At 36.3% G+C, this 70792-nt stretch overlaps 8 protein-coding genes and 1 long non-coding RNA gene across 12 annotated transcripts in view; 4 read left to right on the top strand and 5 right to left on the bottom strand.

The window, feature by feature from the left end:
• Nucleotides 1-8244, top strand: part of LOC112017790 (fatty acid amide hydrolase) — an 18680-nt gene extending 10436 nt beyond the window's left edge. Inside the window, exons 10-20 of the mRNA XM_024050235.2 lie at nt 2013-2084; nt 2710-2761; nt 3306-3386; nt 3480-3563; nt 3746-3849; nt 4053-4145; nt 4602-4670; nt 5161-5225; nt 6622-6683; nt 7680-7775; nt 7885-8244. Coding sequence (XP_023906003.1) covers nt 2013-2084; nt 2710-2761; nt 3306-3386; nt 3480-3563; nt 3746-3849; nt 4053-4145; nt 4602-4670; nt 5161-5225; nt 6622-6683; nt 7680-7775; nt 7885-7947 — 841 coding nt within the window. The 3' untranslated portion in view covers nt 7948-8244. The remainder of the gene's footprint in view (nt 1-2012; nt 2085-2709; nt 2762-3305; nt 3387-3479; nt 3564-3745; nt 3850-4052; nt 4146-4601; nt 4671-5160; nt 5226-6621; nt 6684-7679; nt 7776-7884) is intronic.
• A 1127-nt stretch (nt 8245-9371) lies between these two features.
• On the bottom strand, nt 9372-18447 carry LOC112017791 (phosphoglycerate mutase-like protein 1). 3 transcript variants are annotated; one of them, XM_024050238.2, is made up of 10 exons: nt 18182-18447; nt 16097-16164; nt 15835-15942; nt 15625-15704; nt 11862-12024; nt 11289-11363; nt 11041-11129; nt 10348-10467; nt 9745-9789; nt 9372-9668 (listed from the first exon to the last, which is right to left on the bottom strand). In XM_024050238.2, exons 1-10 carry the CDS (start codon nt 18417-18419, stop codon nt 9551-9553), a joined length of 1104 nt encoding a protein of 367 aa, XP_023906006.1. In that variant the 5' UTR covers nt 18420-18447; the 3' UTR covers nt 9372-9550. The 3 variants fall into 3 exon arrangements, with proteins under 3 accessions (XP_023906006.1, XP_023906007.1, XP_065631209.1); XM_024050239.2 differs by having other exon boundaries at nt 15835-16019; nt 18182-18298; XM_065775137.1 differs by lacking the exon at nt 18182-18447 and adding an exon at nt 16363-16450 and having other exon boundaries at nt 15835-16019.
• A 3471-nt stretch (nt 18448-21918) lies between these two features.
• On the top strand, nt 21919-27392 carry LOC111990329 (protein trichome birefringence-like 12). Of its 2 annotated transcripts, none has more exons than XM_024022115.2 (4): nt 21919-22539; nt 24711-24848; nt 26086-26335; nt 26665-27392. In XM_024022115.2, the coding sequence occupies exons 1-4, from the start codon at nt 22034-22036 to the stop codon at nt 26944-26946; spliced, it is 1176 nt and encodes a 391-aa protein (XP_023877883.1). In that variant the 5' UTR covers nt 21919-22033; the 3' UTR covers nt 26947-27392. The 2 variants fall into 2 exon arrangements, with proteins under 2 accessions (XP_023877883.1, XP_023877884.1); XM_024022116.2 differs by having other exon boundaries at nt 26688-26776.
• Nucleotides 27393-29753: 2361 nt separating this feature from the next.
• LOC111990328 (B3 domain-containing protein At5g24050) lies at nt 29754-30557 on the bottom strand. The gene has a single exon (XM_024022114.2). The coding sequence runs from the start codon at nt 30327-30329 to the stop codon at nt 29763-29765; it is 567 nt and encodes a 188-aa protein (XP_023877882.2). The 5' UTR covers nt 30330-30557; the 3' UTR covers nt 29754-29762.
• Nucleotides 30558-32802: 2245 nt separating this feature from the next.
• On the top strand, nt 32803-34224 carry LOC136068228 (uncharacterized). Its single transcript, XM_065775108.1, has one exon. It carries the CDS (start codon nt 32803-32805, stop codon nt 34222-34224), a length of 1422 nt encoding a protein of 473 aa, XP_065631180.1.
• A 9184-nt stretch (nt 34225-43408) lies between these two features.
• Nucleotides 43409-44431, bottom strand: LOC111990332 (uncharacterized). The gene has a single exon (XM_024022117.1). The coding sequence runs from the start codon at nt 44429-44431 to the stop codon at nt 43409-43411; it is 1023 nt and encodes a 340-aa protein (XP_023877885.1).
• Nucleotides 44432-44569: 138 nt separating this feature from the next.
• LOC136068227 (uncharacterized) lies at nt 44570-45262 on the bottom strand. The gene has a single exon (XM_065775107.1). It carries the CDS (start codon nt 45260-45262, stop codon nt 44570-44572), a length of 693 nt encoding a protein of 230 aa, XP_065631179.1.
• A 4613-nt stretch (nt 45263-49875) lies between these two features.
• Nucleotides 49876-59815, bottom strand: LOC111990331 (uncharacterized). The gene is made up of 3 exons (XR_002880633.2): nt 57530-59815; nt 50966-51025; nt 49876-50330 (listed from the first exon to the last, which is right to left on the bottom strand). It is a non-coding gene; the product is annotated as an uncharacterized LOC111990331 (long non-coding RNA).
• Nucleotides 59816-62636: 2821 nt separating this feature from the next.
• LOC112031752 (GDP-L-fucose synthase 1) lies at nt 62637-64378 on the top strand. The gene is given in 4 exon segments (XM_024064458.2): nt 62637-62808; nt 63120-63749; nt 63752-63922; nt 63925-64378. Coding segments are annotated over 4 exon segments (966 nt in total). The 5' UTR covers nt 62637-62789; the 3' UTR covers nt 64071-64378.
• Nucleotides 64379-70792: the final 6414 nt, after the last annotated feature.

Below are 70792 nucleotides of genomic sequence, written 5' to 3'. Positions count from 1 at the left end.
TGCTTGTATTTTGTACCTTGTGCAGTTGTGCATTTCTGATATAGATAATGTTAGAAAATTTTAAATAACAGTTATATTTTCAAGATTCTATTCAAGAGTATGGTAAATCTTTGAACTTAGAAGCACATTTTTTATTGTCGTGTAAAGTTAAAGTCTATTATATTCTGACTACTTCAGTAGGTCAGTCCCCTCGGACACAGTGCATGGGTGGTAGTAATTTTTAACATTTGGAGTGAGCGAAGTTTGGAGCTCATATTGCTGCAGGACCGTCAGCAACCATTTTCTGTTGTAGATATAAAAAATGGAAATGGTGGAAATTTGTGGTCATTTGGATAAGACTCATGTTATGATCAAGATGATGATCATGATGAAAAAATATTAAAACTTGTAGAATAAACATACTTAAATTTTTATTTAATAAAATTTGATTAAAGATAAGTGAAAGCCCAAGGGTAGAGGAAGAAAAATAGAATAAAATGAGTATCTTCCAAAATGAAGTGATCTACATACATATACATTTTAAGACTACTCTTTTTTTTGGCTATAAGAAAATGATTGTCATACATGAACCCCATGTTTTTGGCCTTGAGTTCTTTATGTTGTGTTGAGAATCATGATTATCTAATTTCTAGCTGAATCTACACCCTGAAAAGGAACATCATATATTATACTCCCACTTTTACATAATGCTAGATGTGAGTAAGGAGGTGAAAAGGTCGTTAGGATTCTTAATATCCTTTGGGGAAGATAAGTTGGCTTTGAAATTAGTGTACATTAAGCTGTGGTGTCCCTATCAAAGGTAGATTATGTAATTACTATAGACCTTGGAAAACAACCTCTGTGTATGACCAGTATGAAGCAGCCTATCAATTAAAAGAACCTTCCATTCTGTGTTGAAGTATATGAATGGTTGGGTGGCATTGAAATTGATACTAAAGTACTAAACTAGCAAAGGTGGTGTAATGCAGTAAACCAAAAGCACTGCAGAAAATCTTAATCCATAGCCTTTTATAATTTGTGACAATCAGTGAGTTTGCTGTGTCTTCATATCAGGCAAATACTTGCCTCAGTTCAGACATTCATATCATTGTTTTGTGGCTGTACAATGATTGACTCTTTATCAGATGTAAAAATAACTTTCTTAGGGTAAATTGGGAATTAAAAAATAAATAAAAAGTTTCTCAGGAGAAGAGTTAAGGTATCACAAAATCTTACATGCTGCCTCAGGAATAGCTGCAGGCCTCTTCGTGATATAGTAGGCGAAACAGGTCACTGACCTCAGACATCTTCATATGTGATATGTCAGGATGAAGAATTGAATAGTTCCTTTTCTGCATTTACTTTTTGATAGGATTCAAGCAGACATCAATCTAGTCTTCTTAGCAGTTCAAGGATGTTTTTTCTTTGGGAGATGAAACTTTTTCTCTGATTGTGCTGCCTTGCACCAATGGCTGACCAAAGCTTTCCTTAACATAATGTTTATCCTGTTTCGTGGCCTTGTTTTGTAACTTGCTTTATTTTAGCTATAAAGCATCTATAAATTGTTTTATATGAAGAAATATCTTTGAAAATTTCGTCTCTCTTTTTTTTGACAAATATCTTACAAATCACAATATGTATAGCACAATATGGGTTATAGAATTCATTAATTTGATATCTGTTACATCATATTAAATTTGGCATCACTGTACACAAGAGCTAAATGAATTTAGTGCTTTTGTATTTTCCAGCAAGAAGGTAAATTAATTTGATAAAATTTAATCTGTATGTTTTAAGTATAAGGTAAACCAAAAGGCTCACCGCTACAATCTCGTTGATTTTTAGGATCCAACATGTCTGACTCATGCTTCAGCTTTGATCATTGTAATCATTTCAATATAGCAAATAGGGCGAGTCCTCGTTATTCACAAGTTAAATATTTGGCTAATGTACTGAAGATACTATTGATGCTATAGCAAGATTTTTTCAAGCATGAGTGATTGAAAATCATATTTGGAACCTTTTCTTTGTAGATCATTATGTGGTAAAGGGACTGTGGAAATTATTGGACCAATTGCGACAACAGTGGAGGATGTCATGCTAGTGTAAGCACTTCTGCTTATAAAGATGTTCATCACTACTTTGTGTTATGTTTAGTTTCTATCTTCTAATGGATTTGTGATAAAGAGCCCTCCAATTTTATTTCATTGCTACAGTATATATTATTGTCAGTTCCAGTAAAACATGTCTAACTTCTGCATTGCTCTACTTTTTTTTGGACAAGTAGTTCTGCATTGCTCTACATTGAATAACTCATGAATCATTAATTCTTCTCCCAAATCATAATTCAATTGTGTGGGCCATTGTAGAATTTTGAGATGGCTTGAAGTGCATAATCCATTTGTTCGGTCTCCTTTTTTTGGACGTGTTGCTTGAAGTCCCAGTCCTGTACATTCATCAACATTTAGAGTTCGAGTTATAGTCCAGTGTTACCAACACCCTCTGTGCCTCTGTGGTGCCTGGTGTTTGGGGTTCAAACCCCACTTCTCCCTTCCTCTCCTATTTACCTATTAAAAAAAAAAACCATTACATCTGACTTTGATGCAGTTCCAAACTATTGCCTTAAGAAAAAAAAAAAATATATATATATATATATATATACATATTGGTTGAAAACATTTGCTTGTCTTGTATTCCTTCATTAATTCTGATTGACTGATAATTCATCAGGTATGCAGCAATCTTGGGCTCCTCTCCTGCAGATAGAATCAGTTTGAAACCGGTAACTTTAAACCTTTTTAAAAAAAAAAAACATATATATATATATAATAACTTTAATAATCCTTCTTACTTGTCAAAATAATGTTAAGTTTACGTACATTCTACTTTTTAAGCCTTGGTTCAATTCACTAGAAGCCTCATTTTTTTTTTTCCAATAGAGGAATATGTAGAACTGGAAGAAAGATGCATGCCTCGTTGATTACAAATCACATTTTGATTTGGAATTGATAATAGCTATAGAGTTAATAATAATTCTTGCGTCCAAATATAGTCATGAAATAGTGTTGACCACTCGAGCTGTCTGTTCAGTATTTCTACCTTGCTTGATTGTGAGACAGGTCTTCAAATATATTTACTTTAGTTTATCTAGAACCAAGTTTTCATTCACTCATTGGCCCTTTTTATTTCTCCCATTTAGTGGGGATTAAGGCTTAGTCAAGTTACATGGTCCTTTTTTAAGGGTGGACAGCTGCAATTAACATTTTTTTTTTTTTTTTGTATTTCATTTAAATGTAACTAATTGTCTAATTTTTTCTGATTTGTAGTCTGAACCTTGTTTGCCAATACTGTCATCAAATGACAGTTTAAATGCTTTGGGATCTTTGCGGCTGGGAAAATACACAGCGGTAATCTCACTTTAGTTTCCACTGATGTCGATTAAATTCAACTGCTTTAGATATCAGATTTCATTTTATAAGCATATGATTATCCTACTGCAGTGGTTTAATGACGTAAATTCAACTGATATCTCTGATAAGTGTGAAGATATTCTAGATCTGCTGTCAAAAACTCATGGTTGTGAAGTAAGTCCATCATAACTAGCATGTGCTTGATAGTTTTTTATTGTTCATTCTTTTTGTATTATTTATTTCAAAATAAAATGGTGCTTATATTTCGCTGAAGTACTATGTTTCAAATTGAGAAATAACATTCTCATACAGTCATAATATGCTGAGATACAACATATTTCATATTATCTTTCAAGATGGTGGAGATTGTTATACCTGAGCTAAATGAAATGCGTACTGCTCATCTTGTTTCAATTGGATCTGAAATGCTGTCTTCTGTGAATCCTTATTGTGAAGAAGGGTATGATTCTTTACCTCTTTGCAAAGGTACATTAGTAGATTGTTGCATACCAAAACTAGAACTGAGTTTTTCACAAGTTACTGGAATTGTTCAGAATGATTTTTATTAGTATCAAGGATGGCTTTACTTGTTGAAAGAAGAAAAAGATAAGGATGACGGTGTATTTAATTCAATATGGCCTCCTTCCTTTTTTCTTTCTGTAGGAAAGGGGTGAGGTTTAATTATGATACTCGTACTAGCATGGCGCTTTTTCGATCATTTACTGCAACAGACTATGTGGCTGCCCAGTGTTTTAGGTGAGGCAAGATTATGATAAAAAAGAATTCAGTTCTTTTGGAACATTACATGCATATTGTTAATATTGTTAATTTTTTTCATATTTATGGCGGAAGAGCGTAACCCTTACAAGCATGCTATAGTTAATGGAATCTCATAAAATCATGGCTGTCCAAAAATGTTTAACACGTGTAGTTTATGTGATGTTTTAAGATTAGTTTCACTAGTCTTCTATTTTTGGAAAGATACAATTTTATCTGCATTCTAGGGCATGACACATAAAACCCAGGAGTATTAATTGTGTTCTTTTTTCCATTTTTCTATGAGTGACCCTTCAGAAATATCTGATGTACTTAATACATATATCACATCCCCATTAAAGGCCATGTAGTAAGTGAGATCCTCATTATTTTTACTTGGTCTAAATGATGATAGTTCTTTGTATTTAATTCTAAATATTTTTTGGTTTGCTTCAGGCGAAGGCTTATGTATTATCACATGGAGATCTTCAAGAAGGTTGATGTTATAGTGACCCCAACAACTGGGTACGTAAGCCTAATTGATTACAGTGGTAATAAGTGCAACTAAAATGGAGCAAATGATGATTGATGACACACAATAAAAGTTTATCCAAATAGAATCTGTATATATCACATATAATAGTTATTATGTACCTTTCTTCCTGAATTTTTTTTATAAAAGCTTTGCTTATAAATGCTATGACCTTTTATTAGAAAGATAATAAATATCTGATCCAGCCTTGCTGTGATCTTTTTATATGCCAATTTGTGATAAATCTTATAAGTAGGCTTATTGCATTCTGAACTTGGTCTGCTTTTCTCAGTTTTTGGGAGACAAATTAATTATTTGCCTGTATTTAGAGTTTCATTTACTATTACTCCATGTGATTTTCAAATAACAATACAAATTTTATTTTTGCACTTGTTTATGTCTAATTGATTGTCATTCATAACCAACATATGATTTTTTCCAAAGTAATTATAACTGAATTAACATGCTTTCTTACGCAAACAGCATGACAGCTCCCATAATACCTCCTAGTGCACTTCAGTTGGGGGAGACAGATATGCGGGTTACAGGTTTGTTGTCCATGTTTCACGTTGAAACACATGAATTTGAGAAATTTCAGTCAAACTGTTTGTTTCTAATCAAATTACATTGCCTTGGGCCTTTATGTTTGTCCTAATTTCTTTTCTGTAATTATAATTACTGTTGTCATTTTCAATTATGAACTAATGATGGGGCTGTTATAATTTTTCAATTATGCTTATGAAAGAATTGCACATGCATGATAAATTGCATCTATCTATCATCAGTTTCTATAATTTGAAAGGTGGACAAGTCTTATGTTGCTATGTGATAATTTAAAACCTTACATGCATGTTTTGTGAGTGAAATGGTGGTTCAGTTGATAATAAACGTTAAGTAATTAAAAAAAAAAAAAAAAATCTTTTCTCACTAAAAAATGTGTGTCCAACCACACTTCCTTTCAGTCTTTTGCATTGTCATAAAATGGATAGACCAGGCCATTATTGATTCACGCCTCATCTGATTTCAATCCATCTGCTGCACTATTGCCTTTCTTTTTTCCAACTTCCTTTGATTCCACATGTTTAATTTCAAGCTTCGAGCTTAACCTGACTCGAAAATGATGTGACAGCATCCTAAGGTTTAAACATTTACATTTATGTTGCATCCATACGTTCTCTTTGTTTCTGTAGAATCTTGGTTATTAGGAATGCCAACCCTGCAACTAGAAAATGTTCTTTGCAAGCCACAATTTGACATGAAGTTAGATGGCCTCATAAGAAACTCCACATAAGGGCCATAAGGCCAAGAGACCTTATTTGATGGCTAGGGGCCCCAGGCTCACTTGCCATACTCCTCTCACAGCATTCCATCCCATCAAACCCAGTTACCCTTTTCCATGTAGCATGTTAGTCCACTTATGGATGTATATAACTCTAAATGTCCTTAATGTGAAAATAGCACCTAAGTTAAGTAGCGTATGTCTGCGAGAGACTCGAAGAGACGAAGACCTTGCAACATTTCAGGTTATTCATCATATTCTGAAGCTAGAACTGACCCTTTGAGGTTTTACATTGGTTTGTTTCCAGTGTGTGTATGTGAATATATATATATATATATGTGTGTATATTTTTTTTTTGTTATAGGTTCAATGATCTCCAATTTCCAAAATTTTAGATTGTACATTAGGCACTTGTCTGGTATCTTTTTTGTTATCATAGATTCAATTATGCCCATTTTGCAAAATTATGAGATTGTGCAATAGGCAAATTTTCGGTGTCTTTTTGGTTATGAACTTATTATAGATTCAATTATTTCCATTTTCTATCTATTTTTGCTAAATTTGTACTAAATTATATGTTTCAATTCTCTTTGTTGTCTATATTTTAGCTTTACACGTTTCACCATCTTTTAAAGTTTTCTTGCATACCCTCGTCTTGTTTTCAGGTGATCTTATGCGGTTTATTGTTGCAGCAAATTATCTTGGACTTCCCGCCATTTCTGTGCCTGTGAGTGATGTGTTTCTTTTTCTTAAAAACCTATCAGAAGTGTTCTATGGTTTATATGTGTTACGTACTCTGCTGTCATTCTTTGTAAATGCAATTAACCGAATGGACTCCCGCCTTTACAACAAATTATGAAATTCCCATTTGTGCTTACTGCTTACAACCAATGTCGCAACAACTCCAACCAGTCTTGATAATTTTTCACACAATCTATAAACTTTGAATCTGAAGGATAAAGAGAAAAAGATAAGAGGAAAGGATAGGAAAACCTTATGGTAACTTTCTTAATATTTTATGTTGTTTGTCTTGAGTAGGATATCAGTGCCAATCATTGGAGGACATATCAATTTTGTTATGGTACTTTAAAACATATCTGTACATATCTCTAATGTAAATAAAATGAACCCCTAATTCCCAAGCTTGATGTTGTTAAAATATGCAACAGCTCCTTCCAGTTTTGCCCCTTCCATATCAAATACTAATCTGCCGACAATTTATTGTACCATTCAAATCCTAGGAAGTGGAAACCTCTTCCGGACATTTTGACCATGAGAACACACTCTTCAATCTTACCCTCATCCATTTCTGTAAGATTTCCCTCCCATGTTTAAAAGCATGTTCTGTTTGTTTTAGTGGTAACTTCAAATTATTCTCCCTATTTGTCAAAAAAAAAAAAACAATGTAATTTTTTGTGAAAATTAAAACAATTAGTTCTTGAAATCATCCAAGATACAACCCATTGAACTGAGTTCAAGAATTTGGGAGCTTACTCCAGCACACAAAAGGCTATTAAACTTTTAAAAATCTCTACATAGAAAGCCTTTCCTCTATTTAAGTTTTGAACATCTCTAAGTAACTTAATAGCCTATTACATTCAGTCACTATCCAAAGTTAGATTCTTTGACCAATCAAGAATTCTGGGTGTGTTTTGCAACCTCTTTTATGTTTGCTATTCTGTTGGCTAATTTTTTGTCCTTTGGGTAATTCTTCATTGTTCAGGTCGGTTATGATAAACAAGGACTTCCAATAGGTTTGCAACTGATAGGCCGTCCATGGGGTGAAGCTTCACTTTTGCGTGTGGCATTTGCAATAGAGGTATCAGTTCTTATTATATTATTGAATGAAAGAAAATGGATAGTACATGCTATGGGCAACTTGTTAAAGAGTGCTTGTCACTGATCTAAAGCACTCGTCATTTTTTCAGGAACTGTGTGCAAAGTCTAAGAAAAAGCCTGCAACTTTTTATGATGTTCTGAAGACTAATTAAAGTGCCGTGGCTTACTGTTGCTGTTTAATGTTTATGCATTGCGATAGCTCTTCCTGCTGTGGTTGTCAATATCAAAAGACATATGTTACCTTGCTACACCAATTTGTCTATATCCTACATCAATCCAAATGGGACAATCACGATTGGATTAATAACGGCTGGCAACATATTGTTGATTTTTTTCTTTTTTTGCCTTCTTTAATAATATAATATAATATAAGCAAGCTATTGTTGATTAGAACGAACATATTTGCCCGTTTGGTAGGGCATTTCAAACACCTATTTTTTGTTTTTAAACATTACACACATTTTAACACACTTTTTTACTCACACGTATTTCAAAAAATTACAAGTAATACTATTCAAACTTCTCTACCAAACAGGCCTTCAGGAGTATTTAGTTGCCTTGTGTGATAATTTGCACTTTATAGGTTTCGGCATAAGATCTAACTCCTTTTAGTGACTATCAATATACGGACGAGAATGATTTGCGTTGGCATTCAGATTCTTTTGGTAGCCATTGTCCATGGCATTCAGATTCTTTTGGTAGCCATTGTCCATAACCTCATCGCACCCCAAGATTGAAATAAAGCCCTGGAAAAGAGTAAAAACAGAAAAATCCCACCCATCTCTCAGCTTTGGCTTTTTTAAGTTCACATTAGTCAGATCAAAACTGCGTGATAGTGTGTTTATAAGACAGTTCTCATCCCTGCCCACCTTTTAATCTCAAAACTTAAACACCTTAAAGCTGCTCCTATCTGCCAGCACCCTTTTACGGCTGCTGCACATCAATTTACTAGCATAACAGATAAAAGCATCATATACAATGCACAAAACTTCCATATTTACAAGACGTTGAAGAAATTGTCAGTAGGAAATCTTCCGCTTTTGGAAAGGTTGATTCACAGACCCCCGCAAGCTGTAACACCAAGGTCCAACCTCTACACTAGCATAACACATCTCACAAAAGTTTGACCCTTTCACTTTGGGGATAAAAGATTTGGGACTGTTCAGGCCTCGTTTAGTATATCCACTCAAACTCATGTTTTTAATTTTTAAACAAAATTACACGTATTTCTACACATTTTTTTATCCACACATATTTTCATATATGTTTTCAAACAACAAAACACATGTTTTTAAGTGCACATACCAAACACCCCCTTAAGTTCTGTAAAATGATTGTTAAGGACATACATTACAACAAAACCATAATGATAATAACAGACAGTTGTGCCATTCATGGCTGTAACGGGCGAGAGGTATAGTGAGGGAATGGACATGAACAGGCCTAAGCTGCTCTATAAACAACCCCTTCTTAAACCTTGAAGATTGCAGCTCTACTAAATTGTTCCTAAGATCTAGTTCATTATAATTTTCCCTCAAAATTGAATTTTTGTCAATCTCTTCTTGATTGGCCGAACTTAAATAAAACCTCCTTTATCTAACAATCAATTTCATATGTATGTTACCACAACACATAGGATAATAGGTATGCAGTTTAAGAGAAACCCACGCTTCAAAGAATGCATTTAGTATATGGAACTGAATGTTCCAGTTTGCTTGCTACATGAACCTCGAGGCACATTTTTTTCTATGTAAATCAAGAATCTGGCCCTTCTTTCTCTAGTTTATTCTCGTCCACAACATCACTAGGGCGGTCCAGCCCAGCAGGAATCTTTCCTGGATAATTAGTTGTTGAGGCATCTGAACCTGTCATACTGGCCAAACAAGAGAAGTCATAAGAATCCTGAACAGGAAAATTCACCAACAGTTTAGAAGAGTTCATAAATTCACCTTCTATCAACAATGACCATAGAACGAAGCTCACAATTTGCAAAGCTGCAAGTACATGTTGCAATAGTTATTTTTTATTTGTGAATAAGTTGATAAAAGGAGACAGTGATGTGTCAATTAAACTCTACATCAAGCTCCTATTTAATTTCTATTTGAAGTAATTTGCTTATAATAATCCTATATTTAAGAAAACAAAAAAAACAAAAAAAAAAATTATAAGAGATTGATTTAAGAAAAGATACATTAATGATTTCATTAAAGCTCAAGGACGCAAAAATAGAAATGTTACAGTATGAAAGGACATGCAGTGAGAAGAGATCATGAAGCATGATATAAAAAGCGAAATGAATTTCAAATATTTTCTTTTCATTATTTTTTATTCTAAAAGTCCAAACCTTGAGGGGCAAAAATAGAAGACAATAAGTCCTATTGGGAAAATGAAAGGCAAAAACTCTTATGTAGTGAATATTATATCTTATGTACCTAGGAGAAAACAGGGTAATACCCTGAAAGGAGCATCCTTATCTACTAAGCTGATGATTCATGTTTAAAGATTGAGTCAATATATTCTCCAAATAAATAAAAGGCATAATGGATAATTACTGTTTGCATATCTCTTTCTTCACCAAGGGGTGACAGTCATTTCCAAATGAACTTAGCGTGTGAAACAAGAATCCACTGTGGGTAACAATTGCAATCTCCTTCTCCGGCCGTGTCCACAACCTGAGAAACAATTTTACAGAAAATCAGAGGCTCCACTTATGATCAGTCAAATTGAATAACCATATATGCTTACAATACCTAAATAATAAAAACAACTAAGAGAAAATATTGAGGAAATCAATCAAAGCTTTATAACTTTACATACTTCTTGGGACCTATTGGCTCTTTAGATTCATGTTCTATACAAATTATGAGAAACATGAAGAGCACTCAAAATTTATTTTGTCCTTGTCAAAGACAGGATCTTGAAAGGATTGATAAGCTGGAAAGTTCATAGTATGTTGAGAAATAAAGGATCAAAGCTAGCAATACCAATGAGCATGTGATGAATTAAAATGAACCTTGTGCTTCAAAAGGTTATAAGTTAGATTTGAAGACAGCACATTGAACACCATGTTAGTCACAGGATATTAATTGATGCATCATGTGTCCTTTCCAGGGAGTAGGGAAATGTAAGATACCACAATAGAACAATAGGAAGTCCAACTTCCATGTAACAAGTGGTTGCAGTTTCAATAAGTTACTGTTTGAATGAATGTTAGGGCCTAACTATAAAGTAAACAAGCTTGTCACCAGTTCATGAACTTCAACCCCCTAGCTGCAACTTCCTCCGTTGTCTCTCTAATATCAGCCTTCCATAATATATCCTCATCACTTTCTATCTGCAAAATAATAGTAATAATAAATTTTATTCACTATAGAACAAAAGGAAACAACTAATTTTCGCCTGAAATTGTACTGCCAGCAAAAGATAAAAGCATCCTCAATGAAATTATAACCGCTAGCTGTTTCTAGATCTATGCAGATATCTAAGTTCTTACCAGTGAGAAATCAATTGCAGGAAAAAGGAACTGATATTCACTGACGTTCCTCCTTTTATCGCAAGGGTGAACTCCCTGCAACCAGATATATACAAACCAAAAATACCTTTAGATGTCAATAAACTAAGTTACCCGATAACACTTGAAGGAAAAAGGAATGCAGCAACAATTAATATGTACCAAACTCATCACAATTATTAAAAATTTCTGGTCTAATAGAAATAAATGGAACATTTTCCATCAATGGTCTCTGCGTCAATTTGAATTAGAGAATTCTAAAATTTGTGCAATTAAAATTAGAAAAAACCAAGCCAACTAAAACAAAAAAATTACAACAGACCAATTCTGAAACCATCAATGTGCAAATGGAATGGCTGACTCTATTCCCTATGAAAGTATTGAATTTCTTCCATAAGATAGCTTGAAGAATTTATAATCGCTAGGTTTGACAGAAATCTTGTAGGCATGAGCTTGATTTTATACTCATTAGCTCTCAACAATATGAAACACTTTCCTCCAATGGGATGCATGTGTAAATGCAAGAAAGAAAAAATTTATTTTCACAAGACATACCAAATGTTCTCGACAAAGTTCTACTGCTATGACTGGCGGGCAGTTAAGACTTGAGATTGCAGCACGACTACTGTTTCCTGCATTTGCCACCATTAGAGGCAATACATCCATCCTATCTGTATAGCCCTCACCACCAAATACTCCAACAGCAGTTTGTATAGTCCTATAATCAAGTAACCATAAGCAAAATTTTGCAACATTAATAATTGAAGCATGTCCTCCCAGGGCAAATAACAACTACATGAAACAAATTCATCTTCCAAAAGGAGAACAGACAAAATGCCACCATATTTTTACACATCCAATGAAGTTTGTTTCAACTTAACTTGAAAATTATCTGATATTACATCTTTGCAACTCAAATTATAATAAATTACTCCAGTAGCTTCTATGTTTGCTGGAAATAATTTATGACCAAATAATGCCCTCTCCAACTTTCCTTTTTTTTTTTTTTTGATAGGTTTGGCCCCAAAGGAAGAGGGAAGGGTAGATTCGAACAAGGGAGCTCTGCTTCATGAGACATAGTCCTAGCCAATTATGCTACCCATGCAGTTAATGAGCTCTGCAACTAAAGATGAACCAACTCCACTTGAATGCTACTGTAGAGATAAATGACTTTTAAACAGACTAAATCTCAAACTACTCAAACGGTACCCACAAGCATATTGAACTTCCATAAACTATATATGCTACATAAATCCAGCAAGATTTGTATGAAATTATACTTCTCTCAATTGCCTTTGATTTTAACATAGAAACGGGAATTTTTTGGCAATCTGCTAATTGGCCTCCAGCTTTTGAATGGGAACAATAATCAATAAAATGTAAGCACCTCACAAGAATAAAATGCAATCCCAAAATCAAAAAGCTTCTAAAAAGAGCATGTTATGTTCAATTGAATAGCATAATTTTCATATATTTTGCTGTGTTAAATGGTATAGCATAATTTTCATATATCATGCTATCCTCAATTGTATAGCCAAGGGTATATAAGTTTCAAGCTCAATCAGAACTCACAAATTAACATTATCCATTAGACAAGGAGGTGCAACACAATATCCTTAGGTTTTCCTCTCTGGTCCTATGGATTAAATTGCACTTTCTTTTATTGGTAAGTTACACGCACACCAAGTGCATCTTGAAACAACTTGACCCTCACCTTGCTCTTACAATGGGAGGAGGTGCCATCTTAACTAGAATTCATTGGCCTGTTGATTTGTAATTTATCAGAAATCATTGCGTATTTAGTTGTTTGATGACAACATTGCAAGAACCACTACTCTTCACGACAGCAAAAAAAAAAATTTGCAAATCCCCAACTCTATCAACCTCACAAGACTTGTTAGTGATATATTAAAGTAATTGCTTTTACTGCCCCACCCCCACCCCCCCCCCCCCCCCCCCCCACCAACAAAAAAATAATAATAATAAATAAATAAAAATAAAACTGAAATGAAAAAAGATCTAGTTGGTCTGTCATGTACTGACGCTAGTCTAAACAAAGAAGGTGAGCAGTCAATGTCAAGGCCACTATGGTCATTTTCTGAAATCCAAACTAAAATGGAGCATTAATGACCAATTTGATTGTTGTTTACAAGAATTACGCTTCAATATAAAAAATATGCTGAACAAGGAGTATTCAAATCTAAACAACAGAAGTGGAATTACTCATAATGGAATTTGTTTAAGTGATATATTTATATGATTTCATGCTAGTTTTGCATGTACATCAAGACAGTATATTTCAATTCCCAGGATTCTAAAACATGAGAACCATCAACGCTGACGCAAAAAAAAAGAAAAAAGAAAAAAAAAAAAAAAAAGACTTTTATAGGCTTTGAAATTCCAAAGTATTTACATCAAACACTTTAACTACAACAAATTTAGATCATGCCAGGATGGAGATTGTAAATGTAAGTAACTAATAAATCACTTATGGACTGATTTTATGAATAACAGATTCTGCATGTTCAAGGAAACTCTGAATGCTGAATTAAGTAGAGATATTCTGAAAAACCCATCTCCTCAAGAAATCTCCCCTTGAGATTTTCTTGTGAACCTATTCATGAGCTTGAGGAAAAATAAAAATATCATTGAAGCCTGACAATGTACACACAGACTTCCACCCCATCACATTGATAAGAGTTTCTGGGCACATCCACTATTAGACCAGGATTAAACAATATTAGCACGGGCAAATGCAAATTTGCAAGCATAGTTGTCAAATGTGAATCGTATTGTGAATTGATTTTTTTCAAATTATAAATTTGGAATATATTCCAAACTTATTTTATAATATTTAACAAGTTAACTAAATAAATCAAATTAACATGTGTTTATAACATACACATTCAAATTGATTAAACTCAAAAGTGATAACACATGACAAATGACCCAAAATAATAATTTATTTTTATCATATTCATTATCTTGCCTAATCAACTCCATCTAAGTCAATGTTATCATCATGTTCATCATTTTGCAAATTTATTTCTTCATTGAAATTTTCTTCATTTACTATCTCTTCTTGTTCTTTCTTTTTCTTTTTCTTTTTTAATTTTTTAAAAATATTTCTTCATGGCATTCTAGCTTCTTAGATTTTTAACAACAATGAAAAAATTAAAAAATAATTATATTGTCAAATTCATAGTACATAAAAGAATTTGCAAATATGAAAGTGAAGTGTAAGCGTGTAGTCCAAATTTTGAAGAAGAAAGGGGAAAAAAACTTATGGATATGTTATTTTATTGGGCTAAATTAACCTAATAATTTTTTGTTAAAAACAAGTCTAACAACTTGTTGGATTCAAACAAAAGCACAAATTTTAACAAAACAACTCATTTTAAAGCATATGTCTATGTATTGTACAGTACTACGACTTTATGATACAATATGCACCACTATATTGTACTATTTATGAGCACTTCCAATAAACTATTACGATACGGAACTTTTTGTGCACGATACGATATGCGTATCGTATCATACTAACAACTATGTTTGCAAGTTTGCACATACACAAGTAGTACAAAACTTTGAGTGCACCAAGTGGAATTCATATAAGAATCAAAGATCCTGTGTGGTAACTGCACATTCTCTTTCCAAAAGTGTATTGCCTTTTTGTGCACGATACGATATGCGTATCGTATCATACTAACAACTATGTTTGCAAGTTTGCACATACACAAGTAGTACAAAACTTTGAGTGCACCAAGTGGAATTCATATAAGAATCAAAGATCCTGTGTGGTAACTGCACATTCTCTTTCCAAAAGTGTATTGCCTTGTATCTGTTGCAAACATGACCATAGTCTATCACTCTTATTGAACAATAAAAGCCAATAAGTGGTCATTTTGACCGTGAAAATCAAGTTTATCAACAACAAAGTTAATGTCCAAAAAACATAAATGGGACAATTCCTTCCAGCTGTATCAGCATTATGTAACACCGCCAGAACTTTAAAAAATGGAAGAGCACATTATAGTGCAACTTTCAAAACCAATCAGGAAAAGAGAAAAGAGTATCTCAAGAACCTTTTTACTTCAATCCAAGTAAAAAAAAAAAAAAAAAAATCTACTTTTTAGCTTCAGATAAAATCACTAGACATCATTTCAAATAAAATAATTCTGTCCACACTAATCAGAAAAGTATCATAGAAGTGGCAAATTTTTTTTTTTTAATTGATACAGTACACAGACGCGGAAAATATAGCAGCAAAAGCTTATCAAGATCCAATATGTGTACAAAATGCTGATGTCAATACCTTATCAATGGGGATGTAATAACTAAATCAACCCGCTTGGAAAGCCCACTGGCATGAACATGCTTTCGCAGATTATCAACCTGTAATATTAGCCAGAATACTAATGCAATATTATTCTCATGGGGGTATTACATTATTTCAAACAAGACAAAAATTTGGTACAGCTATTTTTATAAAATTTGGATAAACGATTAATGACTTGCTTTATACCTGTTGCCAGCCTAGTGGTGTAAGGTGTGCATCAAAGTATTCTGGAGACAAGTATGCCTTGTAGTTCTTATCTCCCTCTACATTGTGGATCCCTTGTGCATGCCTCACCTGGATGTATGGTTTTAAAAGACCACAATGCCTTGAGTTGCGAGCAAAAGCCAAGAAAGAAGGCAATCTTGAATGTCCTTCAGACAAAATGTATAGAAGCTTCAAATCCATGATGGACTTGGAAACTAATTTGAAAACAAATTTGGATACCAACCAGGTGAAGAGTTTTGCATCTGTGCAATGGAAACAAACTTGGGCCTGCACCACCATCCATATCTGCAACTGAAGACAATCGCTTTTAAGTAAGAAACTGGAAATACATGAGCACAAAACAATTTGCTTGTAACATTTCAAGTAAAATAAGGATTTCAAGATAGCATCGGGTCAAAATCATAAATATAATACATGTATGTATGCATTTTAGTATTTATAGACTAGATATAACAAAAAAGTGTGTGTTCAAGAAGAGAAACAACTAACTCAGCAATCACTTGCTTATTGTATGGCCATGACCAGTGAGAGGATCCACCACTAGAGCTGTTTGGAGTCTTTGGACTATATGAAAACAACCACTATATAACAAAGAAACATTATTGCTCCCAATGCTCCACTATTGCAAAAGGGTCTCAAGCAAATCTCTAATAAATAACGATATGCAGGTTTTTAGTCTTCATGACAACCCAGCAGACTTATCATGGAGAATGATGATTGAAGCTGAGAAAACTTCATTAAAATGCTATGTTCTTCTAGGAAGTTTCAGAGGTAAATCCAGCTCATTGATCTAACAGACTATCTTGTAAATCATCAATAGATTACAGCTAGTCATTGGATACTGACAGTGAATTATTAACCAAACTCTTGAGAACCATCATAAGATGAAAATTTTGTAAGCAAAGCTTCGGAGAGATGTATTCGTAGAACTAAATGGTCTTAAGTAGGAAAAATATTTGTCATTTCTGGTTTGCAATCATGGTTAATATAAAACCATGCAACACTGTGGAGAAATAATGTCCTCAACTGATCACAGTCAATAAGTTCCATCACTAAACTAATGGGATAAAAGATAAATATACAATGAACAGAGGAGCTACAAGAATTTGGTTTCTTTTAAAAGCATGGACCTGAAGATTTAGTCCACTGAAGAAAGCTGAAAGTATAATTAAAGCAAGTGATCAAACGTGTATAATATTCAGAGCTATGTCCATGAGCATCAACTCTAAGAACAAAAACAATCCACAAGAAATGCCGGATTGGCTGTCAAATTAATGCTAACAGTTATAGGGTTAAAATTTTAGAAACAAACTCAATTAGCAACATTGTGATGATGTATCAGGCTGGACCAATGTGCTACAAATTTCTACATTGTTGCCTTTTAGGAAGCACTTAGGGTGTGTTTGGATACCACTTATTTTGCTGAAACTAAAAAATTATTGCTGAAAATACTGTAACTGTAAATAAAGGTAAAAATTAGTTGAAATAGTACAATAGGACCCATAAATAGTGCAAAAAAGTACAATGGGGCCATGAATAGTAGCAAAAATAAGTTAAATAGTGAAATAATTTTAATTTTTTTATTTCAATTCAAACGCATACTTATACATCTGTAAAAATTTCACATGTTTGATAATCATTCCAAATTAAAATGTTTTTATTTTTTCTTGATAAATTCCAAAGTTCATGGAATCCATAGGTCCACAATTTTTTTTGAATGAATTGATAAAATCTTAAAATAACGCCTCAAAGGTGTTCTCTTTGCATCATTTCCAATAAATCCCCACCAACAATACCTTCTTTTTTTTGTGGGGTTAATTTAAATTCCACATAATTAAAAGCCACGCTTTCTTAAGCATGAAGAACGAGACCAGAAGCACATAACAAGCATAATTTAATATGCAAGATTTACTGCTATTGAATAAATGAGCATTAAAGGGCACATATATAATAGGAATGGTCAAGAATTTTATGGTCAGATAAGAAATCCCAAATGAAAATGTACAAAAATCACTAATTTCAATCCACAATAAAAATTCCCTTACACAATATCAAACCTTTAAAGATCAAGCCAGTACTATTTTCCTGTAAGATTCACAGATCAAGAAAACCAAAACCTCATCTCAGCTACATGAAAATTTCCACAATGACCATCATCCCAAGACACCAGCTTTAGCAGCATAAATCCAAGATATATACAAAACAATCTTAAAAACAACTAAAAACCCATATGAAATAACTCAAAATTAAAACCCACACAGTTATATATGTGTGCGTTATTTGAGTATTAGGGAAAAGGGTATATTACCAGGGTTAGAGGAGAAACAGAGAGCAGAGAAACGAGATCGAACGGGTGGGGATGAGTGAGATTGAGACCTGTTAGAAATGCAAGTGGAGGAAGAGAGATACGCTAGAGAAATGCAAGTGCCTTGCTTGTTTTTCCTATGATAATGTCTGAGTGTGACAGGCCTAGTTGTGATAGGATTGAGTGTATTATATATTTCTGAATAATAAGGATTACCGGTATTTTTAATAATATTGGTCATGTTGCTACTTCGATGTTCTGTGCTAGCTTTGCTGAAACTCGTCTTTGTGATTTTATTTTTAGAAGCTGGGATTGAGTGGGGCTATTGTGCCTTGAGTCCTTGAATCTGGAGTGGACCACCCTACACCCTATTTAATAAGCCTCCTTTTACATATGTGGCATAATGGAGTATTTCGATTTTTTTTTTTTTTTTTTTTGAGAAACAAACGCATACAAGAGAAAATGATTTTAATACAAAGGCACATCATAACTCCACTAAAAAATTATAATAACTTTTAAAGGAGGGGAGAATAGGGTAAGTTATACTACACACAACATACTCTATTAAACAATAGGGCTATTAATTGTAGACTATATAAGTTTTATATATATAAACTAACATCTTACCAATCACAAAATAATAATTAAAATATTTCGTTTATTTTTTTATAAACAAAATATTTCATTTATTATGTGTTGAAATTGCATCCATCATATTCATTATCAAATGAGAGCTAGATTTTTTTCTTTAACTGTCTGGATGGAGTCTGTTCCTCCAGACATCGACACTTTTGTTTCAGCTAATGAGCTTTTTTCTTAATTTTTTAAAGAAATTTGGACGGATTCTCAAAAAAAAAAAAAATCTTTATCAAATGAATCTAACAAAAATATTCATTATCAAATAAATTTGTAAGTTGATTTTAAAAAAAGTAATTGCTTGTAAGTGTTTTTTTTAAGTAAAATTGACATGGGGTTCAAGTAATACCTAGTATTTTTTGTAGTGTCTAATATATGTGATTCAAACACCACCTCCATCTCTCTACTATCTATCTATATGGGAAAAGAGATTGTAATTTTAACCATTTTAGTAGTTGGGTTTTTCCCTTAAATTTTTTTTTTAAAAATGGTTTTTTTTAAGGTTTTTTTGAATACCACTTATTTTTGAAAACTAAAAACATTGTAACAAAATAATTTTTAAATGTATGAATAGTATCATGAAACCTAATTTTAAAGCTATTTTTGCTGAAAAAAAGTACTTGCAAGTCTTGTGACTGTAAACAGTGCACAAGACCCACAGAAAAACAACACAAACACAAACGCAAGTTGGGAAATGCTATCCAAACTCAACCTTAAAGGAAAGAATAATAGTTTATACTTGTTCTTTTTTTTTTCCCCCTTTTAAGTGTTAACGGTGGTGTACTTTGATTGTGAATATGTGATAACGTTGTCCACTAAATGCAATTTACTTTACCAAAAATATCCTCAAATCATTACAAACATTTACTTTGCTAGAAGTACCCTCATATAATAACCAAATGACCAAATATCCTTTAAAAACTATAACAGTCAAAGAACTGAAAAAGAGACCTATTCTAGATTTTCACTAGTTTTTTGTTTATTTTCCTAGTTTTAACTGGACCAATTTTGAGTTCGATTCTCAATTGAATATGCCAATCCAGTACAATTTTTTTTAAATAGTGAGATTTTAAGGGATTTGATCTGGGTCTAGTGTCCAATTGTACTAAACCCACCAAGATAATAACATGTGTCCAAAAGATAGTGGACTTAAGTTTTACTCAATTTCAATAACTTACAATAGAGTTGTCCTAAAAACTTAAGAGCAGTTTTAATTTACCAAAGAATTTGATTTTTTTTTTAATTAGTAATTTTCTTGTAATTATATGTTAGTTGATTTTTTTTTTAAAGTGATTTTTTTTTTCAAAACTATGCAACAATCACTTATCAAGAGCCTTTAAATACCTCCTCTAATATTTTAGGCCAACCCAATACAACCAAAGGCTAGAGCATTCACATCAGCTCTTGTAAATTCTATGTCTATTTTACATGAAGAAACTTACTTTTTCTATTTTACACGTCCACTTTTACAATACACCCATATCAGTTTATCTATTTTACACATTTATTCAATAAAATATTCATTATTTTACAATTTTTTTATTATTTCCTCCCTCACTGCCCCTCTCTCTCACATACCCACAGCCACCATCATCACCGCCCAGCCACCATCACCACCATCATCAGAAACCAAAAGCCATTAACCCACATAAATCAACCAAAATCAAAGAAAAATCAACATCAGATCAACAACCACCATCAGAAACCAAAAGCCATTAACCCACACAAATCAACCAAAATAAAAGAAAAGGCAACATCAAATCAACCTCGATCTCCACCTAAAATCAAAGAAAAAATCATCGATCGATCATTGCAGCCATCGATCATCGATCATCGAGACCTCCCCACGCTCATCAACCATCGATCATCGATCATCGTCGCCATGTTGTGACCCACAGTGCTGATCTCATCACGCTGTGAACTCCGGTGGCATGCTTTGAACAAGAGAGAGAGAGAGATGTGAGACAGGTAGAGAGAACTGAGGATGAAAGGACTGTGGAGAGAAAGAGAGGCAGCGTCTAAGATAGAGAGGGAGCTGAGTGTCAGTTAGAGAGGAGAGAGAAAAAACTATTAAAAAAATAAATACACGAGCTACAGTGCCCGTGTAAATTTACACGGGTACTGTAGCTCATTTATAATTTTATACAAGTTTAAATGATTTTAAAAAGAACTTATGTAAAGGGTTTTTTGGTCCAAAATGTGTAGAAGTGGTCAAAATATGTATTTTACACATTTATAAAAGAGCTGATGTAAGGTGGCCATTTTAAATGGGCCTTTCTATATTTATAATCAACTTAAATATGAATATTTAATCAATATTTTATATTATACATTTATCAATAAAAAACTATTATTTTTACAAACTAATATGACTAATTCACTGATTGGTTGAATTTGTTTTAATCCTTAAATTTTCTGGACCTTCTTAGAAGTGGAGAAATAAAATGTATAATATTTAATTAATATTTGATTTTATACTCTTTTTTTAAAATTTAAAAGCCCTTATTCTTACTTTTTAATATAAGTAATTCATTTAATTGTGATTGAATTGGATTTCTATTAAGCCATAATTTTTTAGACCTAATTTTCTTATATTTAATTATTTATAAGGGTCTTTCTCTAGTTGGGAGTCTCTAGGCCATAACCTAAGTGGTGGCCTAGGTTTAGAGTTGGCTTGCCCACCCATCCAATTAAAAGAAAAGAAAAAAAAAACACCATGTTTGATTGGGAATTTAATATCTAGTTCTCATAGCTTATTTATGTGGTATTTAGTATAAAATATAATTTTTGAAAATTATTTATGTTAAAAATGTAATAAAAAGTTAAAATCTAGTTTTTTTGTTTTTTTTTTTAAGTTCAGACAAAAAACTAAAAATTAAAAGTTTTTGGCCCACATTGAACCCAAATCAAAGTTTGGGCTTTATGATTAAAAAGAAAAAGAAAAAGTTAGAGGCCTTGAGGGACGAGATTGATTTTTTTTTTAAAAGTAAAATTTCAGGGATAATTTTTTTTTTTTAAATTTTAAAATAATAGGATGAAAATCTAATTTATAATTTGTCTTTAACAACAAAACCATAACTATATAACATAACATAATGCACAAACCTTCTTTACAACATTTTATGCACATTATAGTCCAGAATCCAGATCCAACCAAGCCCAGTCATCATTTTCAATTCACAGACTCTGTTTCTCTGGGGCCATAGAAGATGATCAACAATGCCTCCTAAGCTCATCTCCCACCTCTTTCCATGTCTCATCTTCCTCACTCTCCTCCTCCTCACCCTCTACTTCAATCTCCTCTCTCACACCCAACCCTCATCGCCCTCACCACCTTGTAACCTCTTCAAAGGCAAATGGGTCCTCGACCCGACCCGTCAACCTCTCTACAACCGCACATGTCCTTTTCACAGAAACGCATGGAACTGTCTCAAGAACCAAAGACAAAACATGGGTCTCATCAATTCTTGGAAATGGCTACCCGAATCATGCACTTTGCCCCGGGTTGATCCGACCCGGTTCCTGGGTCTGATGAGGAACAGGAATATTGGGTTTGTTGGGGACTCACTGAATGAGAACTTTTTGGTGTCTTTCTTGTGTGTGCTTAGAGTGGCTGACATGGGTGCCAAGAAGTGGAAGAGGAAAGGTGCTTGGAAAGGTGCTTATTTTCCCAAGTTTAATGTCACTGTGGCCTATCACCGTGCTGTTTTGCTCGCCAAATACGAGTAAGATTTCATTTTTGGAGTGCTTTTGAGCCTTGCATTGTTCAGTGCTTTCAGATTTGGATTAATGTGATAGCTATAATGGATCACTGGTAGTTATAACATATTGTTGTATTGCTATTATTATTGCATTGTTCAGTGCATTCAAATTTTGGTTTAATGTGATGGCTATAATGGATCACTAATAGTTGAAACATATTGTTGCATACTTGTATTGCTATTGATATCGCATCGTTCAGTGCTTTGAAATTTTGGTTTAATGTGATGGCTATAATGGATCACTAATAGTTGAAACATATTGTTGTATTGCTATTGATAAGTAGTGAGATTAATACTAATGGACATGATGAACTTTGTGCAGCATATATATGCGCTTTTTTATAATGAGTAAAAAAGATTTTGCCTTTGGAGTGCTTTTAGAGAGTTTGTTTGTTTTGTTTATCGATTTATATAATGAAGTGAATTTGCATTAATATGATGGCTATAATGGATCACTATAGTAGGAGAAATACATTTTTTTATTTTTTATTTATTATGACATATTAGAACTTCACTCAGATTAGTAGGAGAAATACATTGTTGTGCTAATGATATTGATATTGTTGTGAAACTAATACTCATGGACATGTTTATAGATGTAGCAAACATCACTTTGATTGACATGGATTGTTTAAATGCGGGTTTTTATAATGATAAAAACTGGTTCATTCCAGTTTCATGTGTTAGGATTTCATGAATGCACAGGTCACTGTTTTTGTTGATGACTTGGGTTTTAAAAATGGATAGGTATGTTAAAATTCTCTAGATAACAATGTTAAATAATACTAATATAGAAGAAGATTTATTTTTTGGAGCGCTTTTGAGCTTGCATTGTGCAGTGCTTTCATTTTTGGTTTAATGTGATGGCTAATGGATCACTAAAATAGCTGAATCATATTGTTGTGCTATTGCTATTGATATTGTAGTGAGATTAATACTAGAGGACATGATGAGATATAGCATATATGTGGGCTTTTATAACGATTAAAAAAGATTCAATTTGCCAATGTCACTTATATTAGGATTTCATGAATGCTTAGTTTACTGTTTTTGTTGATGACTTGGGTTTTAAAAATGGATAGGTATGTTAAAATTCTCTAGATAGCAATGTTAAACAATGTGCTTTCCTGTTTTCCATTCGTTTCCAAATGGCCTGCTGTGTGATTGATGATGTGTACTGAAAAAGAACTTTCTACATGTTATATTATATGATAATAATGCGGTAAATTTTTTGTGGAATTTCTGAATCAAGTGCTGGCTGTAAAAAGAAATCCATGATAAGTTATATGTATGTTCCTAACTTACTACTAAAGATTTTAACATATAATATCTGGTGATATTGATGAAATCAAAGTTACAATTGCATCTTGGTTGATCTTTTCTTTTTACTCTCAATAACATGTAATCTTATAGTGACATGGATGAAATCAAGGCTACACCCTTGCCCTTGTCAAGGGTGTAGCCTTAATCCCATCATCTTGGGACAAGAAGGTGCAATTGAGATAGAGCACTGATTTGTTGATCTCTTTTTTGCTTGTTATTACCTTTTCTCCCTTCTTTTAATTATAAAGATAATGCTTGAATTAATTTTTTTTTTTCAAATTTGAGCTTCATTTATTGCATGTGTGGCTTACTTTATCCAACTTCTAGCTTCATTGCTTGCATGTGTGGTTAGGTGCTGTGTTGAGTGTGGATTAGATGAGTTTGTTGGTTAGTCTCCTCCCCCGCCCCACCTTTTTTTTTCCCGGTTGTTTATGATTCAATTAAAATTGTTGAGACGATTACAATATAAATATGGGACCTTCTAATCAAAAAATAAATAAATATGGGACCTTGTTTTAATAAGTGAAAAATTGTATTAAAAAAAAGAATTAATAAACAGGATGATTATAAAACATCCTCTCATCAAGTTACACTAAAAAAATTCACAAAGAGCAATGCAGTCCAGTAAAGAATCACAATGCAAATTCCAAAAGCATGGAGTCAGTCATATAGAAAGTGGGAGAGGAAAAAAAAAAACATCTTTAGGGGGTTCCCATGGTGTCCTTGTTTAAAATCTTAGATAAAGATGCATTAAATCTTTTATGATTTTTGAAAAATGGAAACCTTACATGCTCATAACTGATTAAACAAAGGTGGCAGCCAAAACAGTCAACAGTTGGCGATCAAGGTGGACTGAAAGGAATACATCGAGTTGACGTGGATATTCCTGCAGATGATTGGGTCAACATCACTGACTTCTATGATGTCCTTGTTTTCAATACTGGCCATTGGTAATGTCCTTTTATTTTTGTTAATTCATAGAAGATGTAGTTCACTGGACTATTTTGTTTTATATCTGTATTATAATTGATTTGACGTATCATGTGCATTGATATAAAATAGAATGTTTGATTTATAATGAAGAGTGTTTTTTGGTCTCTAGTACTTATATTCTTGGCAAGGTCACAACTGGAATCTACTTTATTACGTAGCCAAAAGAAAAAAAAGAAAACCTTTACAGTATCATGTTTTGTCATAGTACATGAGCAAGTAATGAAATTCCTAATTTTGTCTTTTTTAGCTGCATTGTGCACCAGTATTGTTGTCCTTACTGATCGTTCTTTTCATGTATATGTTTTTGATATATTTTGAGTCAAACTTCTTGGACCCTTTTGAGCCTTGATATGCATTGTTGTATCCTTGTTAAGCTGGTGTAGTCTAACTTGGTGTTAAGCTCAAAGCTTGACATTTAATGTTGGTGTAGCCAAAACCATTTATTTCATATAGCAACCAAAATGAAGGCATGACATCAAGTTTGAAATAATTAAATTCATTTATTATCAAGAAGAAGTATTTTTTCTCCATCTTTAATAATTTAATTCTTCTAACATATTTACCTGAGGAGTGTACACTAGAAATGAAATAAGATGATTAAAGTCTGTAAAAGGAAGATCTTGGGTTGTCAAATGTAACTGGTAGAAATAATCATATGAATCACAATGAAATGATTTGGTCCTGGTATTGGGAATGGGTTTAGCTTACCTTCAGTACTTTTTTAACTGGATATGTCTTTTTGTTTTAAATATATAATGGCAAGTGATAGTAGGTTTTAATTTTCACATTTTATTTAGTTAGTGGGTGACATGGTAGTCTCTCATTAAAACAAAAGGAGATTCCAAATAAAAAAGTACTAGAGGTAAGCCAAACCCCATTGGGAATTGGGGATTACTTGAAAAGAAAGGAAGAAAAAGAATAAAGCTGGAAGGCAGATGGTAAAGTAGCATTGCTACTAGAATAGGAGTAAAATAGTTTAATTTTAATGAGGGGAAAAAAAGAAGTAAAAAGTGGCTAGAAATTTCAGAAATTTCTCAAGCTGGTATTGTAAGCTCCAGTGCTTTCATTTCTTTTTAATTCAAGACACTTAAGCCTTTAATTGGCACCCTTGTGAGATGATCTGCAGCCATGGCAGTGTGGCCTCTTATAAATTGGTAGCTTTCTAAATATACCTTTTGATTTGTTCTTGAATAGGTGGGGCTATGATAAATTCCCTAAAGAGAGACCTCTTGTATTTTATCATGCTGGGCAACCGATATCTCCTCCCCTCGAGATGTCGGACGGACTTAAACTTGTTCTTGAGAATATGGTCTCCTATATACAGAAAAAAGTTCCAAGCAAGACACTCAAGTTCTGGCGTTTGCAATCACCTAGGCATTTTTATGGTGGTGAGTGGAATCAAAATGGTAGCTGCCCGTTCAGTGAGCCACTGAAAGAATCCCAGGTATGAATTGAGGATGGTTCTCCACACTTTTGTGCCTTCTTACCAAGATTTTATCTAACAATAACAATATTATCATGGTTTCATATTAAAATCATATTCAATTCCTTGTATGTCTTTCAAGTTTCCATTAACTTATGTTGGGGTTCTAGACGAAGATTTCAATTTCTTGCCTTGGCTTGAAAAAAAAAAATCAAGATGTACTTTTTAAAGTTAAAATTTGTTAAAATGGTGAAAAGAGTATACATATGCACACACACACACATATGGTTTTTCTTTTCCCCACTCCCCCTTTCCTTTTCTGAGCAGATTAGATATTGATACCTGGGCAGCTTGACTTGTGGTTTGATCCCAGCAACAATGGTGTGAACAAAGAAGCAAGGTATCTGAATCATCTGATTGAAGAAGTTTTGCGAGGCACGGAGATTCAACGGCTTGACCTGACACATTTGAGTGAGTTCAGAGCAGATGCACACCCGGCAATTTGGTTGGGAAAGAAGGATGCAGTGGCAATATGGGGTCAGGACTGCATGCACTGGTGCTTACCTGGTGTCCCTGACACATGGGTTGATATCTTGTCAGAACTGATCCATTATAGCTTGGAGACGGGATGAACATTGAAAAGGATGCGTCAATTTAAAAATTGAAACAGCCAACATTTCCACGCACGACAGTTGACCAAGATCTAAGAAGTGAGTATCAAGGTCTAAATGAGAAGCTGGAGGCAATGTGAACAGAGATTTGAATGATGTTAGGGCTCTCTGATGGGTAAAAGCCTACTTCTCCTTTTATTTGTGGCAGGAAGTGACAAGATCCCAATGTCGAATTGTAAAAAGAAAGTAAAATCTGAGCTCTTACTTCAATTTGCCTTTTGATCTGTCATTTTTTCATAAGGAGGCCTTATTTTTTCACGGGGTGATAGTGAAGGTTTGACATGTCAGACATTTTGAGTGGTTTAATTTTTTATTTATCATTTTTTATTGCAGTCTGTATTGCTTGTCTGTAATCTAAATTTTATCTATAATCTCTCGTATAAAGTATAAATAGTTTATCATGGTCACTCTTGGATATTTCTCTTGGAGACAAACTTGTTATTGATGAATCCGAATCATCGATCTGTGCTATTTAAATTTAAAACGAAGAAACATTCCAGCAGATATAGTGTTGTATGTGAGACACTAAATCTATGGCTAAACCAAGCTTTGCATGTTGAACTCTATTGGACTGGCACTGGAATGCGAGGATAAAATTCACTTTATTTTGGATACAAGATTTTATAAATTATCACTTGTAATTGTCTATAGTAAATTGTTTCTCGCTTGCGATTTCCATTCTGTTGTCTAATAGCAAGGCATTATTGATTGTACACCGTGTATGCTGTTAGGAATTGTCCTAGGAGAATACAACCAGAAAATGTCCAAATACATGGCCTGGATTATGCAGACAGGCATTAACCAAACGATCTTTTCCTCTAAAGGAAAAAATAATTATATATTAAAGAGAAAAAAAAAAAAAAAAAAACCCTCCATTTAAACTGTTTCAAGAAAAAATTCTAGTTTTGATAGGGCTGACACTGAAAGTTGAGAAGCTTAAATACCCCACGACAGCTATTCTGTTTCATTTAATGATGAAGAACTAACCCATCTTTCAACTGAAAAGCCTCAACTTCGTAAAATTCTTTCTCAAATTATGGTATGTTAGGTTACTAAATAACATATGAACAGTTTTCTTAAGAGCCTCCACCTACTAGTATCTCTGTTTTAAAATCCTACACAATTTGCTTGCCATGTTTTAGACTCAATCAGCTCAACTGCTATCAAAGCAACAATCAATGGACGTGCCTAGCAGAAAAGCATTAGACAGCTTCTGTAGTTCACCAATTGAAGGCTGGTGCACATCTCAACAAGGTTATCCTAAGCAAATACTAGAGGACAGTTGATGGTAAACCTGACATGTCACTTGTAACATGTTCTGCAGAGATGCTAGCAAAAAAAAAAAAAAAAACAGAAGCTACTTTGGTTTGGAGAAGAATTATGGAGAGAATCCTATTTCTGATGTTCAAAGCGCTTCCTCATCAAAGTTGAACTCTCTCTCAAAAATCTCATTTTGACCTACTTCTTGAAAAAGTTGTTTCTTGACTGCTTAATCAATGTCTTACGTTGCATTCTCAGCTCATAAAAATGCGTTTCTTTGTTTCATTTTTGTGTTAATCATACAATGCTCATGAAACAACTCTCTATGTCATAACTTCACCATTTCTTTGTCTTTTCACGGGCATCCCTTTAATGCCTCTCTCTTTATCTTAGATAATTAAGACACAATTATTAATAATTAATATATACATTTACTTTATTGCTTAACTAAATGAACTAATATGTTGATATAAATACAAACAAAGAGAACTAATATATATATATATATATTCTATCTTTTGAGAAAATTTAGTTAGATTAGAAGTTAACACACATGGGAGGGGGAAGTAAGACTCATAAGAGCTTACAATACTTATCCCATCAAAAGGGTCTATCTTTTGATGGGATATATATATATATATATAGTTTATCAATTGGAGGTTTACGACATACATGCACTAATATACATAATTGAAACCTACGAGAAAGTAGACTATAAAATTTGAACACAAATTAAAAAAAAATAAAAAAAAATCACAGCTTCATGAATTTATTTGATCTCCTTGAAGCATAGATGTCCTTTGTTTGAAGCAGAAGAAGAAGAGGCATCTTCACAAGCTTGTTGGCCAACCCGGAATGACCAAAGTTGCACTAAATCACCTTCCTTGAGATCATTCGACTTCTGAAAAATGTTCCAACGAGTCCTCAGTGCATCGGTTGAACTGGTATTTCTTGTATATTTAGGCATGTCCCACTGAATCAAAACTATATCATTAAAAATCTGAAGGTTGGGATTGACGAGTATCGCTGGGATTTCTTGCCGGGAAATATTAATTTGGCATACATATTAAGAACATAAAGAATGTGTAATTTAATGGTAGGTTTTTTTGGAAATATTAATCTAATAAGAGTAATGATTAATCGATGTAATATTATTTAAGGTTACACCCGTGTAACATTATTTAAAGTGATATACATACATATATATATATATATATATTAAGAAATCTAAATTGTTAAGATTCATTTTAGTGAATTTCACAATATTTCATTTTTGATGGCTTTTTTGTTAAATGTTGTTAAAGCAACTTAATATGAGGAAGAATGTTATATTCTAAATCTAATATTATTCCAAATTAAAATAGTTTCTTATATAAAATTTATAAAAAATAATAAAAATTCCTTTAAAATAGATAATTAATAGACAATTACCCATAATTAATATATCCATTGAAAGTCTAATATCATAACTGAGATCTACTTGTAAAAAAAAAAAAAAAAATCACATCTTCATGAATTTATTTGATCTCCTTGAAGCATAGATGTCCTTTGTTTGAAGCAGAAGAAGAAGAGGCATCTTCACAAGCTTGTTGGCCAACCCGGAATGACCAAGGTTGCACTAAATCACCTTCCTTGAGATTATTCGACTTCCGAACATTGTTCCAATCGGTCCTCAATGCATATGTTGAACTTGTATTTCCCGTAATCTTAGGCATGTCCCACTGAATCAAAACTATATCATTAAAAATCTGAAGCTTGGGATCGATGAGTCTCGCTGGGATTTCTTGCCGTGCTCTAAGTTCCTCTTTCTCTTGCTCAGACAAGAAATCCTCCCTCACTATTCGTCTCAAAGGTATTGAAAACCGGTTGTTACCCTTTGTTATGTCAGTCTTGAACAGCTTCTTCTGTATCACCAGCAATTCATCACGCCCATTCAATGTATTGATCACATCCTTGAACTCTGGAGGCAGGATGGGTGGTGGGAGTGGACCCACAATCGCTTTCTTGATTGGCATCAAGCATTGCTTCTTTTTCTTGGCCTCCAAACCCAAACCCCAATCTTGAATAGAAAAGGCAGAGCCCATGACCTTTTCTTGCACAACCGTTGCCCTCTGTTTCTTAGTTTCCAATTCCAAACCCCAATCTTGATCATCATCATGTCCAAATCTTGGTCTCTTTTGAACAGCAGCGCTCTTGACCTTTTCTTGGATAAAGATTGGCTTCCTGAGAGCCTTCTCTTGTATCAATCTTGCAAACTTGTCAAATTTTTCTATTTCTAGAGATGCAACCTCAACCAAGGCGTCAAAAGAGAATCAAATGGGAGTAACAGAGCAGGAGTTAGGTGGCTTTTTGGGTGGGATTATTTTCAGCCGTTTGATCTTGTGGGGCTTTGGATTTTCATCAAGATCAGGACCCACGTCCAAATGGGGTTTAGCGTTAGTAGGAAGTTCTGGCATAAACCCATAATCCCTCTTCCTCTTGAGATTCAAAATTGGAATGCGGGGATCAGAATGGGATTGAGATTGGGGTTTAGAGTTAGATGCAAAGTTTGATCTTCTTCTATAGGCACCCCAAATGGGTTTGAAATGATACCCAGATCTGAACCTGGATTGGGAGTCGATGAACGGAATTCTGAGCAAAATTTTAGACACCAAAGTTTCTTTTTTCTCCATCTCCAAAGAGAGAGAAAAAAAAAAGTAAATTTGATTGACAAAGAGAAAGAAAGCAGAGACACAGAGGGAGAGAGGGTTTGTTGAATGAATTATGAGTGTCAGTGAGAAGCAAGAAAATGTAAAACGGGGGATCATCGTATATATATGATTATGGGGGCTGAGGCCGATGGCACTCTGTCAGAGTTAACGGCTAGTTGAGTTTGAATGAAAAGGGTTGCGTTGGGTTCAAGTCCATCTCACTTTCTCCACTCTGAGTCTGAGAAAACAAAACAGAGCAAAACAGAGGGAGTTTTATTTATAAATTTAAAAATCCAAACCCTAAAAACTAACGGTTAGTTGGTATTTGGGAAGGGCTTCTCACTACTCTCGGCCTATTAAACTCGGTTTCTTTAGTTCTCATTGAGTTTTCTAACTGAAAACAATTTTCTTTTTCTTCCTTTTTCTTCCCCATTTTACCCCTCTTTTTTACTTTTTGACGGGACTGACGAAGTTCAAGTACACACGGACGCTACCGTCGACACGGACGAGCCCAAACTCTGGCTAGGTTAGACGATCATACGCTTTACTGACGAATATATCCAAGACCATTCAATGCAGGCAATCAAACCCAAAACGGTTACAAAAACAACTGTACAATCCGTTGAAGGATAGTAATGGCACATTAAACAGCCCCAGACGTTACCAAAAGGAGCATAAAGACCTCCATAACTACACCAACGGCTAGAAGCCATAAGAACATATATAAGTCTCCCACCTTGCAAAAGAACAGGTACATACACACAGAAAATAGCACTAAGAGATTTTTCTAATTCTTTCCAACTACATTGTTCATTTCCTAGACAGCTTCTTTTACTAACTTTGGCATCGGAGGCTTTGTGGCAGGCACCATACCGGTGTTCATTCTTTAAAGGTGTGAAGAATCATCTCCGTCCGACAAACTGTACTGACAAGTTCACACTCATCAGTTTGGGTGAAGAATCATCTCTGTCCGACGAACTGTACTGACGAGTTCACACTCATCAGTTTGGCGCCGTTTGTGGGAAGCGACATTTTTTCGTGTTCAAACTCGGAATAGTGGTTCCTTATTCTTGTTCTTTTAAGGATGGAGTCTAATCAAGATGCTGTAGCCCTAGCTTAGCAAGTTCAAGCCCTTGCAGCCACAGTTGAAGAACTGACTAAGCAAAACCAAGAAATGAGATTATGGCTTCAGCAAGAGGAAAATCGTTCGAAGGGAAATCAGGAAGATGAGGGGGATAGCAATAGAAGAAGTGACCATTGAAGGCCAAACACTCCCGTCGAGCAAAATTCAGATATTTTTCGGGAGATGAGGAGGGAGATGGACGAATTAAGGAACGCCATCAAAGAAAAAACGGAGCGGAGCGTGGATCGGATGGTCCGGGCGACGGATTCACCATTCACGACAGCGGTCCTCGACTGCCCAGTGCCGTCGAAATTCCGGTTACCTCAGCTCGAGCCTTTCGATGGGTTGAAGGACCCTCAAGATCATTTAAACACCTTCAAGACGACCCTGGGACTTCAACAGCCCCCAGATGAGATATTGTGTCGTTCCTTCCCAACTACGCTCAGGGGAGCTGCCTGAGAATGGTTCACGAAGTTGCCAACATCGTCAATAGATACTTTCGAGTAGTTGAGCAACGCCTTCCTGCGTCACTTTATTGGAGGAAAACGACCAAAGAGGACCGCTGACCACTTGCTTACCATCAGGCAGGGAGAAAAAGAAACCTTGAGGTCATATGTAAAATGTTTCACGAGGGAAACACTGGAGGTAGACGAAGCCAACAATATGGTACAGCTGACGACATTCAAGGCAGGGCTGAGGTCCAGGGATCTCGTCAGCTCACTCGCGAAGAACCCCTCAAAGACGATGGCTGAAATGCTCCTCAAGGCGCAGAAGTACATGAATGCTGAAGACGCGTTGGCTGCTATCAAGGACGCGGACAGACCAGGGGACAAAGGAAGAAAAGAAGACGACCGTAGAGGGCAGAAGCGGGATCGTCCAGATCGTCGAATCAATGACGGAGTTAGAAGGAAGGATGACAAAAATCCACGAACGGTAAAATTTACCCCTCTAGTTATGCCTGTTGACAAAATTTTGGCGCAGATTAAGGACGAGCATTATCTTAAGTGGCCACGGCCACTACACTCATCTCCTAACGTCCGTGATAAAAGTAAGTACTGCCGATTCCACAAAGATCACGGCCACTACACCGAAGATTATAGGGATCTCAAAGAGCAGATAGAAGAATTAATACGGAGGAGGAAGTTGCAAAAATTTGTAAAGAAGGGAGAACACAACAAATTCCGAGATGAAAACAAAGGCCAACAGGGGTCCTCCTCCAGGAACGACGGCCGTCAATCACAACCTCCTCAAAACGTGGTCGGGGAAATACAGACGATCTCAGGGGGGCCTACCACTGGGGGCTCATTCAAGTCACTCAAGAAAACGCACCTACGACAGGTGAATAGCGTCCATATGACACCCCTGCCAAAGTACAGACGAACTGATCAGGATATGACCTTCAACGAAAGCGACTCCAGGGGAGTAAAACAGCCTCACAATGACCCGTTGGTCATAATGCTCACCATAGAGGGATTCAACACCAAAAGAGTCCTCGTGGACAATGGTAGCTCTGCCGATATCATTTACTTTTCTGCATTCCAACAATTGAGGCTGGATTCCAAGAGACTTCGTCCATTCGATTCTCCACTCATCAGTTTCAGCGGTGACAAGGTGTACCCTAGGGGCATAGTAACACTGACAGTAACAGTGGGAACGTATCCAAAGCAGTTGACTCGTCAGATAGACTTTTTGGTAGTAGATTGTCCCTCGTCCTATAATGTCATCATCGGAAGGCCAGCCCTCAACAAGTGGAAGGCGTCCACATCCACCTACTGCTTGAAGGTGAAGTTTCCAACGGAAGAGGGTATTGGTGAAGTTAAAGGAGACCAAGTTCTAGCCCGAGAATGCTATCAAGCTGTTTTAGCAGCTAAGGAGAACCACACGTGGGTAGTGGAAGAAAAAGAGGAAGAAAAGATGGAAGCATTGGAAGTAGTGGAGTTGATCGAGGGGGAAGGGACGAAAACAACCAAAATAGAGAGAACATTGAGTCCTGAGATGAGAACGAGGCTCATTCAATTTCTCAGGGAGAACTTGGACGTCTTTGCTTGGAGCCATGACGATATGACAGGAATATCTCCAGAAGTTATCCAACACAGGTTGAATGTGGACCCAGAGAGGAAACCCGTCAAACAGAGACGAAGGACATTCGTGCCAGAAAGAGACTAGGCAATTGCTGACGAGGTGAGTAAACTCTTGACCGCAGGCTTTATCAGGGAGGTGTACTATCCAAACTGGCTGGTAAACGTCGTCCTAGTAAAGAAAGCAAATGGAAAATGGAGGATGTGCGTGGACTTCACAGACTTAAACAAGTCCTGCCTAAAGGACAGTTTCCCCCTTCCAAGAATAGACTAGCTGGTAGATTCCACGGCCGGGCACAAGCTGCTGACGTTCATGGACGCATTCTCCGGGTACAATCAGATAAAAATGGCTGACGAGGATCAGGATAAAACCACCTTCATCACCAGTTAGGGCCTCTACTGCTACAAGGTCATGCCCTTCGGACTGAAGAACGCAGGAGCGACATATCAGAGGTTGGTGAACAAAATGTTCGTCAAACAAATAGGCAGGAATATGGAAGTGTACGTCGATGATATGCTTGTCAAGAGCAAGGAAGAGCTCGCGCATCTGGACGATCTTAAGGAGACTTTCGATACCCTTAAGCAATATCAAATGAAGCTAAACCCTGGCAAATGTGTTTTTGGTGTCGCCTTCGGAAAATTCCTAGGGTTTATGGTGTCTCAGAGAGGAATAGAAGCAAATCCTGAGAAGGTGCAAGCTATACTCAACATGGCATCACCCAAGACTGTCAAGGAAGTCCAGAAGCTCACAGGCCGGATTGCAGCTCTTAACAGATTTGTGTCTAGAGCAACGGATAAATGCTTACCATTCTTCAAAACCCTTAAGCAAGCCTTTGAATGGACCGACGAATGTGAAGCGGCCTGCCAAGAGCTCAAGCGTTACCTCAGTAATCCACCACTCCTAAGCCCGTCCAAAGAAGGAGAAAACTTGTACTTATACTTGGCAGTTTCATCTATGGCCGTCAGTGCAGCCTTAATACGAGAAGAAGACAGGAAACAGCTCCCAGTATACTACGTTAGCCAGGCTTTCCAAGGAGTTGAATTCAGGTACCCAAGGATCGAGAAAATCACCTTTGCATTGATAGTAGCCTCGCGCAAGCTCAGGCAATACTTCCAGGCAAACCCGATCCTAGTGATGACAGACCAACCCATCAAGAAATCTATGAATAAACCTAAGGCAGCCGGAAGGATGGTTCAATGGGCAATTGAACTTAGCCAATTCGACGTGGAATACCATCCTAGGACGGCCATTAAAGCACAAGCTCTGGCTGATTTCATCGCCGAGTTCACTCACCCAGACGAGACAAGCATTGCCAGCATGAGCGAAACATGGACGATACAGACTGATGGCTCATCAGCCCAAAAAAGAGGGGGAGTAGGGGTCGTCATAACCAATCCTGACGGAGAAACATTGAAATATGGAGTCCAGCTAAAATTTCCAGCCACCAATAACGAAGCTGAGTACGAAGGAATTCTGACAGCTTTAAGACTCGGAAAAGAGCTTGGGGCCAGCAACCTGCTAGTCCAAAACGACTCAAAGCTAATAATTGGGCAAATCATAGGAGAGTACGAAGCAAAAGAGGAAAGAATGCAGAAATACCTCAAGTTGACGAAACGTCTGACCCAAGAGTTCAAAAAAGTGGAGTTCGTCCAGATTCCGAGAAGCCAGAATATGGCTGCAGATGAAGTTTCAAAGATAGCCTCGTCGGAAGAAATTAAATCAGGGACGGGTTTGATGATGGATATACAAAGAAGCCCCAGCATAGAAGAAATCTCAACATTCGCGGTCAGGGGCACGAATAGCTGGATGACGCCTATCATGTCCTTTCTTCAGGATGGCCATCTGCCCCAAAACACAGATGAAGCTAGGAAGATCAAGAAGAGATCCGCCAGATTCACAATTCTCAATGATACTTTGTACAAAAGAGGTTTCTCCATGCCCTACTTGAGGTGTGTCGACGAAGGAGAGGCCGAATACGTCCTGAAGGAGGTCCATGAAGGGATCTGTGGAGATCACGCAGGCCCAAAATCCCTGGTAAGAAAAATTATGCGAGCAGGTTACTTCTGGCCGACCATGCAAGATGACTCAACAAAGTTCGTCAAAAGATGTGACAAATGTCAAAGGTTCGGGAATGTCCAACGGCTCCCGTCAGAAAAGCTGACGATGATAACGTCTCCATGGCCATTCGCACAATGGGGAATCGACATCGTTGGCCCGCTACCTCAAGGCAAAGGTCAGGTAAAATTCTTACTAGTTGCTATTGATTATTTCACTAAATGGGTTGAGGCAGAGGCATTGACAACCATCACCGAGGCCAAAATCCAGGGGTTCGTATGGAAGAACATAATTTGCAGGTTCGGGATCCTACGGACGATCATATCGGATAACGGACGTCAGTTCGATAGCCAACGTTTTAAGGACTTCTGCTCTGGCTTGGGCATTAAGAACTAGTTCTCATCACCAGGCCACCCACAGTCGAATGGACAGACGGAGGTAACNGATGACGGAATACCAGAAAAGATGACAGACTATTACAATAGAAGGTGAAGCTCAGGAGACTCAACATAGGAGACCTCGTCCTGTGTAAGGTAACCCAGGCAACCAAGGATCCAGCTCAAGGAAAGCTCGGCCCCACGTGGGAAGGGCCATACAAAGTCATTCACTACTCTAGACAAGGCAGCTACCACCTGGAGACCCTAGACGGACAAAGGCTCCAAGACCGTGGAACATTGAGCACTTAAAGAAATATCATCAGTAGATGTAATGGAAAGCCACATTCATTATTCATGATCAATAAATGAATTATTCAGCCAATACTTGTGTATAAAACATGCTTGGGATAACTAACGAAGGCCAAAACAAGAAAAAGCCACAAAATGGCTAAGTAACAAAATTCCGCTTGGATGGATGTAAGTTACTGACGGATACAACGCACTAAGGGTGGTCGAGAAGCCACAAAATGGCTAAGTAAACAAGATTCCGCCTAGACAGATGTAAGTTACTGACGACTACAACGCCACTAAGGGTGGTCGAGAAGCCACAAAATGGCTAAGTAACAAGATTCCGTCTAGACGGATGTAAGTTACTGACGATTACAACGCACTAAGGGTGGTCGAGAAGCCACAAAATGACTAAGTAACAAGATTCCGCCTAGACGGATGTAAGTTATTGACAATTACAAAGCCACTAAGGGTGGTTGAGAAGCCACACAATGACTAAGTAACAAGATTCCGCCTAGACGGACATAAGTTACTGATGGATGTCACTCGGTCAAAAGGCCAAGAAACAGCTAAGTAAGAAACTTCCGCCTGGACGGACGACGAGGATCACTAAAAAGCCAAAAAAGGCTAAGTGATGAAACCTCGCCTAGACAGATACAAATTACTAACATGCATCAAACAAAAAAGCAAGAAGGACGTATAATCACAAATCAAGTAAGTGCCAAAGAAATAAAATTAAAGGCCAGAGGCTAGCAAAGAATAGCCATTGTTTCTACAATTAAAAGCCCATAAACGCTGGGCTAAAAATATTGTCTTCAAATTTGTTTAGCATATAGATTTACAAAAAAAAAAAAAGAAAAAAAAGAGCCCAAAACATGACGAGCACCACAAAAATCTTTTCAAAGAAATTTTTCCAAGTCCTAAACTCGTCAAGCAGCATCGCCGGCAGAAGCATTCTCGGTACGAACGGCCTCATTAGGAGCGTCATCTGGAGCCTCAGCCTCGGTGGCAGACGATTGAACAGCTTCGTCAGCCGCCATCTCTTGATCCACTTCTTCCAGATCAAGTGCCTCCATGTTTACTCCTGAAGGGTGCTTGACGAGGTACCTCCTCAGAACTCGAAGCCCTTGAAGTACCAACTGAAGAGCACGGTATTGTACTCATCAGTAGTCTGGAAGGTAGCTACCGATCTGGCTGCAATAGTTTTAAGGCTTTCCTTAGCAGCTACCAGTTGCTCGTCCTTTTCAACGTTCAGCTGACGCTCCACCCTAAGATCGTCAGTGAGTTTCTTTGCTTGCTCTCTCAGGGTATTGGCAGTGGCCATGGACTCGATGAGGTCCTTCTTCAAACCAGAATTCTCCGCCTCCAACGCCTCCACCCTCGAAGTCAGGGACGCCACCTTTGCCTCTTGAGTAAGATACTCAGAAGCAATGTGGAGGCTCTCCCCCAGAACCTGAAAAGAAGTACAAAGCCTTCAGCGAAAAAAAAAAAAAAAAAAAAAAAAAAAAAAAAAAAAAAAAAAAAAACTTCACCTGAACCAGTTTATGAACGTGGCCAGCAGCGACTGTGTTCAAGGGGACCCCAGAGAAAGCCTTTAAGTCGTCAGCTGTCACCATGCTGTGGGCCCGTTCAACTGCCAGCTTCTCATCGCTCCAGATGGTTGAGCAGCCAACGTCCTCTTTCTCTTTCTCCTTCCCCGACAGGCATGGCCTCTTGGAGACGGGAGTGGGAAGCTCCTCCACTGAAGTGGACGGAAAAGCAGTCCTCGTCACCTCAGTGCCAGAGACGAGGAGAGTGACTGAGGCTGGCGGAGTAGCGGAAAGGCCCTTCCCTACAACATGCACGGTCTTTTTGCCTATATTGGATAAGGGCTCGTCCTTCTTAGCCCTCATCTTGGCGTACATATCTTTGTTGAATTTTGACGTCATCTCTGTCAAAAGAAAAACATTAGGCACGAAGAAAAGCACAAGAAAAGAGAAGGTCAGTACTGACGAAACTAGAACTTACTCTTTTTTCCTTCAATATCAAGGTTCTTCAAAACAAAGGCAGAAGGCTCAGGCCCGATACAGAAGAACGCAAGAGTTCTGGGATTGACGAGATCGTCCCAGTTCTCTATCGTCTGCGCGTACTTGATAGCCTTTTGCACGCGCTCTCTATACCTGCTCTTAAGCTTCGGTCGTCTTTTAACTATAAAAAAAAAAAAAAAAAAAAAAAGAGTGTTAGCAGCCATAATTGGAAGCGCGACGAAATTCAAGAAACAAAGAAGAAATGTTGACGCACCTAAAGTCGGGGTTTCCCACCGACGACGTAACACCGAAAGATCACCCCAAACCTCGCCCGAGGGCGTCTCAAAATCCTCCCCTGACACATAGAAGAATCTGGACTTCCAATACCTGAATGACGAAGGTAATTTCTTGACGATCCTAGTCCCTCTCTCCCAAGGCACTAGTTCATAATACCCATACTCCTTTGACGCTTTCAAACGGTACAAAGACACTAGTTCGTCTACCCTGATCATATCCTCGTCATTAGCTGCCAGCCATATGCCCATACAACTGATTAAAATCCTCCAAGAGTTGGGCATGAGCTGCCCCGGAGCTATACCAAAATGATCAAGCAACTCCATTAGGAAAGGATGGACGGGGAACCTCAACCCACAGATGAAGGCAGCCTCGTAAAAGCATACCTCACCTGGGAAGAAGTGACACGCCCGGTCGTCCACACTGGGCAGACGAACCCTAACCCTATCAGGAAATTGGAATCTATCTCTAAATCTCGCCAACGTGTCTGCATCTAATCCACATTCCTCTCCCTGGGCATAAAAAGCCCTAACCTCTCGAGAGCCAGAGACGGCAGTATCTTCCTCCCCTGGGCCGCCGTTAGACGACAACCCAGTTTCAAGCTCGCTCGACCTAACTTCTGACATACTTACTCGCACTCCAACCTCGTTCACAAACCAATCCAAAGACTGACGAAGCAAAGGCAATAAATCAGCCAAAGCAACACTTAGACAGTTACCCTCAAAAACAAAATCCTCAATATTCGAGAAACCCCCAAAAACCCTCCTAACCGAGCAAAAAGGAATGAAATTGAGGGGCAAGCTACCCTAACCTCAGAGCTACTAAGCATGAAAAATCAAAAGACACAGTAGCAGACTAAATCCCCATAGAATTTAAAAAAAAAAAAAAAAAAAAAGAGGAAAAAAGAAGAAAAAGGGGAAGATTAGAGCCAAAGCCATAACAAAGTAGAGAAGCATAGCACTGGAAAATGAGCGTACCTTGAGGAAATGATAAAAAGAAGAAGCACCACCAGAAGAAGAAGCACCACCACGTCGGTTGCAGAAAAGTTGTAGAGAGAGGTCGCCGGAAAGAATGCTCAAAGCAAATGATTGAAGAATTTTTGAAAAATGTGAACCAAAGGAGGTTTTAAACTGAGGCTTTGGAAAACTGAAAAACCAGCGAGAAGCCCAATAGTCCCACCAAATTAAAGCATTAACTCCACCCACCAGCACGTGCCACGTGTGCCACGATTTACGAAACGCCGCCGCTTTGCATTTACTGCGGATCGAAATCCCAAACGACACTCGTAAACTGTAAAACTCCTCACATTCTATGATCGTCATTTCAATGACGAACATAGAATCGGGGGGCAACTGACGGGACTGACGAAGTTCAAGTACACACGGACGGTACCGTCGACACGGATGAGCCTAAACTCTGGCTAGGTTAGACGATCATACGCTTTACTGACGAATATATCCAAGACCATTCAATGCAGGCAATCAAACCCAAAACGGTTACAAAAACAACTGTACAATCCGTTGAAGGATAGTAATGGCACATTAAACAGCCTCAGACGTTACCAAAAGGAGCATAAAGACCTCCATAACTACACCAACGACTAGAAGCCATAAGAACATATATAAGTCTCCCACCTTGCAAAAGAACAGGTACATACACAAAGAAAATAGCACTAAGAGATTTTTCTAATTCTTTCCAACTACATTGTTCATTTCCTAGACAGCTTCTTTTACTAACTTTGGCATCGGAGGCTTTGTGGCAGGCACCACACCGGTGTTCATTCTTCAAAGGTGTGAAGAATCATCTCCGTCTGACGAACTGTACTGACGAGTTCACACTCATCAGTTTGGGTGAAGAATCATCTCCGTCCGACGAACTGTACTGACGAGTTCACACTCATCACTTTTATTTCTAATACTTGCCCTCTATCTTCCTGACATTCTTTTTATCTTTTCATTTTTCCAATTCAAATATTAATTTTGTTTATTATTTATTTTTAATTCATTTACTATTTTGTCTATATATAAATAATTAAAAATCAGGAGAAAATCCAAATAGATTGTAATTAAAAAAAATAATAAAAAGATTGTAATTTGAATTCCAGTTGTAGTCTAATTTTGTGTTATGTGCCTTATCTAAGTTTTTAAAATTTTGTTCTATAAAATTTTGTTTTAAGTGAATTAATGTTGTGCAAAAGACGAAGAGTTTAATATAAATAAACCATTAAAACTCAATTAAAAAAAAAGTAAATTCGTGTATATCCACAAAAACTTGGTTCGTCCTTCCACCCGTAGGTAGGAAGACTTAGAATTTTCACCAAGGCACTTATCAGTATCCTTGGTTGTCGATCCATCCCATTGGGATGAGGATTAGGTGTCCGTCGGCTTCCTTTTGTAGTGTTTTCACCAAGGCACTTATCAGTATCCTTGGTTGTCGATCCATCCCATTGGGATGATGATTAGGTGTCCGTCGGCTTCCTTTTGTAGTGTTTAGCCTTGAGGTCTTGCTGTAGCATTGGCATTTGTCTTATGCTTATATGTAGGATTGAGCATCCTTCTGCATGGTAGGCCATTGATACATTGCCCCTGGGACGCGTGATGGAACTTTCAACCTTCGGGTTGCGTTGTAGTCCTTTATTAGCATCCCATTCTTAAGGTATTTTATCTGTCTACTTTGGGTCATGGACTTGCCGATGTGACTGAGTGTTACTTCGTCATCAAAATTTTTTTGTGTGTGTGTCCGTCCACCTTTGTTCATGGACCTGCATCCGTCCTTCTTTTTCTTTTTTCTTTTATAATTTTTTTTTATGGACATGCATCCGTTCACTTTCTTTCCCTTTTTTTTTTTTTGGGCTTCATGGACATGCATCCGTCCACTTTCTTTCTTTCTTTTTTTTTTCTTTTTTTTTTTTTTGTACATGCATCCGTCCACTTTTTTATCTTTTTTCTTTCTCTCTGTTTTTTTTTTGGTCCGTCCACTTCTTCTCATGGACTTCATTTTTTTTTTTGGTCCGTCCATGGACTTCAAAATTTATTTTTTTTTTTTTTTTTTTTTTGTCCGTCCACTTGTTCATGGACATAACTTTTTTTTTTTTTTTTTTTTTTTGTTGTTGCGTCCATCCACTTGTTCATGGACATGCATTTTTTCTTTTTGTTGTTGTTGCATCGCATCCCTTTTTTTTTTTTTTTTTTTTGTTGCGTCCGTCCACTTGTTCATTGACATGCAATTTTTTGTTGTTGCGTCCGTCCACTTGTTCATTGACATTCATCATTTTTTTTTTTTGTGTGGATGTCTGTCCACTTTCTTCATGGACATGCATGGACATTTTTTGGTTAATAGACATGCATCCGTCCATTTTTTTGTTAATAAACATGCATTCGTCCACTTTTTTTTTTTTTGTGTGGATGTCATTTTTTGGTCGCGGACTTGTTGAGGTGACTAAGTGCTACCTCGTCACCTTGTTGGTTGTCTACTTGGGGTCGTGGACTTATTGAGGTGACTAAGTGTTACCTTGTCACCTTGTTGGTCGTCCACTTGGGGTCATGGACTTCTTGAGGTGACTAAGTGTTACCTCGTCACATTGTAAGTCGTCCACTTGGGGTCGTGGACTTGTTGAGGTGACTAAGTGTTACCTCATTACCTTGTTGGTCGTCCACTCGGTGTTGTGGACTTGTTGAGGTGACTAAGTGTTACCTCGTGACCTTGTTGGTCGTCCACTTAGGGTCGTGGACTTGTTGAAGTGACCAAGAGTTACTTCGTCACATTGTTAGTCGTCCACTTGGGGTCGTCCACTTGTTGAGGTGACTAAATATTACCTCGTCACCTTGTTGGTCGTCCACTTGGGGTTGTGGACTTGTTGAAGTGACCAAGAGTTACTTCGTCACATTGTTAGTCATCCACTTGGGGTCGTGGACTTGTTGAGGTGACTAAGTGTTACCTCGTGACCTTGTTGGTTGTCCACTTGGGGTCGTGGACTTGTAATTTTCATCATTCTTGGATGATCCATCCACTTTGTGAGAGTGTTTACCCTCTTGAAGTGATCCGTCCATCATGTGAACTTTGTAGGAATGTAGGTAGGAAAACATAGTTGTGTCTGAATGTTCCTCTTATTAATTAAAAAATCATGCATTTGTAGAAAAGTACTTGCCCCCTTGGACTTAAAAACATATTGTAGCGGAAAATTGACTAAGTAAAACTAGTCATTGTAAAAAAAACTAAATAAACTGGGAAATTAGGGAGTGCTGTTGTTCTTCATATTATCTCTACTTGTAGTATTTTCGTAGGTGCTCCGTGTTCTATGGGTGCTGTAGCTTTTTTCCGTCCAGCGTTTTGAGGTGGTAGGTTCCCTTCCTCTACCATGGTCCGTTGCTCTTCTATGTACATGGTCTGCTGATGATCTTCCATCTTCATCATGGCAACGTAGCACTCGTGTTCGGCCACCTGATTTCCTCGTAGCTCTCTAACCCCGTACTCCATAGGAAACTTGATCATTAGGTGGTATGTTGACGTTACCGCCTTCCATGAATTAAGGGTGGGTCGTCCGATGATAGCATTATAAGCGGATAAGCAGTCGACCACAAGGAAAGTCACATCCTTAGTGATCTGTTGAGGATAATCACCTAATATTACTGAAAGCGTGACCGCGCCCAGTGGGAATACCCTCGTACCTCCAAAACCAACCAGCGGAGCATTTGTTAGTATTAACCGTTCTCTATCAATCCTCACCTGCTGGAACGCTGGGTAGTATAGGATGTCTACTGAGCTACCATTGTCGATCAGTACCTGGTGTATGTTGAAGTCCCCCACTCGTAAGGTGACGACAAGCGCGTCATCATGAGGGTGGTGAAGATGTCGAGCATCCTCTTCTGAGAATCCTACGATCGGGATCTCTACCCGTGCTATCTTTTGTACGGAGCCCGTTAGCTGGACGTTATGAACCTTCCTGAGGTATGTCTTTTTGGCCTTCTTGGACGACCCCATAGTTGTCGTGCCCCCTACGATCATTCTTATATCCCCTATAGGTGGTTTGGGGAGCTCATTTTCTCGTCGAGGTGGCTGCTCTTGATGTTGCTGATCCGTCCTTTCCTTGCTGACGAACTTCTGCAATTTTCCCTGTCTAATAAGGGCCTCGATTTGCTGTTTTAAGTCATAGCAGTCAGCCGTATCATGTCCGTGATCACGGTGGAAACAACAATACTTGTCCCTGGATCGCCTATTGGGATCTCCCTTTAACTTTTCTGGAAAGGTTAGGGATCCTTCGTCCTTGATCTGCATTAGTACCTGGTCTATTGGGGCAGTCAACGAGGTGAAATTCGTGAATTTCCCTACAGGGGGCTTGGAGCGTTTGTCATCCTTTCGATCTCGGTCCTGTCGGGCATCTTCTTGCCTCTCTCTTTTTCTTGGCTTTTCGTCTCAAGCCAAAATTGCGTCCTTAGCGTTCATGTACTTAGTAGCCCTGTAGAGGACCTCTAACATCATTTTTGGGCCATTTTTGTATAGAGAGAAAAGGAACTTATCCTTTCGCAACCCATTTGTGAAGGCTACTACTAGTATCTTATCGTTGGATTCATCGATTGAGAGCGCTTCCTTATTGAAGTGTGTTATGTAGGATCTCAGCGTCTCATCCTCTCGTTTCCTGATGCTCATCAAGCATGCTGTGGACTTCTTATACCTATGTCCCCCGATGAAGTGTGTAGTGAACTGAGCGCTTAACTCCTTGAAAGTGCTAATGGAGTTCGGCGTCAGTCGGCTGAACCATACCCTTGCGGGGCCCTTAAGCGTTGTAGGGAAGGCCCTACACATGATCTCATCTGCTACCCCTTGAAGGTGCATTAGGGTCTTGAAGGTCTTTAGGTGATCCAGTGGATCATTTACTCCGTCATAACTGTCTATGTGCGGCATGCGAAATTTATGAGGTAAAGGAAAGGCATTGACGGGGGCAGTGAACAGTGAGTCGATTCTGTTGACTAGATCGTTAAGGTCTCTAGATACTCGTCCTTTGAGAGCGTTCATCATGACTTCCATATGTTCCTTCATCGCCTGCATCTCCGCGACAATAGAGGGTGGAGCCGCGTCCGTGAGGGATGGGACGCTCATGTGTTGCATCTCCGGTCTGCTAGGGGCGTTACTGCCCTCAGGTTTTTCTAGGTTCCTCCTTTCAGCGCTGGTCCCTTCTTGATCTTCTCGTTGGTCATTTGGTGTTGCATTCTTCTGGCGCAGCTATTCTTCCAAGTCGTGGTTCTGTTTGGTTAGGTGCTCCATGGCAACAGCAAGAGTTTGGACTTGTCTCTCTAAAGCCATCGTGGGTGGTTCCTCTCCTTGAACGTTGTTAGTGGTTGCCATAGATCGAGTGAGTACCATGCAACCCTTTTGTCCGGGAAACGATAATATGGCTTACGAATCTCAACTGCGTTTTACACAGACGGCGCCAACTGATGATGCCGAGAAATTCACCAGTGAGCCACACGATACTCGCAAACTCTAAACAGTACCTGCACAATAAAAAGGGGAAGACCTAGCAGAGAGCACCGGTGTGGTGCCCGCCAATTACCCTCCGAAGGTCAAGTCAGAACCTCTTTCAACTCTAGAGTGTTAGAGCAGGGGTAGATTATGCATACCTTTTTCTTGAGGGTCATTGGGTTTTTATAGTAGCGTAGGGTCAGACTCCTTTACTTGCGGAACAAGTCTTTTCCTTACGGAGAAGATACTCATTAATGCATGTATATTCTAGAATTTTACTCATGTTGGGACTCTACAAACCAGGACTAATCGTGTGTCGCAAGTATTTTCCATTTAAGGTTCCTTAGAGACCACATAATAATGGGCTGGATGCTACGTGGCCGTTCGGTTCGTACAAACCACGTCTGTCCGGACCACCTCTGTCCAAATAGCTTTGTCATGCATAATTTTTCCTCTTCATATATGATTATTATTCATTAAATTTTATCTTATAAAGAGAAAGAATAATATTTTGGATAACAAACTTTAAATCCCTCTCTCTCCTTCTTTCTCTCAATTAGATTTTTGTTCTTGTTGAGATACTATCTTGTTAAATAATTAGTAATATTATTTAGTTATTGCTAAAACTTGTTTGATTTGATAGGATAAATTTAGTTGTAATTTCAATTTTCAATTATATTTATAGTAATGAAACAAGTTTTATTAAAAAAAATTGTAATAGTTGTGTGGCAAATTATCATGAAGTAAAATTTTACAAGGTGGAGCCCCAAGCAGAGGGGATGGAGTAAGGAAGTTTTCCATGTCATACGGGATGAGGAATTGAGGATGAGGTAAGACAAAATTATGCAAAACAGGAGTGAAGATTCTATCCTTTGGGCCCACCCTTCCTCATTGTCATCGATGGTGGCTCTACATGTGAAGCAAATGATGTGGCCACCTAAGGCTCCAAGTAGAAAAAAGACCCCCAAATTTTAACTAATAGGATTTTTTTTTTAATATTATAATAGTATTAATTAAATCCAAATATTAGATAATAAATAAAATAATATTTTTTTTATCAAATGAAAAAAAAAGAAAAAAAAATGTTACATCTCCAACATTTTTCACAACACTTTCAGAATAAATCTTAATTGGTAGGTTGTTATTGTGTATTATTGATGACAAAAAATTAATGTCAGTGATGAGTTCAAAATAGAATCAGTAACAAATTAACATCTAAGATTTGTTATGAAAATATTATGAATGTAGCACTTATAGAAAAAAAAGAGCAATACAAAAAAAAAAATTCACAACATTTTTCACAAGTTAAATTGACAAACTTTTACTAGTTTTTATCTAAGTCTATCACTAACATCATTTTTTTACTTACCGTTATCAATCTGCCATATTAACAGGTTTGAAAAGTTTTGTCAAATTTTTTGTCTATAGACTTTAAAAAAAAAAAATCTACATTGTTCATATTAATTAGTAGTAATTTTGCATCTAAAACAAGATAATAGAATTTAAGTAATATTTAATTTTTTAAAAATTGGCCTTAATTTCAGTTTTCGCCTTAAGCCCCCAAATACATTAAGCCGCCCCTGATTGTCATCCCTAATTGCATTGGTTCTTTTAACTCACTAATCACTATTAAGACTAGCTAGAGAAGGTATCTCCTGCACCAAGCTTATGCAACTACTCTCTCACTAACATGTGTATCCCACATGCATATGAAAATTTTGCAGTTTAGCCATAATTTTTTTCCTGTTTCTGCAGCTTCATGTCCAAGAGTGGCCCAATGAACTTTCACTCTTGGCAGATTTGATCGTCTTTACAAAACTAATCATAACAACAATAGTTCCTTGTGTTGGATTGACTATTAAGGAGGCAAGTCTGGATTTGCATGGACGGAACTACGTTGGGGCTGAGGGGGGCCATGCCCCCCCACCCCCACACCCCCCCCAACCTTTGAAAAAAAAAAATCCCTACGTTGGGGCTGAGGGGGGCCATGCCCCCCCACCCCCACACCCCCCCCAACCTTTGAAAAAAAAAAATCCCTAGTTTATATATTGGCATAAAAATTTTTACTTTTGGCTCTAAAATTAATATATTTGGCCCCCCTCTCCCAAACAATTTACAAGCTGAGTCATGAAACCAAAAATGAAAAAAATTATCAAATCATCCCTTTGTTTGGTTGTCCCAAGAATACCAAGAAGAAAAGTTAACTAACATTTGGACAATGCATCTTTGTCAACCTCTAGTATTAATATTCCAACTTTTTAAAATTCTTGAACAAAAAACTTTGCCCCCCCCTAAGTTTGAATTCTGGTTCCGTCCCTGTGGATTTGTAGTATTTCCTCTTGCAAACAGATGAGTCATAATTTAGTTTGATTTACAACTCTTCTCAGACTAAGCATTCCATATTTCCTTTTTCTTATAGAATTTTCTCCTTGGAAGCAGGCTTGGTGTGCTACCAGTACCACTTGAGCTTAAGAAGCTGCTCTAGTTATCGTTGTCTTGTCAATGGCATTAACTCCATTGCTCAATGATGTTGGAAGAAGGGCTGCTGAATTTATTAAGGACAACTTTGATGCAGAGAATGCACGTTACTACTGAAGGCCTCAGCAAATGGTTTAATAAACATAGAAATCATGTTTAGCGTTAAATGTCTTTGTGTGTGTGTGTGCGCAATAAACATTTGATGTATCTTGATTCTTGTTAATGAGTACTAGTCTTTATTCGAGTAGGGAAAAATATCCCTCGTTCCGCTATAGGATTTTATCTTTGTTCTCTATAATTTTGGCCATACTATGTGATGGGCGCATGGAATGATTCTGTGCATTCTAATATTCTATGGACACGTTTGGAAACACTGGCCTTACTAATAGTTAAAACTCCAAAATTTAAAATCAACCCCAAAAGGGAAACTACAGGCGTTAATAAACGACAGAATAGAATGCCAAAGTGATCAATCATGAAATCCTGGATCCAAAGATTAGGTGCATTGAATACTTGCTTCTTGTTCTGGTCCAATACATAAAGTTCAATATATCATAAAAATGTTGCACGCGGTGCACAAAATTCCCACTTTTAAGTGGGTTTGATAGAGGTTAGCCTTTTTGTGTCCAATCATACAATAAGTGAAAAAAACAAGTGATTAAATAAGTAACAAAATCATATTGAATGTTTAATATATCGAGCCTTCAATATCACCCCCAAGAAAGAAATAAAAATAAAGCATCCTCAAAAGAAAATGAATGCAAAAAGATTAAGGCTGTGTTTGTTTTGTGTAAAACGTTTTCCGGAAAATATGTATTTTCCGGAAATGCTATTTTTCGGAAAAGGAAAATATTTTTAAGTGTTTGGTTGAATTATGAAAATTGTTGTGGAAAATATTTTTATGCGTTTGGTTGTATTAGGAAAATGCTATTTTCCGGCATCAAATTCCGGCAACAACACAACCAAACTCCGGCAGCAACAACAACAACACAACCAAACAACAACAACAACAACAACAATAATAATCAGTTCATTAAACAACAACAACAACAATAATAATCAGTTCATTAAAAAAAAAAACAACAACAACAATCAAATTAAAAATACAACAACAACAAAATCAAATTAAAAAAAAAAAAAAAAATCTGAGAGATCGAGGAAGAGAGAGCGTGGAGGCGATGGGTGTGATGGCGCGATCGCGATGGGCTCTGGGCTTGGAGGCGATGGCGCGATGGAGGAGACGACGCGATCGAGGAGACGACGCGATCGAGGAGGCGATGGCGCGATCGACTGGTCGACGACGTGCGATGGCGCGATGAGGAGGCGATGGCGCGATCGACTGGTCGACGATGTGCGATGGCGCGATCGAGGAGACGACGAGGTGCGATGGCGCGACTCGTGGGTTTCGCCGACGCGGTGCGACTGGTGGGTTCGTGGTTCGAAGGTCGCCGGCGATGGGCTCTGGGCTTGGAGCGCCGGTTCGTGCTCTCTCTGGGTCGGTGCTCCTTTCTCTCTTTTCCGGTTCGTTCTCCTTTCTCTCTTTTCTTTCTCTCTTTTCCGGTGTGCTCCTTTCTCTCTTTTCCGGAAAATTTGATTTGAAGTGAAAATAAGGCCGGAAATGAATTTCACCCGTTTTTGGCCTTATTTTCGGTCAAACGGAAATCAATTTCCGTTGACCCAATTTTCCCAAGCACCCAAACACAACAATTTTCCGGAAATTGATTTCCGGAAGTGGTTTGAAGTTGAAACAAACACAGCCTAAAAGACAAATCACAAGACAATTTAAAGGAAGAACTCAAACATTACTTTGTTGTTATAATTGGACATCTGGATCTTGTCACTTCCTGCCACAATAAAACAAGAAGCAGGCTTTTTCCCATCAAAAAGCCCTAATGTCATTCAAAACTCTATTCAGGTTGCGTCTGGCAGCACATTTACCCTCAGTACTCGCTCCTTAGATCTTAGTCTACTGTTGTGCACGAAAAAGTTGCAGTTTTTTCATTTTTTTTTTTAATTGATGCATCCTTTTAAACGTTCATCCCTTTATCTCCAGGTGATGACGAATCAGCTCCTAAAAGATATCAACCCGTGTGTCAGGGACACCAGGTAAGCAGTAGTGCATGGAGTCCTGACCTCAGATTGCCACTGCATCCTTCTTTCCTAGTCAAATTTCTGGGCGTGCTTCCACTCTGAACTCACTCAAATGAGTCCGGACAAGCCATTGAATCTCTGTGCCCTGCAAAATTTATCAGATGATTCAGATGTCCTGCTTCTTTGTTCACATCATTGTTTTTGGGATCAAACTACAAGTAAAGCTGCCCAGGTATCAATATCTAATCTGGCTCAGAAAAGGATGCGGAGGAGAAAAGAAAGACTCAACTTTTATCTTTTCATTTTTTCCGTTGGAAAAATGTCAACTTTAACAAATGTTCATATTGATTAAATTTCAAGCCATGATAAGAAATCGAAATTTGTCATGAAATTTTTGTCTATACCAAGTTAAGACAATGGCAACTTGAAAGAAATTATAGCCTACAGGTATTGCGAAAGTGCAGGCTTCTTGAATGATTTTAAAATTGACATGATCAACATTGGTATTGCAAAACAAATTGAAATAGTAGTTGAGAGCATTTTCAATGGTTGAAACTGAACTTTTTAGTCTAAATTCCATGTCTATACACCGTTATCTCCCACAAAGAGAGGACAAAGTAAGCAAAATTTAAAGCAACCAAGTTCAAATATGCATGTTTGAAAACATGAGAAAGCACAAACAAATAACCAAAAAAAAAAAAGCCCACTCTCACATTTTCACAAACACTTGTTAATGCACTTGAAATTTCAATTCTTAGTTAGTGGCAAACAGATTTACACCTCTTCCTTTAAAAAGCAATTGCTTTTGACTTTCCCTTTCCCCTTCTTTCCTCCAACGACCTAGGCATCAAAGGAATATTTTCATTTATCAATCAAGTAAACGAAAAGTCATATATTGCAATAACGGGAAAACATGAAACATCTAATAAATTTAATAAAAAAAGAAAGAAAAGAAAGGGGTTTGAAATACTTGCAAGAGCTCTAATGACTGAAGAGCCAAAAACTTATTTATCTAGTTTATGAGTTTATGTTTAGAATGTTATAGAATGGTCCCCTCCTTTCTCTGAGTTTATGCTTAGAATCTATAGAATGGTCCCATCCTTTCTCTGAGTTGTGATGGAAGAACAGCTAAAAAATCCTTGATTTTCTACTACTAGTCTCTCTCTATTCTTCTTCTCCCCTTTCTTTATTTTCTCAATGTGCTTGAGTAGACTAGATAGCAATCCCTTGATTTTGCTAGCAGTCCCTATATTTTCGTTGGAAATCTCCTCATACTAATCTTTCTTACTTTCTAGACTCTCTCTTTCTGTGTTCTCTATATCTGTTGCAAAAAAGTGTGAATGAAAAGACAAAACAATCCCCCACTCCCTTTAAGTGTAAATACATTTCTAGACACAAACATCTTACCATTTAAGCTTAAAATCAACCTTATCTCTCATGTAGTATATAATCAAAGATTTATTACCTTCCTCATCTAATCTCCACTCTGTCTCTAGGGTTTTCCTTTTGGTGCTTTTATGTTCTGCTATTCTTTTCTCTCCTACGGTTTGTACTCAATAAAATGTAACCATTTGATTTGATTCCACTTATCTCAAAATCTAGGTGGGGTAATAGTTAGGAGTTTTTGGAGCTCAAATTCAGTTTGTTTGTTGCATGCCACTCTTCTATTTGTCTATCCATTCCCGATTAGTTGCTATGGCCGAGACGGATTCTGTGAAGACAGTTGAGGGAGGAAGAGGAAGATGGTGAAAGAGAAATATTGTTTTGCTAGAAGCTGCTAGAATTATCATTCTTTGAATGATAGAGATTAAAAGTCTTTAATAAGACTCTTAATATGCCACTGAATTGGGTGTTATGTATATCAAAGTAAGTTTCATGTCATCCTTGATTCAAATTTGTACATCTTTGGCAGCATTAATCTGCTTTCTTTACCTCCACATCGGGTAATAGCCCTTACATCACCTCCAAATCCGGTAACAACAATAATCAACTTTTATAGTAGAGAAGTTCTTAGTCTTAATCTTAACCATCCTCTTACTGGTCTGAAGAGTAGGGTTGGTATCAAAAACATAAAGATTCCTAGACGCAATCCTCACACAACCGTGTTGGATGGTAAAATATGTGTAAGATGGTTTCCATCTTGATTATTATCCAGAAACTTCTAGATGGATTTAGGTTTTCAGGCCACTCATAGCAACATGGTAACATTTGAAAAATCCTCCTAATAAGATTGACCCCCACTCAATTAGATTTACTGACTACTGTACTCCTTGCCAAAAAGCAAATTCTCATTGTCACTACTATTGTGGATTGCGTTTCATATAAAATCTATTACTTTGACTTGACCAAATATAAGTGGAAGATGGAAGACTGGGGTTGGGTTGTGCCAACAGAAGTTACGAGAGTACTAGCAGTTGGTAATACTCTGTATTGGCTGAATGCTTCTCCTCTTCCTCACCGATGCTGTTGGCGTCATATTCGCATCGAAGGAATAGACTTGAAAACTCATTTATAGCTTTATGGACAGCTCAATACTCATAGGGTTTATGATCAGAGCATTGACACCAGCAAAGAATTTTATCATGTGATTCCACAATATTTTCTTAACCTATTTGATCAAAACTTGTGCATTTTCTTTTACATTTTCATCCTCAAAAAGGGCACTGCTAAGCCATACATATTTCACTGCCTCATCCTTGACATCTTCCGTAACGGAAATGAAGATTTGAAAATTTCAATTGTGTCCTACCAATGGTACAAATTCAGTATGTTTCTGCCTATTCGAGATTGTTTGTTGTAGTAAGTTTTCTCCATGTTTCTCTGTATATTTCTTTCCTTATTAAGTGTTTAGGCTAAGCACTAACAAGTAATCTAGTCTTTGCATAATTTCATCTTACGAAAGCTTAGAGAAAGAAAGAGGAGAGGTGGAAGAGAGAGAAAGGAGATACTAAAACGATTTCTCAATTTTAATTAAAAGGACGTTGATCCACTTTTTTTTTTTTTTCCTTAAAAAAAAATTTAGATACCAAAATGATANTTTCTTTCTTTATTAAAGTGTTTAGGTAAGCACTAACAAGGTAATCTAGTCTTTGCATAATTTCATCTTACGAAAGCTTAGAGAAAGAAAGAGGAGAGGTGGAAGAGAGAGAAAGGAGATACTAAAACGATTTCTCATTTTAATTAAAAAGGACGTTGATCCACTTTTTTTTTTTTTTTCCTTAAAAAATTTAGATACCAAAATGATACCATTTGAACCTGATATTAAAAATTATAATGAGTCCAAAATGACATCAGTTTCCCAAAAAAAAAAAGAAAAAAAGAAAACTCAAATGAAACAACATCATTTCTAACTCACTTAACCTAAACCCTATTTTTCCTCCTTCCTTTGCCTCTCTCACTTTCACATTAAACTGGTACTCTCTCTCTCTCTCTCTCTCTCTCTCTCTCTCTTCAAATTTCTTGTATTTTAGAACTGAAGCATGATTATATATATATATATATATATGGGGTTGGTTCGATTTCTCTTTGGTTTGCAAATCTTGCCGCCGACCACCACACCAATCGACTTCGGTACGGAAAACCTTCTGAACACCACGTTGAGAACCTTCGGTGAAGCTTTCAGTGGCCGGATTGGCGTGGTTCCTAGCGGTTTTGTTGGCGCGGTGAGTTTTGAACATGAACATGCCAAATAATGTCCACTTATAAGCTTTTGTAAGATCAAGTTATGCAAAGACTAGATACACATTCATGTTTGTTGTTACTTGTTAGTGCTTTAGCCAAAACACCAGATAAGAAAAGGGGTCTAGACTGAAACATGAAAATAACTTACCTCAACAAACAATCTGAATAGGTAAAAGTATACTGAATTCATACCATGGGTAGGACACAATTGAAAATTTCAAATTTTCATTCCCGTTATGGGAAATGTTGGGATGAGGTGGTAAAATCTGTATAGCTTAGCAGTGCCAATTTTTTGGATGAAAGTGTAAAAGACAAGGCAAAATTTCTAATCACTTAGATTAGAAAAACATTGTGGATTAAATGATAAAATTGCTCATTGTTATCAGTGTTTTGATCATGAACCCTATAAGTATCAAGCCATCCATAGAGCTGTACATGAGTTTCCAAGTCTATTCCTTCAATGCAAATATGACACTGACAACATCAATGAGGAAGCGAAGAAGTATACAGCCAATATAGAGTACTACCAACGGTTAGTACTATTGTAACTTCTGTCGACACATCCCACCTCAGTCCTATCTTCCACTTATGTTTGGTCAAGTCAAAGTAATGGAATTTACATGAAATACGATCCACACAGGTAGTGACAATGAGAATTTTCATTTTGGCAAGGAGTATAGTAGATCTAATTGACCAAGTGTCAATTTTATCATGAAGATTTTTCAAATGGTACCATGTTGTAGTGAGTGACTGAAAACCTCCATCTAGCTAGAAGTTTCTAGATAATAATCTGGATGGATACCACCGCACCGCACACATATATTTACCGTTCAACACGGCTATGTGAGGGTTGGCGTTTAGGAATATTCATGTTCCAATACCTACCCTACCTACTTTTTATACTATTAAGAGAATTGTTAAGATCAAGCCTAAAACTTCTCTACTATAAAAGTTGATTTGTTGTTACTGGATTTAGAGGTGAAGTTAGGGTTGTTACCCAATACGGAGGGAAATGAAGCGAATTAATACCTCCAAAGACGTACACATTTGAATCAAGAATGATATGAAATTTACATTGATATGGTTGGCACACAAACATGATTCGGTGGCATATTAAAAGTCTAATTAAAGACTTTTAATCTCTATCATTCAATGAATGATAGTTTGCGCAACTTCAAAAAACAATATTTCTCTTTCACCATCTTCCTCTTGCTCCCTCAACCGCTTAGATTTCGCCGAATTCTTGTTGGCCATAGCAACTAATCGGGAATAGACAAAAAAGAGAACAACGGAATGAAACAAGCAAACTGAATTCGAACTCCAAAAACTCCTAATGACTACTCCACCCTAGATAGAGGAGAGCCGGTCGAGAGAGAAAGGAGATACTAAACGATTTCTCAATTTTAACTAAAACGATGTCGTTCCACCTTTTTTTTTTTTTTTTTAAATTTAGATACCAAATGATGCCGTTTCGAAGCTTATATTAAAAAATTTTAATGGGTCCAAAATGACATCATTTTGTATCAAAAATTTAAAAAAAGAAAAAAGAAAAAAAAGAAACTTAAATGAAACAACATCATTTCTAACTCACTTAACCTAAACCCTATTTTTCCTTTTTCTTCTTCTTTGCCTTTCTCACTTTCACGTTAAACTAGTATTCTCTCTCTCTCTCTCTCTCTCTCTCTCTCTCTCTCTCTCTCTCTCTCCATCTTCCTCTTCCTCTTCCTCCCTCAAACGCTTAGATTTCGCCAAATCCTTGTTGGCCATAGCAACTAATTGGGAATGGATAGAAAAGAGAACAGCAAAACGAAACAAACAAACTGACTTCAAGCTCCAAAAACTCCTAACGATTACTCCATCCTAGATTTTGAGATACGTGGAATCAGTTCAGAGGGTTACACTTGGGAGAGAGCACAAACAGTAAGAAAGAAGAGCAGAGCAGAGCATAAAAGCACCGAAAGGAGGAAGAGAGTGGATATTACATGAGAGATGAGATTGATTTTACGCTCAAAGGGTAAGATGTTTTTGTCTAGAAATGTATTTACACTTAAAGGAGAGTGGGGGACTATTTTATCTTTTTATTCACACTTTTTCACCATAGATACATAGAACACAAACAGAGAAAGTCTAGAAAGAAAGAAAGAATAGTATAAGGAAATTGCCAACAAAAATCTAGGGACTACTAGCAAAATTGAGAGATTGCTATCTACTCAAACACGTAGAGAAAAATAAAGAAACGAGAGAGCAAGAATAGAGAGAGACTAAAAGCAAAAAATAAGGATTTTTTTTAGCTATTTTTCCATCACAAATTGCAGGACATGGTAGAATCTGAGAAAAGAGAAGATTTGAAAAGAAAGAAAAGAATAGAACACTCAAAAATCTGATAATTACAAGGAGGGATATCAGTGCATAAAAATTTCATAAACAAAGAAACAAACTTGAATTTATAAAACATGTAAGCCACAGGGTTCATATTTAAAATTATAAACATGAATTATGGGGAGGGATCACAGAGCATGAACAAATCTTTCTATAGTGGTGTTGTACCCATATTTTGGCTTGCGCTCGACATTATCCCCCAATCGTTGAGGGTTTTTTGCTTGGCGACACGTGTTTGGTGCAAAAATGCAAGAAGCGTGTACACTTTTACAAAACTAGGGTGAAGAGTGTACGAGTGAACTTCCTTAGTTATATTCACTTTTAGGAATCGCCACCAACCATTGAGATTCTAAGGTGTAATTGGTCAACTAAATCTAATTAAATTTATTTCCTAATTTTAACTAAGAAAACCCTAGGGCTCTTAAGCTAAACTAGAAAATAAAAGGATCATGATTTTAAAAACTGAATCGGGGAAAAATTGTTTCTGCAACCGGTTCCCGATTTTTAACCAATTTTAGGGGTTTTTTTTTGGGATCAGACTAGGCCGAACATACCAGTTCGGTCTGGTTTTCAAAACCATGAAAAGGATGTCTCAATCCAGAAAACATGGATTCAAAAGCTTAGTTACATGTGTAAAAGGTGTCAGGCATCCCACAACACCTATCCAAATGGATAGTACCTCATTTCAAATTTAATTTTAAAACTCACCATTTAAATAACATCTAAAATACTTGGCATTAGGTTTTAAAATGATATTAAAATGAAACAATGATCAAACTTATCCTAGGATTGGATGTGAATGAATGAAATTTACAATCCATTCTTGTATGACATGTAAGAAAAGACATGTATCTATCCTAAGATGGCATGTACAAGAATGACATGTAATGTATCCTAGAATGACATGTGGGTAATGACATGTATCTATCCTAAGGTGACATTTGAATGCATGACATGTATTCAGGAATCCTTCCTAAGATGACATGTATATAGGGATCTATCCAAAGATGACACATTAATGAAGTGTATAATCTACCCTAGGGTGACATGTGAATACATCACATGTATCTATCCTAAGATGACTTGTGAGAAGTGACATGCATCAATCCTAAGATGGCACGGGAAAAATGGCATGTATTTATCCTAGGATGACATATGGATGCATGACAATATCTAAATGCAAGGGCATGTGAACAATTTATTTTATAAAAATATTTACTAAGTATATGATAGCATGACATACTCTAGGAATGTAAATTACATAAGGAATTACATATAGCTAACCTCGTTCCAAATCATAGCATACTAATTGCAATTTTGCAAATCCTTTTCCCAAAGTATCTTATCTCATGCAAGAGACACAAAGAAATGACAAGAAAATAAATATTAGATTTCTAAGAGATGCTAAAACAACGTCATTGACAAATTATTAATCTTGAAGAAATCTTTATGTTTTGGAAAAAAAATGGTTAAAGATGAATTTTTGGAAGTTTTTGAGGTCAATTTGTGATTTCAAAAAGTTTCAAGGTTGAAATATAATTTGGAAAAGTTTTAGGTCAGATTGTAATTTTGGAAAGTTTCAGATCACAATGAATTTGGAAAAAATTTTGGGGCCAAATTTCAATTCAGAAAAGTTTTGGGTTGAAATGTATTTTGGAAAAGCTTCAGGTTAAAAGTTTAATTTTATGAAAGGTTTTGGGGTTGAAAGTTTAATTTTGGAAAGTTTTGGGGTTAAAAGTTTAATTTTTTAAAAGTTAAAAAATCACAATGTAATTTTAAAAAGGTTTGGGTTGGTTTGTAATTTTTGAAACATGCTTGACTTGTGGATCCCGATTGGGCCCTTGTGGTGGAATGGATTGGATTTAAAAAGGAGCTTGATTTTTGGGTTTGGCTTAACTATGATTTTAAAAAGGCTGGTGGGCTTGTGCGTGTGATTTTTTAGATTGGGTCTGGGTGAAGCTAAATTTTAATGTGGGCTGGAGCTTAGAGGAATTCGGATTGAGCCTAAAGGAGAGAATTCGCTTGGGATTTTTAGTGGAGTGGGCTTATGTGATTTTTAGTTTTAGATGGTAGCTGACCCAAATGGGTCCAATCCGGTCCAAACCCAAACTCCACTCAAACTATTAAAAGAAATATCTATGGACCAATAACAGAACGCCACCTCACCATCTTATCTTTTCTCTTAAACTTAAACGGTAAACCCAAATCAGATTAAGCCTTAAGCCTCTCCCTATCTCTCTTCTCTCCATATCTGAATTAAACCCACGACCTCCACGGCCGGAGCTTCAAAGCTCAACGCAAGCCACCAACACCGTGGCTCTCTCCCTTTCTGCTGTTGTTCTTTAATTTATGGCCGAAAGTTTCTCTTTTTATTGCCTGCCTGTTTGTGGGTTTGGGGATTTGGTTTTATTTTTTGGGGTTTCATGAATTGGAAAAAGAAGGGATTTTGATTTGGGTTTGGGGTTGTTAAGAGAGAAAGGATTTTTGTTTCGAGTTTTGGGTGTTCAAAAGGTTGGATTTTTGGCTTGGGTGTGGCTATGTTTTTGCGTTGGGATTTTGAGGCTTAGGGTTTTCTATAGCCGGATGTGTGTGTGCTGTGTTCATGTGATGGTTTTGCTATGGATGTGTATCTTTGTTTTATGTAATGCTTGTGAACACGAGTTGTGTGTAAAAATGGTAGCTTGTGTGCTCTGTGTCTTGTGAACATGTAGAAATAAAAATACACTAGGTACCTAAAGCTTAGGCAGAACTAGCAATTAGCAAACACTTAAGAAAAGAGTGGATATTACCCTCTTAGTGCTACACTTGACTTTCCTTTGTGTATATTCTGCTTTTACTCCTGGTCTTGTCTGTGTGCTTTGTTGATAGCTGAAAAAGGAACAAGCTTTGAGTTAGATTTGGAGCTAAAAATTGAAAAGAAAGATGAGAGAGTGAGAACAAAGTAAGAAAGATATTATTGGGATGTCTCTGCTCTGCTTTTTCTTCTTCTTCTCTTCACTTTTCTTTGATACTGATCTTTGTTGTTGCTGCTGCTTGTGCCTCTTGTTGAAAAGGAATGACCTTCAATGCAAAAAGGAAGGAACTTTCTGTGTGAGAAGAAAAATTAGACATTCTGATGGGGTGTGTTCAAAGAGTGGGTGTTTTTTAAAGGGTGGCTGTCTAAAATAGAAAAAATAGGATTTTATACTAAAACAAAATAGACGATAATACAAAGAAAAATAGGAAGGTCAGAGGACAGAACGGAAGTGAGGAGGGTGGGAATCTCAGGACTAGGGATTTGGTTTTGTGCCTCCTAAGGCTGCTGATTGATGCTGCCTCCCAGGGGAGCAGATTGTTGGTCTGTCTTTGTGAATAGGAGAAAGAGATCTATTTATATGGGCTCTCTAAAGGGTTGAAGGCTACACAACTCTTAATTTATCAAACTGGACTGCAGTGCACTCAAAGAATTGTGTCATCGACTTTAAATCAGCACTTGGTAATTTAATAAATCTTCACATCCCCTTATATCATGTATTAAAGGAGCTTCCATGGAAGGAAATAAATGCAATTATTTAGTATCACATTTATGTTCAAGTTTAAATTCTTATTTATTAGCATTAATTTTTAATTTTTTCAATCAATTTCCTGACTATTCCTTAGCTACTATTCCTGTAGCTGTTATCATAAACATGTGACACAAATTCAATGCTATTGATATTAAACCTATCACAATTAGGAATAACGGTATAGTTGGTTAGATATTGTATATTAAGTTTCCTAATTGAATTCAAATACACGATGACATTTACCAATAAGCATAAATAATGTATATTTTTTTAATGACAACCGTATTTAATTCAAGGGTAATCCAGAGTGCTCTTAGAGCATTTGTTAAAAAACAATTTTCGAAAACTTTTAATATCATTTTTATGAGAAATATAAAAAACTGTTAAAAAAATTAATTACTTATTTTCTTTTTTCATAAAAGGTTTCTAAAAATATTTCCTAATCCAATGCTCTTAGAGCATTGATTAACTTTTTCCTTAATTTAATTGTGTGTTTAAATTTATTTGGAGAACCAAATATAATGCACATAAGTTTTACCTTCTCATCAAGAAATTAATGTGTTTATATTTGATAATAAACATGAAAAAATTTAATGTCCACAAGACTTATTCAATACTTATTGCTTATTCCTCTCTCATGAATATAGGTCCTACGCAGGACACATTATTCATGTGAGAGGATGGGCCACTATCTTCAGAGTATTAAATAATTTTTCTAATCTCATTATGCATAGTAAGACCAATCATTCATGTAAGAAAGAAATGAGCAATCACTATTGAATGATTTCACTTGTGAATTAAAATGTGACAAGACCAATCACATAGGCCATTTCAACCCTTTGAAATTGTCTTTATCACGTGAGAAAACATTTATTTTGAATAAAATCATAATGATCTTATTTTATTTCAAACTTTACAAGTTCGATGTAATAATTGAAAAGTGATAAGCTAACAGCATGGTTAAATTCAGCACATAGAAATTGTCTTATCATAACAGGCTGTGATCATAAATAAACCCTTTATAAAAGTCCACTTATGGACAATGAAAAAACTCGGGTTCCAAAACAAAAACTATAAACCACGCCATGTTTTTTGTGCTTTCAAGGATGGCACCAATGGCTACATTCTTTCTCATGATTTTTACCAATATATAAAGTTATAAACATGGAATACAATCTTAAACTGATGTGTACGAAACAATTAGCCATTTAATATCATGTAAAAATCAATGTAGTTTTTAACCATGAACAAGTCGAACATATAGAAGGTCATATAGTAAGACTAGAAGGAGAAAGTAGCAAATAAAATTACTAATTCGACAAGGTCGAACATGAATAGGTTCTCATAACAAGTTTTCCAGCTATGAAAGAAGCACTAACCAAAATAGAAGCACCTTTTTTTTGTTCCATGTTAAAGTTGAGAGGAATTGAGTTGACGAGAGAAAAAAGAAAAGTAGAAACAAGCTTGAAAGTTGTTTGGCCTAACAGACTACACACAGGTGAAAACCCTTGACGGCTACGTCAATACTATTGAACTCATGTATAATGATCTCAATATAGGGTTTATTTACTAGAAGACCCCAGGCTAATCTTATGATTAATTTGCCTTTTTTACCAGTACATGGATCTATAATAGGTTGGGCTGTTGGGGTTTGGTCCCCTAGGGCCATGATATCTCTAACTCTAACAACCCCAGGCACAAATGACACAAACTGGTACACTGACATTGCTAGGGCTGACATGACAGTACCCTGATGCCATGTGGTGGCTTTGCGATGATCATGTGTAGAAGCACCTAAAATAAAGCACATAGTTTTCATATCATCCGGCCGAGAAAAGAACCCCAAAAAAAAAAAAAAAAAAGTCCACGTTATGGTTGGGATGGTAGTGTTTAAGTGGTTAGCCACTGAGGAAACCTAATAAGGAATAATGTGAATTTTGTTATATTTTATTAGTTTCTACTGCATGATTTATTGGTTTTTTGAGTTCCAGTTTTTAGAAATGTTACAAACTAATTTCATCGGTTTGGTGTGTGCATGTTTGACTGGTGGAATCATTTGAAATCTGGGTTTTTCCACTTGTTAAAGAAACCCAACTCTCCAGTGGATCTTATTTGACTAAAAGATTCTTTTGATGATGGTAAAGCTGTCTAATTCCGGGCTATATCAACTAACTTGCATTCTGTTGAATGGAAAATCCATTCTTGTTTATTTGACACAGTAAAGGACTTTCATCAAAGCTTGCACTAAAAAACTCTACTTTTGTAAACCACTCTACTTGCTCCTTCAATGATAGTTAAATAAAAGAATGTAATGTGTTTTTGGCTCAGTGTTTATCATTTTTATTTATTGTTAGTCTGCAATTGCATTAATTTGTTGGAGTTTATTATGTTTGGGCATATTGCCTATACAGATATGAAGTATATATACAGATCGATAATGGTTCTCGTTCAAAAATAGTTGGGAAATAATTGAGACATGGTGACTTTGAGCAGATCATCTTGTTTTAGGTTTGTGGTTAAGTTGATTTTATTTTTTATTTTTTTAAAGATAGGAATTGGTTATTTGTGTCTTGAGTAGTAAGTAATTAGTTGAAAGCAAAAGAGAGATGCTTTTAGCTGCGGGTTTTGTTGTTTATTAGGGGTATGAGGATGATTTTGCTGTTTCAATTTTGGGGTACAAATGTAAAATGTTGGGTTGTTGTTGATAAATTGAAATCAAGTTTGCTGTTTTATAGTGCTTGTAAAGTAGTATTTACTTGAACTGTTACCTATCAAAAAAAACAAAAAAGTATTTACTTGAACTGTTATGCTCCCACAATCCTGCTATAATTTATCTTTGAGGTTTTTGTAATTTTTTGTTGCTGATTTACTTGCAGGGTATTTTCTTTCACTCAGCATAGACTGGGTAAGGCACAGTTTTCCTCAAAAGAACTAAGTATCATATTTGTCACTCTAATTGGCCAGCATAGACAAGACAGCAACATAGCTTTTGTCTGAACATGGGTGACCCTTCCAACGGTATACTCTCTCTCTCTCTCTCTCTCTCTCTCTCTATATGTTTGTATGTGCATTTGATAACTGAGAAAATGTAAGATAAGAAAAGAAATGAAGAATTGGAATAATATCTCATAAAAACCTAAACTTTTGATAAACCATAACAACCTAAACTTCAACTTACTAAGATATGAAACTCACAATTTGTTTCCTCACATTTTCTCTCCATCCAAACACTCCCTATCCCCTAAATCATCAAAACTCTAACCCTAATTCCCGCCCCCCCCCCCCCTTCTTCTTTGTCTATAAAACACTAACCTCAAAATTTTGTGTAGGATCTGCCTTGTCCTTTTTCTCTGACAAATCGGCAAAGATCTTTGTAGCAGGCCACCGTGGGCTTGTGGGCTCTGCCATAGTCCGCAAGCTTCACCACCTGGGCTTCACAAACCTTGTCCTTCGCACCCATTTGGAACTCGACCTCACCCGCCAAAATGACGTCGAATCCTTCTTTGCCACCGAGAAGCCTCGATTTGTCATCCTAGCAGCTGCCAAAGTTGGTGGCATCCATGCCAACAACACGTACCCTGCCGACTTCATTAGCATTAACCTCCAGATCCAAACCAACGTCATTGACTCCTCTTACCGCCATGGCGTCTCCAAGCTCCTTTTCCTCGGCTCCTCTTGCATTTACCCCAAATTTGCACCCCAACCTATCCCTGAAGATGCGCTCTTAACTGGCCCATTAGAGCCCACCAACGAGTGGTATGCTGTGGCGAAGATCGCTGGCATCAAAATGTGCCAAGCCTATCGTATTCAATACAATTGGGATGCGATTTCGGGTATGCCCACTAATCTGTATGGCCCCAACGACAATTTCCACCCCGAGAACTCCCATGTCTTGCCTGCATTAATGAGGAGGTTTCACGAGGCAAAGGTGAAGGGTGCAAAGGAGGTGGTGGTGTGGGGACTGGGAGTCCCTTGAGGGAGTTCCTCCATGTGGATGATTTGGCTGACGCAGTGGTGTTCATGATGGAGAGCTACAGTGGCTTAGGGCACATGAATGTCGGGAGTGGGAAGGAGGTCAGTATCAAGGAGTTGGCTGAGCTGGTGAAGGATGTGGTGGGGTTCGAGGGAAGCTTGTTTGGGACAAGTCCAAGCCTGATGGGACTCCTAGGAAGCTCATGGATAGCTCGAAGCTTGCTGCATTGGGTTGGACCCCTAAGATTTCGCTTAGGGATGGCCTTATTGATACCTATAAGTGGTACTTGCAGAATGTGGAGCAATGATTTCAGGTGATTTAAGCCAAATGTGATTTCAGTATTGACTATTTGTTGTTGTTATGTCATTGTTATTTATCTTTCTTAGATTATGTATACACACACTATACATGTGGGGATTATGGATATTCGATTTTGTACCAATAATGTGGGATAATTAAATAATTAATTAAGATGCTTTGTTACTTAAGATTCAGCTCTAGAGGGTTACTGTTACTATGAGAACTGAGTGAGCCGCAGAGCTATTGTTGTGAACTTTGCAAAAAGTGCTATTTTGTATTAGTGAAATTGATACTGTACTGAGTTTGTGGATTATAGTTATGGTTTCACTATTGTTCGATTGTTATATATTATAATTGGAGTAGGAATTTTAATAAATTTTGCCACTTAATTGGTCTCTCAACCTAATTTCATCATCTCCACCAATGAATGATGGGTGGAGGTAAAGCCGTAAGTTTAGTTCTGTATGGGTGCAAAAACTGTACTGACAAAAAAAATAATAATAAATAAATAAAAGATGATATGCATGAATTGTTGCCATTGTATGTTAATGATTGTTTCAGAATGCCTACATGAATTGTCTAAGATTGTGTGCAGATGTGATTGTTATACAATTTTTGGATCTAGTGGCGCATGGTGGGGTGTTAGCTGCAGTTGGTGCCATGCAAGACGTCTGGGTAAATTGGTGTATACTAAAAAAATCTTGCATTAAATATGATTCATTTGAATTAGTTGAAAGTATCGTGATCTTCCTTGAGCTTGACATTCAAGCTTCTCCCCTCTATTTTGTTTCTTTTGCCATGGTTTACTTTTAAGTCAACCAGCTCACAGTTGTTTAACACTGTGTCGTAGCACAAATTTTCCCATTTCTCTTCTTCATTTTCCAACTTATTGTTCTGTTTTCCATCCTTTGTTATATTCACACATGGCAAGTCTTCTGCTACTTTGTGATGGGGAAACTTATGAGATACGTTTCTTTATACTTCCGCTATCCATGCACTGCATTGCCCTATTGATTTAAATTTTGATTACCTAGTGATGAAGTGTCTTGTGAGCTGCTTGACTTCCTCACCTATAATATATAGCCAAATTCTCAGATGAAATGTACAAATGGTGATTTTTCTGAGTTGGTTTTTCTCAGATGAAATGCACTGCATTACTCCCATGAGTACTTTTAATAACATTGAAATCAATATCACTGAGTTGGTATTTCTGTTACCTCTTATAAAGCATTTTCACTCAAATGGGAGTAATATGGGTCAGGTCTACTTTAGTCCTTCGTGTAACTTGTTTTTTTCTTACTGAAATGCGTTCACTAGAAAGTCTACAGTCTACACATCCGTTACAATCATCGTTGGCTAAAGCATCAACGCAGCAATTAGCTTCCCGGACACTGAAAGATTCAACAATTGTTGACAACAGCATTAGACTTGAGAAGATCCATAACTTTTGCACCGAGTTCAACTTCTATTTGTTTAATCAAGTTGATTGGCTAGAACCAGTTTATCCTCAAACCCCATCACTCTTAGAATACCTTGAGGTTTCTGTGCATAACAGCTCTTTAAGGAAGTCAATGCCTATGATGATACTCAGTTGACTCACAATTCAACTCAGGCCAACCTAAGATGTCAAGCCTAAAAGGATGAGCAAGCAAGACTTATACCTAACCTGGTCCAAAAAGATTAGCTTAGAAAACTACACTTCTTGAATGTGCGACTGATGGATTTGTATAAAGCTCTATGGAAAAATTACATTTTTAAAAGAATTACACTCCAGAAACTATATAAAGTCTAAAATCAAATGTGTATCAATCACTAGTCCCAAGAGTGCAATCACTCCGACAATGATATCAAAAACATGGATTTCAGCTCATGCAACAAATTATGCACATGCAACATAAGTCTACCAATAAAATTGTAACCTGTCAAATTTTAGAGCCTTGTTACACCATATACTCTTACAAGGAAACTCAATGTTTTGTGCTGAGAGATTTTCTAATGGTTGTTCCTATCACATATATTCCTCCTGTTTTCCTTTCCCTTGCCGCTGATTAACTGTATGCTGGCTCAAAAGCCTCAAATGTTTGTGCCTGTACAATTGCCTCTCAAGTATATTTTGGATGCTTTATTTCAAGCTCCAATGTAACTTCTTGAATTCTTGAGTGCATTTCTACTTATAGCTTATAAGACTATATTTATTGGGTGGCCTCTATATTATTATAGACATGTCTTTTTCATTTGGAAATTAGGATTTTTAACGTTTAATGCCTTTCGAGATTCAGAAGAAACTGGGCCTGACCTTCCTTCTAGTTTAGATTTTTATCCTTTGTTTGATTTGCTAGAGTTATACATGGTAGGCTAATTCTACCCTATAGAATAGGTACTAGGCATGCAAAAAATCAAAAAATTTCTGATTCCCCCCCCCCCCCCAAACAAATTCAATGAGCATTTTCCCACATGTTTCAAGCGTTTGCACCAATCTATGATAATTGCATCTTAGTGCCGAATCTTACTGTTTTTAACTTTATATGAGGAGCTTAAATGTAATTTTAGGCTCCTTGAGGAGTGCTAAAATATTTTTCCTGTGATTGATTATTGATGTTGGCCACTGTAAAAAGCATGAACTAAACTATGATATGTAAGCTGTCTCTCCCTATCGGAGATGAAGTCCTAGCTGATGCAAGTGACAGGGCAGATGTATGAGCATGTATTTGAGTGAATGTTTCCTTTTATATGTGGCATGGGACTCATTAGATAGTTAATTTTTGGAGCTGAATTGAAATATACATCAGAATACGATTGTTGTCTTGGTAGCTAGTAGTTATATCATGTGTTTGTGGCCGTGCATTCTTTCTGGCTTTTGTCTTTTTTTTTTCTTTTTTTTTTTGAGAAAGTTCTGGCTTTTGTCTTGGTGAAAGATAGAGTTGATTTAATCAATCTTACAATCAATCAATTGTAAGAGTACTTACATCTGCTTTTCTATCCTTGACTAAATTACCGGTTCAAAAACTCTCTTTTTCTACAAAACACTCTGCATCCTTCTTTTTATTTTATAATTTATCCTCTAAGTATATTTTAATATTAATTCATTCTTTTTTTTTTTTTTTTTTTTGGCATGGTGTATTTTCTGTAGAGCAGTAGGCCAATTACCTCTTGCAAGCTTAAGTTGCTTGACATTAATTTACTTTGAGCTTTGTGGCTAAATTCAGCATGATTCTTATTGTTTGTGTAGTATCATTTTGTTTTATACTCGTTTACCTATTGTTTCTGAGTAATAGGAATAGTGCTTTTGATTTTTTGTTCTTGAAAGAAAATGTTGAAATTTTCCTCTTTTTTTTTGTCATGAGGTTCTGTCCAGTATTATTGTTGATTGGAAATTTGCATATCCAAAATGAAGATTTAATTTCACTTGTCTATGACGGGCAAGTGTATGGTGGTGGATGTAATTTTTGTTTTCCCTTATTTGTACTTTGAAGCAGACTCTTGGACACAGCAGGCATGGTTTTCACCCTCTTATGGCACAATAGGACCGACCTTATCTTCTAGGACCAAACTAAGATGATCCAGAAAGCAATTGAAGAATTAAAGACTTTATTTTTTGTGCCTATGAATGAAAACATTATTTGATAATTTAAGTCCAAGACAATTGAAGCAACTAACTCAGAAACATAAACAAATATGCAATGTAAACGAATTGTCCACACAACAAAGAATCTCAGCTCTGGGGACGAAATGAAGCAGACTCAGATTAGCAATTAGCAAATGAATTCAATGTAGCTTAAAAATTTGACAAATCATAAAATGCAAACCAACAAGAAAAAAAAAATTAGACCCAGATCGAACTTCAGCAAACGTACAACAAAGAACACTCCAAAACCACTAAATCATAAAAAGAGAAGAAACCCATATGAAATAAACTAATGCAGGCTAGGAATCTTAGATCTCAGCTAAAATCCTTCATCAAATTAGCAAGAAGGAAAAGAAAAAAAAAATGGAAATACAAGAATGGTGCATACGAGAGAGAAGTGTGTTCTGCTGTGGGCTGTGGTACGAGCTTTGCGAAACCAACAAGTCGGTGGGCAGGGTTCGCGAGACTGTGGAGACACCGCCGGTGAAAGGAGCGAGAGAGACGTTGAGAGAGGAGGGGGTTTCTGTGTCTCTGAATGAAAGAGAATAGGCTGAAAAATGTTCTAAATAAGTACTATCTTTTTAACAATTTCATTTTAATCTAAATTATAAAGAATTAAAATGTAACAACTTACAGGCTAACAGCTTAAAATTTTATAGGATTGGATTATATAATAGAATCAAACCACATAGACTAATTATATTTAAAACTTTGTTCACAGGAAAAAAAATAATAATAATCAAAGCTTTTGAAAGTTAAATTTAAAAATTGAAATCTTAAGGTCTAAATACCCTCATGTCTAAAAAAATATATCTATAAATCGAAACTCAGTGAATATTGGACCAAGTACCAACTAAAGGAAAGTAAATTGTTATTTTTCTTTTTTTTTCCCTAAAATATTTTCTATTTAACCACAATTTTCGAAAAAACACTTGAAAATTGAAAAATGTATTTTAAACAAGAATATTATATGTTAAAATAAATGTTCACTCTTAAAAAAAAAAGGGGTCTAATTATCAAAAGTCTAAGTGTATAGATTAAAATTGAAATTTTTATTGCAATCAATTATTTTTTTGTCTTTCTTAAAAAAAAAAAAAAAAATTTATGGAGTCGCATAATATTAAGTTAAAAAGTTTTATATTTGCTTTTATTACTTTCCAATGCCATGGGATTCACTTTATTTCTCTTTAATGATTGCAATCAAACACCCATTAGCTTATTCCTAAAACAAACCAGCATAACTAACTTGATACTGAAACTAACATCCAAACAAATTTTCATATGAAGTAACCCATATTTTATGATTTACGAATTTGAGTACAAAATATGAAAATTTCAAAAAGAATATTCAAAGTCAAGCAATTTGATCCAATAAAAACTCTAGAAAAATAGGACTCCAAAATCCTTCCATGTTAAAAAAAAATTAAATAAAATTAAATATAAAAACCTAATTAGTAAATTTGTATCTCAAAAGGTAAGAAGAATGTTTTGTATCTCAAAAAAAATTTATAGAGTCGCATAATATTAAGTTAAAAAGTTTTGTATTTGCTTTTATTACTTTCCAATGCAATGAGATTCACTTTATTTCTCTTTAATGATTGCAATCAAACACCCATTAGCTTATTCCTAAAACAAACCGGCATAACTAACTTGATACTGAAACTAACTAACATCCAAACAAATTTTCATATGAAGTAACCCATATTCTATGATCTACGAATTTGAGTACAAAATATGAAAATTTCAAAAAGAATATTCAAAGTCAAGCAATTTGATCCAATAAAAACCCTAGAAAAATAGGACTCCAAAATCCTTCCATGTTAAAAAAAAAAATATATATATATATATATATATAAACCTAATTCGTAAATTTGTATCTCAAAAAGTAAGAAGAATGTTTTTTAAACAAAAATGTTAGAATATAAATAATTAAACAAATATTATCTATTTGATATTAAAATATTCACGAAATTCACTTAAATTTATCTGAATTAGGCCTTAAACCATACAAATTGCCTTAAAATTTTTGAGAAATACTGGAATTGTTTGCTTTCATAGTTCTTCTAAGCTAGTTTTGTGCTCATTGTTTAAAGGTGGGAAGGGACGTAGGAGATTACATTCCATTGTGTCCAAATATTTCTTGGAATTGTTCTTGCAAGTCTCTCAAACGAATGGTGACATTCCTTTACATTGGACTATTTGTAAACACTCCCGAGACCCAAGTTGTTTGAAACTTCCTTTGTCAATTCAACAATCATAAAACCATTGAATTATTGGGATCTTGATGTTGGGCTTGGGCTATCTTTTATCTCCACGCAACTGACTAACTTCAGTATTTAGAATTAGGCTTGTCTTTTTTATTGGTGAGCCCAACATTCTAAAAGCCGCGGATCAAAATATCCAGCCCGTAGAGGCCTCAGATCCACCTTTGATTTGCTTGCCATGTTCAAATCAAATGTGCATTAATATATATATATATATATATAAAATATATGGGACATTGAGATTGAACCCCTTATACCATTGAATTACAATTTTTTATTATCAGGAATTACAAACTTTTGACAAATCAAAAACTCAGTTTCCACCAAAAGTATTGTTTATATGTATAAATGTTTGTTTACTTTTATCAATTTAGGATTAATTAGCACGCATAGGTTCCAATTAGCTCAACTAGTAAAGTCTCTGATAGCTTAACAAAAAATCTGGAGTTTAATTCCCATTTACATTAAAAACTGATTAGTGTTTTGGTCTGATGATAAAGAGATATCATCAAGAACTATCAAAAAATCATTTTTTTTTTCTCCAAAAAAGTTTCTAAAAGTATTTTCCTAAACGAATGCCTTTAAAATATCCACTAACAAAATTCTCTCTCTCTCTCAATGAGAAGGAAAAGAAATTCACATTACTGGCTCATACATACGCACATGCACAAAGAAATGCGTGTACGTGTTTCATATAATTTGGCACAAAAAGGAAGAAACTCAACAGATTAACAAATAAAACAATATAGAAATCCAGTCATGCATAAACTGTGACAGTTTTCGTTTAAATCCAGTCAGTCATGCATAAACACATACTAATCATGATGCATGCATACAAAC

The sequence above is a fragment of the Quercus suber genome, unplaced genomic scaffold (assembly GCF_002906115.3).
Source record: "Quercus suber isolate HL8 unplaced genomic scaffold, Cork oak 2.0 scaffold_105, whole genome shotgun sequence".
NCBI classification, from domain to species: domain Eukaryota; kingdom Viridiplantae; phylum Streptophyta; class Magnoliopsida; order Fagales; family Fagaceae; genus Quercus; species Quercus suber.
This window is presented reverse-complemented; position numbering and strand designations above follow the sequence as displayed.

What these genes read in the sequence shown, in the direction of transcription:
- LOC136068228 (XM_065775108.1), top strand. Translation starts at nt 32,803, where the DNA reads ATGGCTGAAATGCTCCTCAAGGCGCAGAAGTACATGAATGCTGAAGAC.
- LOC111990332 (XM_024022117.1), bottom strand. Translation starts at nt 44,431, where the DNA reads ATGCAGATCAAGGACGAAGGATCCCTAACCTTTCCAGAAAAGTTAAAG.
- LOC111990329 (XM_024022115.2), top strand. Translation starts at nt 22,034, where the DNA reads ATGCCTCCTAAGCTCATCTCCCACCTCTTTCCATGTCTCATCTTCCTC. An exon ending in GTTTTCAATACTGGCCATTG is followed by an intron (nt 24,849 to 26,085) that starts GTAATGTCCTTT and finishes GTTCTTGAATAG; the next exon opens with GTGGGGCTATGATAAATTCC. An exon ending in AGCCACTGAAAGAATCCCAG is followed by an intron (nt 26,336 to 26,664) that starts GTATGAATTGAG and finishes ATACCTGGGCAG; the next exon opens with CTTGACTTGTGGTTTGATCC.
- LOC136068227 (XM_065775107.1), bottom strand. Translation starts at nt 45,262, where the DNA reads ATGCAACACATGAGCGTCCCATCCCTCACGGACGCGGCTCCACCCTCT.
- LOC111990328 (XM_024022114.2), bottom strand. Translation starts at nt 30,329, where the DNA reads ATGGGCTCTGCCTTTTCTATTCAAGATTGGGGTTTGGGTTTGGAGGCC.
- LOC112017791 (XM_024050238.2), bottom strand. Translation starts at nt 18,419, where the DNA reads ATGACCAATATTATTAAAAATACCGGTAATCCTTATTATTCAGAAATA. An exon ending in CACCACTAGGCTGGCAACAG is followed by an intron (nt 15,705 to 15,834) that starts GTATAAAGCAAG and finishes CTAATATTACAG; the next exon opens with GTTGATAATCTGCGAAAGCA. An exon ending in AAGAAAGAGATATGCAAACA is followed by an intron (nt 9,790 to 10,347) that starts GTAATTATCCAT and finishes ATGTACTTGCAG; the next exon opens with CTTTGCAAATTGTGAGCTTC.